Consider the following 71,258-nt stretch of genomic DNA (forward strand, 5'->3'; position numbering starts at 1 on the left):
TTCTGTTTTCTAGACACTTCCCATGCTGCCCCGTTTTGCGATGACTGGCAAGATAATTTATCATCAAGGGTTATCTTTTGAACTCCACAACTGATCAGTGAGAATTTCGGGCAGGTTGTAGATTTGTTGATTTCCCTTGCTGAAAATGGCACATCCTCCCCTCGAACAAACAATCTCTCCTAACTTTCGGGGAAGTTGGCATAGAACTCTCTAACCAACGTTCTACTGCCGGCTTTTCAGGAGCACTCATGAACATGTTCCACTGTCTACCCTACTCCATTCCACTGACTGTTTTGCTGTCAATCCACGTTCAGGATGAAACCCTTATCCTTTGTGTGATCACCTCCTCATAACGTTTTCGGGCTGCCTCGTTCACAAACCGGTTGTCTACTTTCTTCCCTCCTGTATGCTTAATTTTCGGAGCCATGATTCACTGAAATTCAACCAAACTGTTAATCTCAATGAATAGCCCTATAAAAACATAGCCATGTCCATCCTGCAAAAACACTTAATTCACACTTCCAAACATTTTCAATTCAACCCCAAACTACGATTTTTCTATTTTAAGATGTACGCGGCGTTGTTATACCAGAGGTTGCCAAGTACTGCCAGGCAGTTTTTAAGGCGGGTTCTGGTTTCCAGCCAAATACCCTTAAAATAGATTCCACATCACAATTTCAAAATAATCCACACTCTAAAACTTCGCAATTCCACCCCCAAACTACGATTTTTCAATTCACACAAAACACTCCAAATAATCAAAACTACACTTCTAACAATCAATTGGCATATAAACTCTCAACAATAACATATCACAACTCAACAACCCAAAAATATCTCAAGAATAAAGTTCACAAAAATTCTAGATCTACGAATATAGACTAAAAATTTTCCAAAATAAAGCTTTGGGTTTTCGAAATCTTACCATATGAAGTCGTTTGCACCACCAATTGACTTAGAAACAATCAACAACAGAAAACCCCAAATTTTTTGATCCAATTTTATAAATTTTTGTGAAAATTGTTGTTGAAATGGTTGATTGGTGTTTAGGGATGATGTGGATGATTATTTTGGTTGGAAAAGTAAAATAGAAGGTAAGATTGGAGGATTGAAAATTTGCTCTCAACTCACAATGGAAGCGGCGTTAAAAATGAAGGAAGAAAGTTGGTATTTATAGAAAAGGAGCTTCGCCGCGGCGAAGTTCTCACGCATGACCCTAGAATTTTCCCAGGTTTCGCCGCGGCGAAGAAAATTTCTTCGCCGGGGCGAAAACTTCCCGAGAGTTTAAGGCTCACTTCGCCTCGGCGAAGAAGTTTTCTTCGCCGCGGCGAAATGCCTTAGCCAAATTTTCGAAATTTTTACCTTTTATTCGCCGCGGCGAAACAATTTCTTCGCCGCGGCGAAACTCTCCAGTAGCAAACCTGGGTTTCTTCATGTCTTTCGCCGCGGCGAAGAATGTACTTCGCCCCGCGAAGTCTGAAAATTTTGATACCTCCTTTGCTCTAGACTTCACCTAAACACTTGAAAAACAACAACAAAAAAAAAAAAAAAAAAAAAAAAAAAATCATCATCAAATTTTATACATACCATAATGAAATAAGAAAATTTCAACACAAAAAGTTAAATCAAAAAGTTAAAACGCTTGGGTTGCCTCCCAAGAAGCGCTTGTTATAGTCGGAAGCTTGACTCTTTCCATCTTTAGGTTGGGATGTCCAGCCGGATTGGATGAACTTGCAGCTCATCACCCCCTCAACGTATGGCTTCAACCTCTGTCCATTAACCGTGAAAGTGCCCTTATCTTCATGTGTGACTTCCACTGCTCCGATGCATGTATCCTCCTTATCGTGAATGTCGGACCATCTAGACTTAAGTTTTCCGGAAAAGCCTAATTCTAGAGTTGAACAACAAAACTTTCTGCCCAACTTCAAAAACCTTTACCCGGATGTTGCTTGTCGTGCCACCTTTTTGTTTTCTCTTTATAGTTCCGGGCATTTTCATATGCTTCCAACGAAACTCATCCAGCTCGTTCAAAGTCACATTCTCTCCTCTCCCGCGGCTTTCAAATCCATGTTCATGTTTCACGGCCCAGTATGCCTTATGTTCAAGTTCTACCGGCAAGTGCATGCCTTCCCGTAGACCAATCTGAACGGAGACATACCAATGGGAGTTTTAAATGCAGTGCGATAAGCCCATAACGCATCATCCAACTTCCGTGACCAATCCTTCCTCGAGCATTGACTGTCTTTTCTAAAATTCCCTTTAGTTCTATTTGACAGTTCCACTTGTCCTCCTTTGTGGATGGTAGGGTGTTGCCACTCTATGTGTCACTCCGTACTTGCTCAGCAGGGCACCAATTGCCTATTGCAAAAATGCGTTCCTCCATCACTATTATAGCTCGTGGTACTCCAAACCTTGAGAAAATATCTTTCCCACGAAATTTATCACCACCCATCATCATTAGTCGGCATGCAACTGCCTCAACCCATTTAGAACACTAGTCCACAGCTACCAATATAAACTGTTCCCATAACTTGGAAAGGACCCATGAAATCAATCCCCCATACGTCAAAAATTTCCACCACCAGGATGTTGTTCAACGGCATCTCATCTCTTTTTGAAATACTCCCCATCCGTTGACATTGGTCACACTCCACTGCGATCACGACAGGAAGAATCCTTAAAGAGGGTTGGCCAATAAAACCCAGATTGTAGCACCTTTCTGCTGTTCTAGCTCCCCCAAAATGGCCACCCACTTCCTTCTCATGACAATGTCTTAGAATGCTCTCCATTTCTTCCTCCGGGACACACTCCGTATCATTCGGTCAGTACAGTGCTGTACAGGAATGTTCTTCCCAAAAATAGTATTTTAATCAGAGAAAAATTTTCTCTTCTGTTGAAATGTCATACCACTTGGGAGCACCCTTGATGATAGATAATTTGCAGTCCGCATCCATGGTGCTTCATCCACTCTCATCAGTTTCTCATCCGAAATGTTTCTGAAATTGGCATTTCCACCTCACTCTCCTTGCTTGGTCTCTCAATTCTGACAAATGATCAGCTACTACTATTTCCGACCCCTTTTGTCTCGAATCTCCAACTCAAACTCTTGAAGTAGTAGAATCCATCTTACAACCGAGGTTTGCCTCTTGCTTCGCCAATAGGTGTCTGAGTGCTGAATGGTCCGTGTAACAATTACCTTCGAACCTAAAAGATAAGAACGAAACTTGTCAAAAGCAAACACCACAGCCAATAATTCTTTTTCATAGTGTGTAATTCAGTTGGCGTCAACAAGTGTCTTGCTAGCATACTGAATTACATGCAACACTTTGTCTTTTCTCTGGCCTAATGCTACCCCTAAAGCAAAATCACTAGCATCAACATAAGTTCAAATGGCAGTCCCCAATCAGGAACTGCAATAATGGTGCAGAAACTAGCAATTTCTTTAAAGTTAGGAAAGCATGCATGCAATCATCAAAATCAAAAACAACATCTTTATTTAATGATTGCAAAGGGGTTTAGAGATTTTAAAAAATCCTTTATGAAGCGTCTGTAAAACCCCGCATGCCCTAAGAAGCTTCGATTGCTTTGACATTTATGGCGGTGGCAGCTTCTCAATTGCTTCTGTCTTTGCCCATCAACTTCAATCCCATCCTTGGAAATTCTTGCCCGACACACATTCCCTCTTGGACCATGGTACATTTCTCCAATTCAGCACCAAATTCGTTTCCGTGCATCGTGTAAAACAAGAGACAAATTGTTAGACAATTGTCAAATGATGACCCAAAAACTGAGAAGTCATCCATGAAGACTTCTATGAATCTTTCCACCATGTCTCCAAATGGACATCATGCATCTTTGGAATGTTGCTGGTGCATTGCATAACCCAAACGGCATTCTTCGTAACAAAGGTGCCGTAGGGGCAATGAATGGTTCCTCTTGATCCTCTGGAGCGATGGCAATTTGGTTATACCTGAATATCCTCCAGAAACAGTATATGCATGTCCTGCCAACCTCTCCACATTTGTCGATGAAGGGCAATGGAAAATGATCCTTCCTTGTCGCCCTCGTTCAGTTTACGTGATCAATGCACACTCTCCAACCCGTTACCGTCCTGGTTGGAATCAACTCATTCCTCCATTCTTCACAACGGTAATTCCTCCTTTCTTTGGAACAACTTGTACCGGCTCACCATGGACTGTCGGAAAGCGATAGATGATCCCCGCATCCAGAGTTTCACAACCTCCTTTCTCACCACTTCCTTCATTGAAGGATTCAATCTCCGTTGTGGTTGCACCCTCGGCTAAAGTCATCTTCCATGAGAATCTTATCATGCAAATGAGGGTGATATGCCTCTAATGTCCGCAATGGTCCATCCAATCGCCAGTCTATGTTCCCTCAACACCTCTCAACTTCTCTTCCTCTAAGGCACTCAATTCTGCACTAATAATCACCGGATAGTATCGAATCTCCAAGATAGACATATTTGAGGTGAGGCGGTAAAGGTTCAGTTCAAGCCTTGAAGCTTCTTTATTATTTTCCTTTGCCTTCTCTTTGTCAAGTCAAATTCCTCAAATTCTGCTCTGACTCTCCTCAATTGGTTGGAGTGCTTCAAACATTCTACACAATCTTTCCTCGCTGAGTCTTCAACCTCTACTGTTTTCGATTTTGCTATAAACGCTTCTAAAGGCAATTCTAGACTGTTTCTTCCATGACTCCACAATGAGTTCATCCACCACGTCCCCACTAACCATGAATCCGCTTCCGACGGAAACTTCATCGCATCAACACATTAAAAGTTACTGTTCATCCTGAACCCTTAACACAACTTCCCTTCCTGCACATCAATTAGGGCTCCCGTGGCCAAGAATGGTCGGCCCAAAATGAGAGGAACTCCTTATCCTCTTCCATGTCCAGCACCTACAAAGTCCCTGGAAATTTATTTTCCCCACCTTCACTAACACATCTTCACTATCCCCCTCGGTGCTTTATGACCGATCTGCTAGTTGCAACGACATTGTCGTTGGCTTCACTTCACCGATCCCTAATCTCCTGAACAGAAAAGGCATCAAATTTATACTAGCTCCTAAATCACAAGCACACATCAAAATAATATCCCCTATAACAAAGGAATAAAAACTCCCTGGACTTTGAGCTTTGGGGGTAATTTTCTTTGGAGGATTGCATACACTCTTCCGTTAGCATCACCGTTTCCTCATCTCTAATTTCCTCTTGTTCGAAGTATCTCCTTCAGGAACTTCGCATAGCTCGGCATTTGCTGTATTGCATCTGCAAAAGGAATGTTAATATCAATTTTTTAAAAATTTCAATGAATTTCGAAAATTGCTTATCCTGATTTCTCTTCTTCAATCTCTGAGGAAAAGGCACGGGTGGAGTGTGATGAGCTAATTCAGTGTTATCCGGGGAATGGCAATTTCTCCTTCTTCTTTTGCCTTTCTCTTCTCTCTTGTTCTCTTCCCCTAAAGCACCTGAATTCTCTTCACAGATAATCTCTTCATCCATTCTCTCTTCATACTCTTCCTTTCCGGGTTGCTCTCCTTCTTTCGTAGGCTGGCCTACTTCTTCTAAAACTGTCCACTTCTCAAAATGATTGCATTTGCTTGTCCACGGGTTGTCACTGTGTTGCTAGGTAGAGAACCCTGTGGTCTATCATTCAGCTTCTCGGCCAATTGGCCCTCGTACCTCAAGATTCCGAATGGACGCCCCTTGGTTTCAAGTTTTCCTCGTCTCATTCATGAACCCTGTAGACTCTTGCATGAATTTACCGAACAAATCCTCCAACTTCGACACTCTTGGATCTCCCGGTTGATTGGTCACCCCTGCTGGTTATTTGGAACTTCCCTCTGGTTCCATTGGTTACCCTGTTGTTTTGATTTCCCCAAGCCGATTCGGATGATGTCTCCACCCTGGATTGTATGTGTTTGGAGAACGATTGTTCGGCTGTCTTTGATTTCCTGCCAAGTAATTTACTTGCTCCGTTGATGAAGACGACGGTGCAAATGTGTTTCCGACTTGGCACTCGCTGCTCACATGGTTTCCTGCACAAAAATCACATGTTAGTTAGGTGCTTGTATAGAGTTACCTGCATATTTCCAACTGTTTTTGAAGTGCTTGAGTTGGGCTAGATGGCTGTGAAAGCATCTACTTCATGAAGACCCGAAGATTTCCTCGCTGTTACTCTCTCATTCGGTCTTTGATAGTTGTTGCTTGCCAAACCTCAAGCAACCAACGCCTCTTCAGGTGTCTTATTCTGCAAAGCTCCTCCTGAACTGCATCCCCATGGTTTGCACGTTACCCATCAACCCTTATAAAATGTTTGGACTTGAGCCAAACTGGCAAACCATGATGTGCACTTCCTCATCAATTCCTTTATCTTTCCCAAGCCTCGTACAACGACTCGGCATCGTCTTGTATAAATATGTGATATCATTTCTCAACTTCGTTGACTTCGCTGGAGGAAGAATTTGGTCAAAAAATTTTGCGCCAGCTCATTCCATGTTGTAATTGTTCCCGGTGGTAATGCCATTAACCACCCCTTTGCTTTATCTCCCAATGAGAATGGGAATAAACGCAGCCTATAGCATCATCCGACACTCCATTCGACTTGAAGGTGTCGCAAATTTCCAGGAAATTTGCAATGTGCTGATTCGGATCCTCCTTCAAATCTCCGTTGAATCTACCGACTGCTGGATCATCTGGATGATAGCCGGCTTGATCTCGAAGTTGTTAGCCTGTACAGTAGTCTCGTAATACTTGACCCACTTCCTTCACTGTGGGAACTGAAAATTCCCTCAGTGTCCTATTTTCTGGTTCAGCCATTTCAACTACAACTTCTTCCGTTTCTGCAGTAAGTGTATCTCTTTCTCTTCTCTCTCTGTTTAGTCTTCGTACAGTCCTCTCAAGCTCAAGGTCAACAGGAACTACTGGTTGACGTCTTCTCTTCGCATAAACTGAATGAACACAAATGAAAGAAAAGTGAATCACAGCACTAACAAAAATTAGAAACAAAAATAAAAACTTCAATCTAGTTAAACTCAAGGAAGACTTAATGTAACTTAAAACAGTCCCCCAACGGCGCCAAAAACTTGATGCGTGTTTACTACAACATGCAAAACTAGCAAGTGCACTAGTCGCTCAAGTAATAGAGTGTGGGTAGGATATCGTTCCCACGAGGACTGGTAGCAAAGCACTAAGTTCCCTAACGTTAACAAGTTGAAGCAACCGAAAATCTTGGATTTATGGGAGCAATTTGTAATTGAAAGAAAACAAAAATAAAATCTAACAAGAATTAATCCTTAAAAGGGAAAACAAATGGAACACAAAGATTCAATTTAAGTAAAACGGTAGGGTTTTGACTTCGTTCGGATTATTTATGGGTTATACCTAAAAGTTACTATTTTCACATTCACATGCAATGGTTGTAAATCGATTCACTACTAGATAACATACCCTCTCGGGCTATGTTTTCCTATTCATCATTATTAACATTCCGCACCCAATTTGATGGTTAACAATTCTAAATCATGAAGCACAAGAATCCTAAATTGATTTCATTAATTCTTGAATCTATCTCTAGCATCCAATACTATAATGGTTATTACCCATGAAGCTTAACATGAATTATTTCTCACCATCATGTTCATCACATGCAACAATTAATTTCAGAGTACCACACAACCACACGTTATTCACATGAAATAGCATAAACTATATTCAACCCTTTCAACCAAACTACAATCAAAACCCTAACCCATAGAAGATTAGTTCATAGCTAAATTAACAGAATAAAACGGAAATCAAGTAACAAATAAACATAATGAAACTGAGATAAATAAAAGAAATCTCCCCAAAAGATGAATCTTCTCTGCTGCAATTGAATCTTCCCTTCACAATCCGAAAAATACAAGCTTTTTCTCTCTAAATTGTAAAAGACGGCTAACCTTACTGCCCAGAGATCCCTTCTCAAAGTTTTTCTTTTCTTTTATACCTATCCTAAAAACCCAGTCAAAAACAAACACACACACTGTGCGTTTACAAAACTTTAATTTTTGACTTTCGCCGCGGCGAAGAAGAATTCTTCGCCGCGGCAAGAATGAAAACCAAAATCGTTCTGCCCAACTTCGCCGCGGCGAAGACAATTTCTTCACGGGCGAAGCTCCTTCAAAATTCTGAAATTTACAGAACTGCCACTCTGCTTGCCTCTTCGTCCGATTCTTCATTTTCGACTCTTCACCTTGGAAACAAGCTTCATCGTGCATTGTCCTACTCCGGAACTCTCTCATCTTCTGGAATCCTTCCATTCTGAGTCAAAACTGCCAAGTTTGCCTTTATTTGCTAAAAGAGTCCATTTAACCTGAAACACGAAAAGTAGAGAATTACGCACCAATTCAGGTAAAAATGCACTAGAAAGTAATTGAAATCCGACAAAGAGATCATAAAAACTGTATAATTTACAGATTATCAATGGTTGATATGTGTATTTGGTAGGTTTAATATGGGCAGGATGGTGTTTTTCGATGACCAAAGTTGGAGGTTTGGTTGGTGGGTTTGATTGATTGTGTCGTTTTCCTCCTTCTTGGATTGACGACACTGAATGGATGTTTATGTGCTGGTGATTTTTTCCGGCAATTGCTCTACAATGAGCATTTTTTTTTTTTTAGATCAGAGATGGGTTTTATACCATATAAAAATTGGATATTTCAATTCATTATATTTACACTGATAATTATAGGATTTATATAGGGAGATACAATCTACAAATCTCATAATATGTCAATTACAATATACCAACATAATTAAGAGATTACAAGATATAAAAAATATTATAAGTATCCTAAAACTAACAAAATTAAGAGATTACATAATATTTTGAAAATATTCAGAAATCTCAACAAATGTGCCCCTTCTTTCAAGATCTTTGTCAGATTATGACCAAATCATACCCTAAAAGTTCCCTTTATCCTAAATCAAAATCTAAGATCTTCTTTAACACGTTACGAACAAGTGAAGTCCAAATTCATAATGTTACGTCTCTCCAATCTAATGTTAGAATGATATAATATATGAAAAATCAAAGAAAAGTCTTGATTCATCGATATAATTAAGCCGTGGGTCCAAACTCACCAATTATTAAGATAGCTTTCATTGATTAAATATTACATATAAATCTTTCGACAAGTCTGATATCTTTCAACTTTCTTTAAAGCTGGATTCCAAACATATATGATAGAATTCACCACAAGTTATCGTTTCTCTCTTTCGATTGGTTTCGCTAGCTCCTTCTAAAGACAGAAGAGTCCTTCATTTGTCTTCTGTGGATGAACGAAACACACCAGAAATGTCGAAGATCCCACCTGATATAATCACCGATATCCTATCAAACAACCCGTCAAGTCTCTCCTTCGTTTCAGAGCCATTCCAAACATGCTGCTCCTTAATCGACGGGCAAGATTTCGTCAAAATGCATCTTAACCATTCCCTCCGACCAAGTCCAATCTCAGCCTCATTCTCAAAGGTTTGCATCTCTATACTATGGAATTCGATACACTGGATGCCCCACTTGATCTCAACCACCCTTTGTACATTGGTGGTGGAACGAAGTTATTGGTTCGTCTAACGGTTTGATTGTTTTGCGAAACTCTACAAGATCTTGCTTTGTATAACCCTTCACTAAAAGTTAAAAAGACTTCCGGTTTGTGAAATTGGGTTGCAAAGTGATTCTTAGTCCTGGTTATGTTTTCTATGGGTTCGACACGACCCATTAAGGATGAATTATAATTATTGAGAATGGTGCAGTTTAAGGAGAATGATCCTGATGAAATTGTGTCTTCTTCTTTTGGTTATGAAGTTAAGGTTTACAGTTTAAAGACGAATTCATGGAGAAAAATTAGTAACTTGCCTAAATATTTACGTTATTTGTTTCAATTCTTTTACCATCTTATGTTTAGAAGAGGATATGGTGTTCTTGCTAGTGGTTCTTTACATTGGGTTGCGCCTCGGAGGCTGGAGCTTGTTGATGTGCCTAATTTGATTGTTGCTTTTGATCTTGTGAAAGAGGAGTTTCGCGAATTGTCACTGCCTGATTATGGCGATGAAAGTGACAATATTAATAAGAATTTTCAATTGGATGTGGGAGTCTTGGAGGGGTCTCTATGTGTTGTTTGTTACCGTGACCAAGTTTATGCGGATGTTTGGATGATGAAAGAGTATGGGGTGAAGGAATCTTGGACCAAGTTGTTTACTGTTAAACGGCCTGGAAAAATGAATTGTTTAGCATTCTTGAGACCTTTGGCGTATTCAAAAGAGGGTGATAAGGTTCTTGTTGAAGTGAATGGCGAAAAGCTGTTATGGTATGATTTGGAAAAGAAAAGACTCAGGAGTGTGAGGATCAATGGCGGTCCAGATTCATTTGGAGCAGAAATGTGTGTGGGAAGCCTTATCCCTCTAAATGATGGAGATAGTAAAATCCATGGAATGAAACAGAGGGAGAAAGAGGAAAAGAAGAAGATTACAAATAAGAAGAGGTAAAACATCTCAAACTTATACTTGTTCTACATAGTTCAAATTTTTTTTTTTTTTTTTAATTTCTTGTTCTAGCTTTTCTATAGTTGCTATCCATATGAGTAATCTGATTGATTTGTTCATAGTGCTGAAGTAGAGGTGTTTTTGAATTGGTCAGGGATAATTTCTTGTCTAAAGGGTTTAGGCTGGTTTTATAATCACCTGAGAATAGGAGCACCCAAAGTGAAAGAAGGTAAGCTCTAAATCTTGTATGAAATTGTTTTTACTTAATTATTCGCTAATTGGTTACTTTTGGCTAATGGTATTTTGGGTGGAAACTACAGGCCAAAATATCATATTTGGAGGACTAATGATCTCCCTTTTCTCTTTTTCACTATTTTGTATCCAGTTGTTTCTTGTTGCCGGTTTTTGCCTCAGTGCTTTATGCTTACACTTGAAGCAGCAGTCAACCACAGTTTTAGTACATATACCGGAATGTTCTTCCAAGAATTTTAGTTGTTTGGTTGTTTATTGTATTAATTTGAACATATTGTACATTTTCTTTGAGTGAAGGAAAAGAAAAATGGATCTGACTTGCCTTCTAAGAACGATAGTAACGCCATAAGTAGATCTTGCTGTCATATGGGATTCTAAAATTATGGCTTAAAAGTATGTTCAAACTGATCATGAAATAGAAAGTTACGTTTTGATGCTTACAAAAGAAAGTATGATTTAGTTCTTGAGGCCTAGTTTGTGTATGTTAATAAGATGCTTTATTTGAAAGCTCCAATTTCTAAGAAACATGGTGCTTGGGTTTGATCCTGAAGCTAAGTATCATGCGTAGTCCTAATTCCTTCTCCAATATGTGCTTTTTATTGCTTTGCAGAAGCATATGAATTTGGAGCGCTCTTCACTTTCTGTACTACCCAGCTTGAGTTCTAAAATTAGTCAAACGTCTATAAAAGTTAGTCACCTCACAGCATGCAATGGCAACTGTCAGGTTGAAACATCTGGGATCGCCACGTAAGTTCCAAATCAAACATATGCTCTAGACGTACAACATGCTACCAATCTAAAAGGAGATGGAGTTGAAAAATCACGGGCTATTTGCCCCAATATTAATGGCTGCTGGCTCTCTGAAATTAAAGAATGTCAAGGAAACTTATTAATGACAAAGCATCTTGTTGTTAATGTTAATTTTCACAAGTGTACGAAATCGTGCAAGTAATAAAGTATATAAAATATAGATATCGAATCCAAGGGAATTATTATTATCAATTACCAATTAAACTATCTTATTACTATTTGATCAATCCAAATTTTATAAAGGAAAACCTAAATTAAATAAACAATTGAATTTAAAAAGAAAACTGAAAAGAGAACAATTAAAATAAACCTTTGGGTAAAAACAAAATGACTAGACCTAGGGCATAGACTTTACACCAACTCTTATTCATATGTATAGAACTTTTATGCTAATTTTATTAAGCTTTTCCTACATGTCAAACTCCCTAAATTTCCAATAACTTTGTCTCAAACAATTATCAAATTAACCCCTAATTACTAACCCGAACTATCTCCAATCAGATTTAAGCAATTGGGGATCATTACGCTTCATGGAGTTTACAAAACCTCACAAGTCGTGGTAACCTATCTCTAGCGTTCGTTCAACCTATGGTTTTACTACCGTAGACCAACTAAGTATCATCTCTCGATCTCAACTTAGTCCATTAGTTCATTCAATTCTTAGGCCCTTAAGAATCAAAAGCATTAGGAATAATAGTAAAACTTAGGAAGAATTCTTAATACAAATTAACAATCAAAGATCAATACATAATTAAGAGATTGGGCTACATCTTAGCCCTAGAGAATAAATTTAGTTCATAATAAACATGAAAAAAATAATCATCTTTATTAAAACATTCATCATGAGTTTACAAGAAAAGAATAAGGAAAACTTCTCTATATTGTGAATTAAAGCTCTAGAATTTCTGTTACTTCTCTTCTCTCCAGATTTTTCTCCCTTTCTTCTCACCAAAGAATCCTCAAAATAATGCTAATAGACTTCTATTTATATCCCACAAGGTTTAGAGTTTGTTTTTCCTTAATTCTATTTGATTTGGAACCCTTAACCCTATTCTCTTGGCTAAAAATGGATAACAAGTTAGTGACTTCCGTGACTGTGCTGTGGCACTATGCTGCAGCATAGTAGTTACTGGAAAAAGTGTGCCGCGGCACAGTAACTACTGCCCTTTTCCTGCATCATTCCACTGTTCTTCAAAGATGTTGATTTTTGAACTCGATAAAGATGAAATTTGGAAAAGTTTTAAACATATGAAATGTAGCCCTTTGAATCATATTTCCAACGGTCTAAGAATTGTCTTAATATGAGTTCTACAGCTCAAGATATTCTCAAAATATCAAGGTATGCGCAAGCTAAAACGTAATCTAGAATCTTCTCTTTACTTCAACTTCCATAGCTTTTTCAATTCAACTCCGATTCTTGATCCGTTTGTTTTCACTCGTCACTCATTCCATTGCCAACATGCAAGGATTGGAAATCCACCATTGCTTTTACTGTGCAGGATCTTGCATGTTGCATCTTTACTGGCCCTCAGAGAAATGTAACAACTACGCACAGTTTCTCCATTAGTCTCAGAAATATTCAGTCAACTTTTCTTTAAAAAAATCTCCCCACTTTTCCCTTGTTTTACTTATTTTTTTTTCTCTTTATTTACCACACATCATGGCAAAGCTAAAAGATGGAATCATTGTCATTCATGGCGAGTGCTATGACTGCTTAATGCATATAAAAAATATGATAATAACCGTCTGATACAATTACACTATCAAAAACTATGTGCAATGGACCTTGAAATAGAAAGGCAATGTGGGTGCCTTCAAAACAAAATTATTACTTTGGTCCAGTTAGTCTTTTGCTAGTGAGACGTTCTAAGTGCTTATCGGAAGGCTCCAATTTCCAACACAAATTTGACAGGTGGTTTTTGGGTTTGATCCTGAAGCTAGGTATCAGTTTCTTCCTTTATACTTCTACTGTAATATTTTCTTGGTTTGGAAAAACTTGTGGATCAGTGCTACACTTATTCTTCTACATAAATTGCTTTTACATTCAATTACCAAAACCTGAAGAATAGGAACAAAGGCAAAAGATGTAAGTTGATAATTAAAGTGTACAAATTTCTTCTGAATAATGTTATGTTATGTTGATGCTTGATTTTGCCACTAACGACTTCACACGTACGCGTAAAGTGCTACAAAGTTATACGTGAGCTAATTAAACTTTGTGGGTGAGGTACTGTATGCACAATAGCATGCAAAGTCGTAAAAATAGAATTGACAAGAGAATTTTTCTAGTGGTTCATATGCTTAAAGCAAATCCTACATCCATTGTGATCTTTTATATAAATTTGTTCCTGGTCGTTAAACAGGGTTACAAGAGGTCGCGAACTGTGATATGATATTACAAGTGCTTAGTGTTATAAGTATTCTTAGAGAATGTCAAGCCAGTCTCTTTCTAGTAGTATATCTTTGTTATTTTATTTGTTGAATTCGTGAATGTCTGATCCTAATTTTGTGAGGGGAAGCTGCCTATTTCTACCTGTTGTGCTCAAGGTAATGATTACACTTTTGCAAGTGGCCTGATGCCATGCAAATCTCTCATGTCTTCCCATTTGTTGAGAACTCAAAGAATATCCTTAAATTAAATAAGGTTTGGACAAGTGTGTAAACAAAATTCATTCAGAGACAAATTTTTGAGTCGGTTGGGTTGTTCCTTTTGCCTTTGGTGACGTGGCATGCTCTAGATGGTGGAATACTTTCTTAAATTCTTATTGGTGCTTGATGATGTCAACATATATCAGCCCTTATTTTTCGCGTAACATGTTATATTTACAAATCCTTCTTTTGTATCTTTTATAGTTTCATGTTTCGCTTTATACAATTGGGATTCTCTAGTATTCTATATCTTTTTTCATGTCTAGCTTTCAAGATTCTTCTTGTGTTATATGTTTTAAGCCATTTTGCCAATGCGTGTTCAGGTCACAGATTATCAGTAGAATTACAATGAGCCAAGTTGAAATTCTGAAACAACATTCCTGGCTTATTATTTTCCCAAGACAACTAACATGCAACATGTGGAATGATATTTAAGAGCCAAAAAAATATTAAATTGATCGAGGAGCATTAATTCGAAGGACTACTGCTGAAGATCGAGGAGCATTAATTCGATTATGAAGAATCTTGTATAGTACATGTTAAATGCACTTGTAAAAAAGATTAAATTGATCTCCAATCTCTACATTGACCAATTGCCGCTTGTATTTTACTTGCATAATATTCAACTGAAAAAAAATCAGGAATTTTTTCTTAGATCTAAGAGACGAAAATGAGATTAAGATGAAGAAGGTAAGAAAAAGAAAGGGAAGAGAGAAAGGCGATAGAAAGAGAAAAGAAGAGAGAACAGAGAGAGAAAGTGGTTGGCTGCGCTGATGTCAGTAGCCAACGACAGCGGTCTCTCTCTTTGTAAAAAGAAGGAAGGAGTTGGAGATAGAGGTAGCAGAAGAAAAGAAAAGTGCTTGAGGAAGTGGGTGTGGGAAGGAGAGTGAGGAAATGGAGGAAGTGGGTGTTTGAAGAGAAGATGTAACACCATGTATTTTACGGAATTTTATTAAATTTTATTTGGTGATTTTTGGGGGTTAAAGTGTTAGATTTTGAAAGTTTGGAGGGAGTAAAGTGTAATAGCCGAAACAAGTGAGGACTAAAGAGAATTTACCAAATATTTTGCTGGACAATTATCAATCAAAGAAAAGAAAAAGGGAGAAGAAGAGAAAAACAGGGGGAAGAAGAAAGAGATGAGAAGAAAGAAAAGAGAGAAAGAAGAAGAACAGAAGAAGATTAGGAAGAAGAAAAGAAAGTAGGGAGAGAAAGATGAAACCGAGAATAGAGAGAGAGAGAGAGAGGAGAGGAGAGAGTGATAGAGGTGGCTGGAAAAGTAGCTATCGGCGAGCAAAAATCTGATGATCGAAAAGAGTGGAGGAAGATCAAGCATATGTGAGTGAATGTGTAAAGATGTGTTTGGTTGGGAGTGAAAGGATATGTTGTGTTTGGATCTAAGATCACCCTTTTACAGTACTCGTTCCTCTTCAGGCCTCAGCTAGCTTGTATTTTGTTTCTTAGCCTGCTGCGAGTGTTGAGATAGTTCGTACTACCGCATGGTGGTAGCTTCCTATTGGGACAGTACAAACGCTTGAGGAGCTCTAAGCGGGATATTATGGGATACCATATCATGATGCCCTGAGGATAAATTGTGAGTCGAGTATGGTTATCCAGTTATGAGTATACCATCCCAAGAATAGATTGTGGATGGTACCACCTTGAGGATAGACCATGGGTGGGATATTGATACATGACGCCCCGAGGATAGACTGTGAGCGAGGTTTTTCTACATGATATCATATCATGACACCTTGAGGATAGACTGTGGGTTGAGTATGGTTATCTTGTGATGATTTAGTCATCCCGAGGATAGACTGTGGGTGGCCTAGTTGGTTGTTTGTATTAAGGACCTTGGGTACTAGTGCGGTGGTAGTGGTGGGTTTTGTAATAATGATGTGAGGAGAGTTGGTTACCACCCAGCGGGTATAGGCTAGGGTGGAATATATGATTATTCAACAGATATAGGCTAGGTGGAAATTGTGGACACTTGGCAGGCATTGGTGTGAGTAAGAGTGGGTTTCGTGTTAGGAAATGCCTACTTAGCTTTGATGATAGGCATATCGATTGTTGTGAAAATAATTCGATGATCCATGGTAAATGGGGAAGTTTGTACAAAGATACAAATTAAGGATTTATCGTGTCCAGAAATTAAAAAAGGGAAGTGTGGTTTTGCTAAGGGAATGATTACGTGTTACATGAAGTGCAAGTGTTCTCTTATAAAAGTTTAAGGTTGAAGTTATTTTCATTTATGAACTATGTTATCCACTTATTGGGCTTTCTAGCTCACTGTTTTATGATTTTCCTCTCAGGTTTGCATACAAGGTACATGAGGTGCTTGCTACATGCTTTCGATTGGCCACAGATGCATGTTCGTTGACATGATGTTTGTACATATTAGAACACTCTGATACAGTGTTTTTATGTAAATTGATTTCTAATATTTACACTTTCACGATTATATTTTAAGTTGTACTACAGTCATTAAAGTTTTATGAATGGATTTTTATTAACTGTTTTTTTTTTTTTTTTTAAATTCACCCTCCTCTTAGGATCTTGAGTCCCTCATAGCACCTAGATCTGATGAGATAGGGAATACCTGGGAGGGGGCGTGACAGAAGATGGAGAGTGAGAAGAAGAATATGAAGAAGGGTGTTTTTGAGGAGGAGGAGGATGAGAGGCAGTGGTTGGGGTGGGGAAGAAAGATAATAAGGATCTTAAAAAAAAAAAAAATAGAATAATTGAATTTACCATTCTGTCCTGCTTCAGTTAAAGTTAACGAATGGATCTTAACTATGTGTGGGAATTTTTTTTTCAAACCTTTTAGGTGGAAAAATTACTTAGGCCAAACCTTGGGTTTACCATTTTGTCCTCCTTCCATTAAAGAATGGATCATGTGTTGTAACCAATATTTTAAAACCCAGACCAGACCGGTCGAACACCGGCCAGTTCGACCGATCCAATCGAGAGCCAACTCCCTATCTAGTCTGAGCACTAACAAAAACTGTTTATAGCTTATGACTCGGCTTGGGCCAGATTCGAATCGGTGGAACAGTAGCGAACTACTAGTTGAACCAACCTAGTGACTAAACTAGGTCAATTATGGCTACCGGTTTTCTTCCTTTAGTTTTTTTTTTTTTTTTTTTCTCCTCTCTTTCTTCTCTCTTTTTACTTTTTTTTTTTTCTTGGTTTGGCTGATTGAGGCCACCAAGGCGGTCAAATATGGCTGGCTGTGTGAGCTCAACGTCAGTCAGATCTGGCCGATTATGTGAGTTACAATGTTGACCAGATTTGGCCAATCGTATGAGCTACGACATCAGCCAAATCTGGCCGATCATGTAGCCCACGTGGCTGCCTTCCAATGACAATCAAACAAAGTAGAAGCGAAAATTGAGGAGAGGAAAAGGAAAGAAAAGAATAACGGACCAAGGGGCGACGGGAAGAGACAGCGATGTAAAGGAGGAAGTGGCGATCTTTGTTTCTTAAATTGAAGGGGTGTCTAGATCTAGATTTCTTAAATTTAGGTGACAAAGGATGTAAAAAATTGCAGGGGTGTGTTTACTGGATTTCAACTTGCAGAGACTGATGGAAATTTCTCAGGGCTGTGTTTGTTAGATTTCAAACTTGCAGGGATTGATATGTAACTTCTCAGGGGTGTGTTTGCTAGACACCGGCTGTCCGGCCCGACCGACCGGTCAGACTATCCAACCTGGGAATTAGTTGAGAGTGAGTTGATCTAAGACGGCATTCAAATTAATTATTCAAAGGGTTTTAAGGGAGGAGGATGCTTGGTTAAACTTAAACATATGTTTGACCACTATAACATTTGGCTTACATTAATGAACCAATCCAAAATTTCACAACATTCTCATCTTACAGATACATAATAAAACATTATTTCAATAAGTCTATATCTTTATCTCTGCCTGTTTTACTCTCATCACTCTTAGCAAAAACAAAAATTCTGACATCTGAATTGAAAACTATGGTTGAGTAAGGAATTTGTTTAGAACCCAGATGTATCAATGACTACTGAATTGCACATCTCCAATAACAATGGAAAAATAATATAGAAGAAGTCTGGATCACCCAAGGCTTTTATAACTTGAAAGCATGAAGAAGGATTTTGTGGAGCCTTGTATGTGTGGCTTTTCCATTCTGAACCGTTGGATCCTAGTTTCTAGATTATCCAACTTTCGATGCTTCAACTTCAAGTTGGCTTGGCTTTTTGGAGCTGGCTTACTATTCAAATCCGAACCTTCCTTCTGAAATCCAAATACTTTTGTTTTTTTATTATCAGTTTATTGTTTGTTATTGCTAGTCGATCATGCTTTTGCGAAAGTGAATTTCCTAAGGAGATTGTTGAAGACACAAACACAGCTGCTTCTGTTTTAAATTAAACTAAAAGACAATTCACAAGTTGGAAATTTTATTAAACTTTTTCTTTCAAGGCTGTGGGTGTGGTTTGCATAATTGCATTATTTAGTCTTTGCTTTGCTTGTGGATTAGTTTAAACTTTAGAGTGAGTTGATCTAAGGCGGCACTCCAATTAATAGTAAAAAATATGCCCCTTCTTTCAAGATCTTTGTCAGATTATGACCAAATCACATCCTAAAAATTCCCTCTATCCTAAGTCTAAATCTAAGATCTTCTTTAACATGTTGTGATCCAATGAAGTCCAAATTCATCGTGTTATGTCTCTCCAATCTAATGTTAGAATGAATATAATATATGAAACATTAAAGAAAAGTGTAAATATTTTTTGTCTTCATTCATCAATATAATTAAGCCGTGGGTCCAAAACTCACCAATTATTAAGATAACTTTTAACGACAAAATGAAACTAATCATAACACGGTATGCAAATATGTCAAGTAAGATGTATTGTTTTTTGGAAGCATTACTTATGGCATCTCATTGCCTCGGTTATTCCTAGTTTCTTTTCATTAATTAAATGTTACATATAAAATCTTTCGACAAGTCTGATAATCTTTCAACTGTGTTTTAAAGCTGGATTCCAGACATATATGATGAAGAATTCACCACTCGTCATCGTTTCTCTCTCTCGGTTTCGCTAGCTCCTTCTAAAGAGAGAAGAGTCCTTTCATTTCTCTTCTGTGGATAAACGAAACACACCAGAAATGTCGAAGATCCCACTTGATATAATCACCGATATCCTATGCAAACAACCCGTCAAGTCTGTCCTTCGTTTCAGAGCCATTTCCAAAACATGCTGCTCCTTCGTCGATGGCCAAGACTTCATCAAAATGCATCTTAACCATTCGCTCCAAACCAAGTCCAATCTCAGCCTCATTCTCAAAGGTTTGCATCTCTATACTATGGAATTCGATACACTGGATACCCCACTTGATCTCAACCACCCTTTGAACATTGGTGGTGGAACCGAAGTTATTGGTTCGTCTAACGGTTTGATTGTTTTGCGAAACTCCGAACAAGATCTTGCTTTGTATAACCCTTCAACTAGAAAGTTAAAGAGACTTCCAGTTAGTGAAATTGGGTTGCCAAGTGATTCTTGTAGTCCTGGTTATGTTTTTTATGGGTTCGGACAGGACCCCATTAAGGATGACTATAAATTATTGAGAATGGTGCAGTTTAAAGAGAATGATCCTGATGAAATTGTGTCTTCTTCTTTTGGTTATGAAGTTAAGGTTTATAGTTTAAAGACGAATTCATGGAGAAAAATTAGTAACTTGCCTAGATATTTACGTTATTTGTTTCAATTCTTTTACCATCTTATGTTTAGAAGAGGATATGGTGTTCTCGCTAGTGGTTCTTTACATTGGGTCGCGCCTCGGAGGCAGGAGCTTGTTGATGTGCCTAATTTGATTGTTGCTTTTGATCTTGTGAAAGAGGAGTTTCGCGAATTGTCACTGCCTGGTTATGGTGATGAAAGTGACAATATTAATAAGAATTTTCAATTGGATGTGGGAGTCTTGGAGGGGTCTCTATGTGTTGTTTGTTACCGTGACCAAGTTTATGCGGATGTTTGGATGATGAAAGAGTATGGGGTGAAGGAATCTTGGACCAAGTTGTTTACTGTTAAATGGCCTGGAACAATGAATTGTTTAGCATTCTTGAGACCTTTGGCGTATTCAAAAGAGGGTGATAAGGTTCTTGTTGAAGTGAATGGCGAAAAGCTGTTATGGTATGATTTGGAAAAGAAAAGACTCAGGAGTGTGAGGATCAATGGCGGTCCAGATTCATTTGGAGCAGAAATGTGTGTGGGAAGCCTTGTCCCTCTAAATGATGGAGATAGTGAAATCCATGGAATGAAGCAGAGGGAGAAAGAGGAAAAGAAGAAGATTACAAATAAGAAGATCGGGTAAAACAACTCAAACTTATACTTGTTCTACATAGTTCAATTTTTTTTTATTTCTTGTTTTAGCATTTCCATAGTTGCTATCCATATGATGATATGAGTAATCTGATTGATATGTTCATAGTACTGAAGTAAGGTGTTCTTTAATTGGTCAGGGTTGATTTCTTGTCAAAAGGGTTTAAGCTGGTTTTGTAATCACCTGAGAATAAGAGCACCTAAAGGGAAAGAAGCTGAGCTCTAAACCTTGTATGAAATTGTTTTTGGTGAATTATTCGCTAATTGGTTACTTTTGGCTAATGGTATGTTGGGTGGAAACCATAGACCAAAATATCATATTTATTAGTACATTATGATTAGAGGACTAATCATACCCCCTTTTTTTTCTTTTTTTTTTTTTACTATTTTGCTTCCAGTTGTTTCTTGTTGCAGGTTTTTCCCTCGGTGCTTTATGCTTAGTTGCTTACACTTGAAGCAGCAGTCAACACAGTTTCAGTGCATATACCTGAATGTTCTTCCAAGAATTTTAGTTGTTTACTGTAAAACAAAATTTCCTGTCAAACTTAGTCACAAACGTTGTATTAATTTGAACTTCTTGTACATTTTCTGGACTTGCCTTCTAAGCACAATAGTACCGCGATTAATGGCATCTCCAACCCACGCCAAAATGGCGTAAAAAACACCAAATTGGCGTGGGTTGGTGCTCCAACCCACGCCAAAGTACCATGCCAAAATGGCATGGCATGCAGCACGAATAAAATATATATTTCTTTTTAATTTTGCTTTTTTTGTTTTTTTGTTTTTAATTTTGTTAAGTTAATTTGAGTATTAAATTTTACATCAAAAATCACACCAAATTTGAGTATTTGTATTTAATTTAATTTGATTATTATTTATAATAATAAATTCATAATAATGATATAATTTAAAAAATGATGAAAAATTAAAAATAGAACTTTATTCAATGCAAATATTAAACTACAATAACTCAAAATAAAAATTAACACTAATTTAAAAACACTAAAATTAAAAGAAAATACAACATAAACTAAACACTATTCCGATGGATTGATCATTTGTGGGAAGAACATACTAATTCGAAAAATTAAATTACTATCAATATGAAATTTTACCTTTGTGTTGTTGTTTTTTTTTTTTTATCATTTTATATTAGATGTAATATTTTTCTATATTAAATGTAATGTTTATTTAATTAAATAAATGCTTAATTTTATTAAATTAGTATAATTTTCAAAATAATTATTATTTAATAAAACTATCATTCCTAATATTTAATTAATATATACAAAAATAATGAGTGAAATAGATTAATTGTTGATTATTACAATAAAAGAAAAAAAAAATATTCTTTTTGGTATAATATTTGATGTTGTGGATTGGAGATAAAATAGTGTTTTGCACTAAAATTTGCACCAATTTGGTGCAATGGGTTGGAGATGAAGTAGATCTTTTTGTCATATGGGATTCTAAAATTAAGGCTGAAAAGTATGTTGAAACTGATCATGAAATAGAAAGGGTAGTTTTGATGCTTTCGAAAGAAAGTATGGTTTATTTCTTGAGGCCTAGTTTGTGTATGTTAATAAGATGCTTAACATGCTTTATTTGAAAGCTCCAATTTCCAAGAAACATGGTGCTTGGGTTTGATCCTGAAGCTAAGTATCATGTGCAGTCCTTTCTCCTTCTCCAATATGTATTTTTTATTGGTTTGCAGAAGCATGTGAATTTGGAGCGCTCTTCACTTTCTGTTCTACCCAGCTTTAGTTTTTAGCAGTGTCTAAAAATTAGCCACCTCACAGCATGCAATGGCGAGTGTCCGGTTGAAACATCTGAGATCGCCACGTAAGTTCCAAATCAAACATATGCTCTACACGTACAGATTAACATGCTACCAATAATTTAAAAGGAAATGGAGTTGAAAAATTATGGGCTATTTGCCCCAATATTAATGGCTGTTGGCTCTCTGAAATCAAAGAACATCAACGAAACTCATTGATCAGTGATGACAAAGCAACTTCTTTAGTATTTGATAATGGTGGGTGTGTCACTGTTATATTCATTCAATACATGCAAGGATTGGAAATCCACCATTGCTTTTACTCTGCAGGATCTTGCATCTTTAATGGCCTTTAGAGAAGTGTAAAAACTACGCACTGTTCCTCCATTAGTCTCAGAAATATTCGGTCAATTTTTCTTTAACAAATCTCCCCACTTTTCCTTTGTTTTACTTGTTTTTTTCTCTTTATTTACCACACATCATGGCAAAGCTAAAAGATGCATTAAGGTTGAAAATTAGCGAGTGCTATGACTGCATACTGCCTATTAAAAAAATATGATAATAACTCTTTGATAAAATTACACAATAAAAAACTATGTGCAAATGGACCTTGAAATAGAAGGCAAGGTGGATGCCTCCAAAAAAAAATTACTAAACAAATTGGCGAGTGCTTTAGGAAGGCTCCAATTTCCAACACAAATTTGACAGGTGGGTTTTGGGTTTGATCCTGAAGCTAGGTATCAGTTTCTTCCTTTATACTTCTCCTGTAATATTTACTTGGTTTGGAAAAACCTGTGGGTCAGTGCACGGTGTTACACTTATTCTTCTACATGGCTTTAGCTGTTTGTTACTAAACAATAGTCCAAAAGGGCCGTTTGGATCATGGGTGAATAAGATAACGGGGTAATATTCATTTATTTGGTAAGATTACTGTGTTTGGTTTATAAATAATAAAATATTACAGTAATCTTTTATTGCAAATAGTGGTTACTGTTGGTAATGTGGAGGATAATTTTATTACCTTACTAGAGGCTATTATTAAAACATTACATGGGTAATATAATTTTTCTTCCCATTTTGCCCTTAATTAAAAACCATTTCAGACACAATTGCCCTCAAATATCTACCAAATAAAAATTATCTCAACCCCCCGACATTTGAGAAATTAGCTAAAACCCCATAGCCACAAAAAAGTTTAAAAGCTAACAAAATACCCCAGCCATCCAAGACCACTGCCAGCCATGACTCACCACCGCCGACCGTCGATGTCAATCACCGTAATAGGGCACGACCAACGGGATCTGGTTGGTCGTGTGCCAGAAACGACCAAATCTGGCGTTTCTATGACTGTTTCACAGCCAAAGTTGTGGCCATGAAGCGGCAACAGATCTAGTCGTGAAATGGCATGGCCAAATATCTGGCCTTTTCACAACCAATTTGTGGCCGTTTCACGGTCACATTGAAATGGCCATATCTTTGGCCGTGAAATGGTCATAGATCTAGTCGTTTTCTGGCCATGGATCTGTGATCCATGGGGCCATTTCTAGCTTTGTAGGCGCACGATCTGCCATATACGACGATTCGTGCGCCATTTTGTCATCTACCAGTGGCGGCTGGCGGTGGTGGTTGGTTGTCAACAGTGGCTTAGGGTGGGTGGGGGTGATTTTGCTACAAATTAAAATTTTATATGGTCGGGTTATTTTAGCAAAATTTCAAATATAGGGGGTTAAAAGAAATGATTCAAAAATAATAATAAAAAAAATACTATTTTATTAATATTTAAAAAGGAGGGCAATTTAGTCATCTATATAATATACTCATCTATTTATCCTCCCAACCAAACATATTATTCACCAATTTATTCGAATCAATCAAACACATTTTTTAAATATTTCCAGTGATCTTTAAGGTGATCTTTTTTTTCGTTAATATAATATACTCTTATAATCAAATATTATATATCCAAACGCCTCCCGAGGGTGTAGAAATATTAAACTATGGGCTTTATTAAGATGGATCTCGTTGGTGGCCTGGTGGGGTTTCCTTTTATTAACAAATGTGACAAATATATAACACAAGGCATATTTTCCTTTTCTCCCTTCCTAGTCCTAGATACCTCCTTCCAAAAAATATTCTATGAACTTTTATTTTTCCAAATTCTCTCCGCGTTACCATTTTCCTCTTTTGAATCTCTTCCCATGCCTTATTAAAGTTGGAATATTTATTGGACGACATAAAATTGGGTTCATACAATTATAGAAGTCAACTCTTTTTTTTTTTTTTTTTTTGTAATTAAGTTATTCGTATTAGTTACGCGTATTTTGATTAATCTTTGAGAGAGGTCTCACTTAAATCATAAATGCTTAGATGAAAAATCAAACTTTAGATCGTATATTTATTCACACTATACCCAATTCTCTATAATATATCAATATGATAACATTATTTTAAGGAACTTAATGCTTTCCTCTTGGTCTTTAGTGGGTCTCACTCAACATTTTTCTTTACGTTTTTGGACAAATAAATAAGCAAAGAACTTTAAATATGGGAAAGTAGTTGACAAGCACTTGTTCTGTTTTCATCTGAGTGGCCATTACCATTTAGTCATTTACCTAACGCAACAACTTTTCTTTAAATCACTGGACCACCCTTGTTACTTTTAAGTTTAACTTTTTGACCCCCTCGTTTCAAGATAAGTTGCCTTTAACGCTTACTTGACTAATATGCATAAATGTTATCGTTTTTCACACAGCGAAAACCTAAGCTCAGAAACTAACCATGTCTAGTCTTCCTTCAGACATAATCGCCGACATCCTCAGCCGACTCCCAGCCAAAAAGCTTTTATGTGTTAAGTGCGTGTGCAAGCCATGGTGTCATCTAATCGACGGTCCAGATTTCATCAAGCTTCATCTCGAAAAATCGATGAAGTCCAACACCAACCAATCCCTCATCTTGAAACACTCTCATCTTTACTGGGTAAGTTTAGATTCACTTGAATCAGCTTCAGAAATCGATCACCCTTTAATGTGTTACAATCACAGCGTTAAGTTACTAGGTTCTTGTCATGGGTTGCTCTGTATTTCTAATATAGTTGATGATATGGCTTTCTGGAACCCATCAACGAGAAAACATAGGGTTTTACCGTTTATGTCGCTGGAGCTCCGGCGATATACGGGTTCTTCCGTGTGTAGTGTTTGTGTTTTTGGGTTTGGTTATGATATAACTAACGATGACTATAAGCTTGTTAGGGTTGCCCAGTTTAGGGGGACAGAAATTTCGTTTGTTGAGTGTGAAGTTAAGGTTTTTAGCCTGAGAAGAAATAGTTGGAAGAGGATTAAAGATATGCCTTATGCGTGTCGGTATCCGGGGACAAATGGGGTTTATGCTTGTGGTGCTTTACATTGGATAGTGAGTAGAAATTGTAGTTCTGGGGATTTCCATAGAAATGGTAATTCTGGAGATTTCAATGTTGTTGTTGCGTTGGATTTAGCTGCTGAGGACTATAAAGAGGTGGCGCTGCCGGAGTTTGGGAGTAAGAATTTTAATTTGGACGTGGGAGCGTTGGGCGGGTGTTTGTGTGTGGTTGCAAATTTTTCGAATGTTCGGTCTGATGTATGGGTGATGAAAGAGTATGGAGTGAAGGATTCTTGGGATAAATTACTTTCAGTTACGCGAGAACAAATGTGTGGAATTGGGAGATCTGTAAGGCCTTTGGGTTATTCTAAAGGAGGCAGTGAGGTTCTCCTTGAGCAGGATAGAATAAACCTTTTTTGGTATGATCTGAAAAAGAAGACAGTTAAGGATGTTGTGATTCATGGTACGCCCATTTCGTATGAAGTGGAAATTTGCTTGCAAACTCTTGTTTCAGTTAATATTAGTAAAAGAGATTTGGGAAAGAATCAGGGAACAGCAGACCATGACAAGAATGTAAAGAAGAGGTAAGGGACTTCAAAATTGTGCTTCCTGTAACCTGCTATGGTATATTCACTCTACAGTACGTATGTCAACATTTTAATGTATTGGCGTTCATATCACTCAGGGATGATTTCTTGTCTGAGGGTTTCAAACTGGTGCTATAGCCAAGTATAGAAAGAATGGGAGCTGGAGCGCAAAAAGGTGCCTTTTGGAATTCTACTATCAAATGTTTATAAGCCTAATGAAGTTGACTCTTTTTTTTGTGTGTGTGTGTGTGTATGTTACACGTATAAGTTTATTCAAAAGCGTATAACTTGCATGCACAAATTGGTACAGGACTGAGTTTGTTAGCAAAAATAGAGGAAAGAAGCGGAGATACTGTAAGTTTATCTGTGGAATTTTTCAAGTTACAGAAATCTACGAGTTTTTTTTCCTCAGCAATTAGTATCCTACGCTTCATTAGGTCGGAAATATTAAGCATTTTAGAAATTCTGAACATATTAAAAAGTTTAAATACTTATTCCTAGAATATTTATGCACTTATTCCCTTCATATATCAAGCCAGATTTCTTCTTATCAGAGACATTTGCTGTTCATGTATCTTGCATAGCTTACATCAATTGCTGAGGATTTTATTATTTAAAGTATTTTTTGTGCAGTTGTGTGTATCTGATAGTTTAAGCACTTCAATAAATTGGTCTGCTGTACATAATACGATTTATGCAGATACTTCCTTTAATCTATCCTGTTCTTGTTTCACATGCATGGATTTACATTTACGAGCCAGTTTTGACTTCTTTTTTTCTCCCTAAGAGTTGATTAATGATGGTTTGCAATAGTTTTTGTCTCAAAGAAACGAGTGTTGGGAACTTTTGATTCTAACTCTAGCACCCTTTGTGGTGATCTGGCTGTGGCTGGCTGTCTAAGGCTACTAGGGGAGGTTTGATTCATTATTTAACGAGGCCCAGTGTGCAAAAAATCTCTTAACTGCTGATTTTGATCTATTTTATTGAACCCCCCACCCTTTTCCTCCTCAACTATGTACAATTGTATTTCCAACTCTTATGTGAAAACAATGTTTTAAGAAAACTAATCCTCTGATTCTTTTTTGGTTGGTAATAAAGTGCTAATATTGCATGAATACTCTTAGACTTTATGAGTTATGTATTTTAATTTATTTGTATTATATGGATAATATGTGTGTTCACTAATTCTCTATTCACATCCAATTATGATAAGATATGTCAGATAATTTTGTTCTGCCAAGTCCTCCTGTAGTTGCATTGAGATAGCTTGATACATAAGTTGCTACTTAGTTGTTGGCTATTGTGTTATTCGATTGATGTGATATGTGTTATGGCCTATCTATTTTCCGAGTTTGCATCAAATCTGATATATTTCCTTGCGTGAATCAGAATACATCTGAGTTGTGTTCCAGAACCTGTAGTGGCAATAGCTTTCCTAGCTGTTTCTTCAGCACAGGGACCCGTATTGAGAGAAAATCATCATGGAGGGGGTGATACATGCTGTGAATTTTTTAATTCTCACACCTTAGACCACCAAATCCTGGAAGATAGACAGGCTGAGTTCCAGTTGCTGCCCAGATCATCTTCAAATGTTTCTGCTCATGAACTATCTCAAGCAGTAGTTACGGAATGTCTCTCTGGAATTGCAGTTACTCTATTTTCTGTTAATAAATTACTGTGTTCTGTAATTGCTATGCATGATTAGATTTGTAATTAGTAGTGTTGGAGTGCCATGTGTTTTTATGAGGCTTGAAAAGAAGAATATTAGTATATTACCTGTAATGCATAAGAAATGTTCATTATGTAATGTACTTCAGTCTCTTATTATATAGAGATTAACACTCATTGAGCTTAATTGGCGAACAACATTTCTCAAATTTCATATATTTCTCAAAACATTAGACACAATAGATTTAGAAATCAGTCTTGTACATGTCAAATAACTAGACAATCTGATCTAAAAGAAAACTGAACAATTCTGACAGCTTTATAGTCATTGCTGACAGTATCATTTCCAAGCCCATAACGAAACCCCTCCTCTTCACCGTGAGGTGTGATCAGAGGTGCCACGGATAACGGCTTATACCAACAGGTTCCATAAAATACGATCCAACTTCAAACAACGATGACACAGAAGGACCCCATTGCAGGAACCCACTATTTCATGTCTCTTGGAGTACTCTTACTGGTTGACCCAAAATGTTGCCAAAACTTTTAGAGAGTGAATTACTGGCCAGTTAACTATGGCGTTGTGGGTCATAAAGACATGATGGTTGTTGGTATTTATGGAGTGTTGAAGAAGCATGTTAATGAAATGTTGACTGCCAGTTAAAGCACGCCATGACTTTGACACGCATCTTAAACGAAGAAAGCGACTCAAAGGGTAGTCTCATGAGCACTTGTATTGTATAATCAATCCTTCAAAGAGCCCTAAAATCTTGAGGGTTTGAAACTAATCTACTAAGAAAAAACAGCTGAATAGTTAAGGTTTAAAAGCTTACTTACGAGTGTGTATGTTTTTCAGAATGAATTTCTCAACTGAGATAGCCGTGCTTAGCTTCATCTTGTAGCATCAGAATGAGAGGAAGTGAGTGGGGAACCTTGATTAGTGGGGATCAGTGGAAAGTCGAAGAGGATGCCAGGCCCAATCAGTCTTTTCATTCTCCATTATTGGGCAAAAATCGTCCCCCACAACCCCAAAGGATTGGCATAGTGATAAAGAAGGTTGACCTCTTCATTCACTTCTTTAATTCAAATCATTTTTGGGTCTAGTTTATCTGGTTCATTGAATTTGTAGGGTATTTAATGAATTCCAAAATTAGTTCAAATGTACGCAAATTAGTTTAGACACCCCAATTATCCAAAAAAAAAAAAAATCATCCCACACGACACGCACAACCTATGTTTGACTAACAAATGCTACCGAGAGGTTAGTGCATGAACTTGAAAAGAAATTTGAATGGAAAAATTGAAATTTCATAGAGGATGCACAACAACGGAGATTTCAAGAAAAAACTACAAACTCAATTTCTGAGGTATAACAACAGAATGACTTCACCCGATGTTGCAATCGCTACATGTTTAATCTTAGTGAAAACATTTTAGTTCTGTGATAGGAAAATTCCTAGTACTGTGGCTGGCTAGGCAGTTAGATATGTGGCAGGTTCTTGCTATAACAAAACAAAACAAAAAAAAACAAAAAAAAACAAAAAAAAAAAAATTCTCACAACCCTTCCCAATTGAGCCCCAGAAATTATACTTTTACATCATTGTTGAAAAACTAGCCAACATAAACCAGATATAAAGCCCAAGAAAACATACTTCAGGGATCCTTTCTCCCTTCCATTTCCTGAATTCCTCATCTGCCCTGCCCACTCTGGTATCAACTTGAAAGAATTGGGCTTGTCGTTCTAAATTTGAGAGATGATGAATTATCATACTAAACAACGCATCAACCTTAATTAACATAGGGAAATTCATTGGTTCTGAAATACAGAATTAAAGCAATGTAACAAAAAACAGAGAAACTATTTAATAAATTTCCATTGATGTCAGCTGGAGTTACTTCATTTTTAACAAAATAAATCTTCTTTGAACTCTACCTTTTCCTTCTCCTTATGCACTTTGTTCAATTCCATCAAATTCGCTACCCCCACCAAGCGAAAGGAGACAGACTTTCTAAACACATATGAGCGTTTAAATGCAAAAGCTCATCGGTAAAACTATCGATATTCGCCTCATCCTTCTTCAGGTCATACCATGAGAGACTGTCATTTTTTAGCTCGTAAGAGAAGTTTTTCACCATTCTTTGAATATGCTAGAAGCTTTGGATTGTCGCATCCATTGAAATCACAAAAAAACATTAAGTCTGAGCTAATGCAATCTAGACCAGGACTCCCTCTCTTCATGTGTTTCATCACCCACATTGCAATCATATACCTGTAGAAAACACAGGCATCCTTCCGAAACAGATATATCAAAAGAATGAAACTTTTGAATCAACATCAAACTTATATGCATTAGTAACATCTTCCCTATTTGTTATTATTGGGAAGTAGCACCACATTGAATTCTTCAGTGGATTAAAAGCAACTATTAACCAAGAGGATTTTGCATTTGGAGTCATATCATATCTGATCCAGGATACACAAACCTATGTAATGCACCATATGCAAAACACTATGCATGAATTCAATCTCAGACTGTAAAACTGAAATATTCTAACAACCTTGAAGTCATTGTTACGTGATCATATCCAAATCCATAGCTATATGTCCCGAAACTGTGAAACCTGTAAACACTTGCAGTGGGTGACTTCTTCTTATGCCTCTAAGTGAATGGATTCCAAAAGACAAGTTCATCATCCATGTCAAGACAATGGAAAGGACAGAGCAACCCATTGCATTTGCAGGAACCCACAATTTCATATTTCTTAGTAGATGTGAATAGCTTATCGGATTTTGTATAGGGCACATCCAACACTTCATCAAAAGCCGCCACCGCCAGCGAGTAAATAGATAGGAGAGAACCGAATTCTGTTATGGGAGAAAATAACAATTCCTAGTATTGGTCTTGATGCAGCGTTGTAGATGTAAGTCGATGAAATTTTGGCTGTCAATCAAAGCACACCATGATTTTGAAACACATCTAAAACGAAGAAGAGATTTGACGAGTAGTCTTATAAGTATTTCTATGATTAATTCGTCAAGGAGATCGATCATCTTATGGGTTTGAAGGCTAACTCACAAGTGTTTCAGATTGACAACTCAAAGCTTCAATTTGAACGGCAGCCTGCCATTATAACTGAGTCAAACCCTGATGCCAAAACCCAATTATATATTTTTTTTTAAATTCTGATTTTACACTTCTTCTGACACCATTATTGGGATAAGATCATTAGAAGGTTCTAATTTCGAACTATGACCATTAGATGTCAACATGTTGAATGGTTTAGATTAAAAGTGACTTGACAAATTCATATTCAAAATTAATTAGCAAATCTTGGAAACCGATCTGTAATCACTTGCAGATTTGTAAATTAATTTTTATATACGAATTTGTCGGGTCAGCTTTAATCTAGACCATAATGTATTGGCATCTAAGGGTCATAATTTTTTGTGTTCAAAATTGTGTAAAAGGCAATTCTCATTCTTAGAAATGTTCACATAGTGAGGATATTTTGGCTTTTGATATATAGATGAATGAGATATGGGCATCAGATAAATATGAGTGAGCATAAGTGAAAGAAAACAGGCTAAGAAGAGTGAAATGGAAATGTAAGAATTATCCATGCCAATCATTTGTAAAAGCACTTAAACACTATACAAAACAGACCCAGAAATAAGTCTTTTTACATGATTGTTGAAAACTAGCCAACATAAACCTGATATAATGCTCAAGAAAACAGAGTATGGAATATATGTGAATGTCCCTTTACCCATATTCCTTTCTCCCTTCCCTTTTTCTGACTTCCTCGGCCGCCCTGTTCACTTGATCACTCTGACATTAACCTAAAAGAATTAAACTTGTTATACCAAATTTCAAAGATGACAACAAATCAAATAACTGAACAAGGATGCGAGTTTGATAACATTATTCAGAAGTAAAAATCTAAAGCAGTATAACAAAAAATAGGGCAACTTTTGAATAAATTTTTGTTGATGTCGGCCAGAGTGACTTCATTTAAAACAAAATAATGCAGAAAGCAACAATAATAAAGTAAAATTTCTTTCACTCTTACCTTTTCTCCTTTTCCTTAGGCACTTTATACAGATCCATCATATTTGCTACCATCACCAAGTGAGACGAGACTTTCGAAACACATATTAGCATCAAAATATGGAAGCACATCCGGAAAAGTGTATACCTTGTTATCACTCTTCTTCAAGTCATACCAAATGAGAGCCTTTTGTTGTGTTTCCAGTAGAAGTTTTTCACCGTTCTTCGAATATGCTAAAGATTTAACAAAGCCAGGTTCATCCAAATCATAAAAACCTTCAGGTATAAGCAAATGCAATCTAGACCAGAACTCCTCCTGTCCATATTGTTTCATCACCCACACCTCAACAGCATTAGAATCATATATCTTAAGAAAACATAGGCACCCATCCAAAACTGCCAAATCAAAATCATACGATTCTCCCACTCCCAGATACTTTAAATCATCATCCTTATTTGAAGTACTGGGAAGTGGCAGCTCACGAAATTCTTCATCCTCAAGACTAAAAGCAACAATTAACCAAGGGGATTCGAAATCTCGAGCCTCCATCCTATATGATTCAAAATACACTAACCAATATAATGAACCATTTACAAAACAAGCACTACGCAAAAACTTAAATTCACTATAAGGGAAGTTTTCAACCCTCTTCCATGAATTCAATCTTAGACTGTACACTTCTGCTTCATTGCCAATATGCCTATAAGATTTCAAGCCATATGATGGAATTAATTTCAAAACCTTATAGTCATTGCTGACATCATCATATCCAAATCCATAGCGATAAGCTGGGGAAAGGCGAAGCTTGCTGACACGTGCAGTGGGTAACTTCTTATACCTCCTAGTAAATGGATTCCATAAAATAAGTCTCTCATTCTTAGGAATTGAATAGGAAAGACAGAGCAACCCATTGCAGGAACCAACAATCTTGTAACCCTTATCAGATGTAAATACGTTGTTGAATTTAGTTAAGGGTTCATCGAACACTTCATCAAAAGCTAGCGAGTAGTGATCTGTTTTATTTTCACAATCGGAGAGAATAACATGAAGGTTTGTTTGGGTATTAATGGAGTGTTGAAGATGTAAGCTGATGAAATGTTGGCTGTCGATCCAAGCGCACCACGACTTTGACACACATCTAAAACGAACAAGGGATTTGACGGGTAGTCTGATGAGTATTTCTAAGATTAATTCTTCAAGATGTTCGATCATCGTGTCGGTTTGAGACTACTAAAAATTTAAAAACAGAAACAAACAAAAATTTGAGGTTTGAAGGTTAACTCACAAGTATATCAGAATGAACTCTTAGAACTGAGAGCTTCGTTCTGGATGGCTAGCTCGCATAATAACCTCGGGTTAAATAGCGATGCCAGTGGATGATGGATTCAATCAGTCGGAGTGCCAAAACCCTAAAGATTTTGTGTAAATGAAGAATGACAGATCCTCCTTAAATCCAAAGGATTAAAATTATTCACTTTCTAGAGGGAAAATTATATAAAATTTACTCAAAAATATATATAACTTCCGTTAAAACTAACAGTTTAAGGATAACATTTGTGTTTAAATATCCTCTTCTTTAGATAAAAATTTGTCTTTTGCATTTCCCTATCTTAAAAATCATAACCTGACTCAAAAAAAAAAAAAAAAATTCTAAAGTTATATTCATTTTTAAATAAAATAAAATAAATTTGCAGGTAATCGGCGGCCAAATCTAGCCTAGAGTGATCGGATATTTGTTGGCCACTTTTGTCTCGTCGTGCAATCTTTTGGGCAAATACGGCTAATATGACGTGACCATTTTAGGCCACATTGTGGCTAGCTGAGAGGCCCATGGCCATTGCTTCAAGCTAGATGATGCCACACATTCTTCCTATTATGCGTCACTATATTTTAAGAATCATACATTGTAACAATCATAATTGAGTCTCACATCTTTAAAGAATAGTTTGATATGTGGTTATAAACTAGTTAGAGAGGGGTTTTACCCATTTGAGGTCTTTACCATTGGTATCAAAACAAAACGGCCATATGGTCATACCTCTTGGGTTGGCACTTGGCACCCACTTGTTACCTACCGAAAAAGATAAATAATCATATAGACAATCAAAACCCTACAACAAACATCTATACACAGAGAGAGAAGACGAGGGAGGACCAGGAAGGTACCTCCACGAGAATATACTTAATCGGCGACCATAGCAATGGGAATGGCAGACGATGGCACCAGAGAATGGATTGTAGACTAGACGTTGACTGGAAGGAACGAACGAAGGAAGAAGCAATCGGACAAATATTTTTCCCCCAAATCCACAACTGAATTTGTGTTTTTTGTCTTGATATGTAAAATATTGAAAAATTAAAATTAAAAAACCAATCGTTTAATGACATTCCAATTTATGCCTAGTTCTAAGACGGATTCCTAGTTAGGTACTTGAAAGCCGAAGGGTGGAATCAGAATCGAAATCATACCGTTTCGGTTCCACCCACGCCTAAACAGGAACCGACCTTATATATATGATTGATTTTCACAGCCACTTAAGTATAGCTTTACCCATTTGTGGTTGTTGCACACATAACTTTTATTTTACTTTGTTAGAAGGGTTTTTTTCTTAGTTGCCTAAATTTTAACATTTTTATTAACATTTATGTAGATTATAATTAGTTTAGAAAACGTCTAATAGATCAATGTATTTGCAGCAGAGTTGGTAATTTTTCCCTGCAGATGGTCACATAATCTGATATATAATAAGAATGATGTTTTAAACACAAAACATATTAATGGTTACATAATCTGATACATAATTCTTCTCACATATAATTAGAATGATGAAAACATATTAATAAAGAAGATTTCAATGATCATTTACTACCATTTAAATTATATGATTGTAATTCTATAGAAACTTATGAAAAAGATAAGAGAAGAAAATATATTTAAGAAGTTGTTCAAATGCTTCGTAAGATTAAAATCAAATGAGCTAAATAACCTTTATTTATAATAAAATAATCTAATAAATTTGATTTATAAGTTACATTATAGTTAATTTACCCAAATGCTAAAAGAAATAGTATATAATAATAAACTCATCATCTCCTGCGTTCGCCTCTCTAATTGTCGACAACTCCTTGATTCCTCTTGCATCAATCTTGATATAGTCAAAACTTTTCTTACCTAAAAATACTAAATTACAAATATGTGAGTTTGAGAGTAAATGCAAAAAAAAAAAAAAAAAAAAAAAAAAGAAGAATATGTCACTTATTAAATTTTCAATAAACTAAGAAAGAACTCCAAAAGACTTACTATTGAATTTGAGCAGCTATCTCCTTATCATCAACATTATACGGCGAAACAAGACTTTCAAGACACATATAAGCATTGTAAGATCCCATTTTAATTGGGAATCTAATTGTGTTAGATGTCGTCTCCTTCAAGTTATACCAGGTAAGAGTGTTAAAATTTGTTTTCATTAAAAGTTTTTCTCCATTCTTGGAATAATAGGCAACAGGTTGTACATATCTATCTGGATCAGCAATGGGATATTCCAATTTAAACGAATGCAAATCAAGCGAAAGCAATTTAATCCAAGACTCCCCAACTCCATATTGTTTCATAACCCATACATAACAAGTCTCACAAACCTCCTCAGAAATACATAGGAATCCTCCTAGATTATCAATTTGGAAACTTTTCCCATTCCTATTGGCATTTGGATGTGGTATTGTACTAAATTTTTCAACTTCAAAGTTAAAAGCAACAATTGACCACTCTAATCCTTGAACCCGAAATCCATTCTCATTCAATATTAAAGGATATGCTAACCAATGTGACGCACCATTTACAAAGCACCCTCGATTATGATTATACTGAAACTCATAATTATGATCACCATAAGGATAATCTTCAATATATTTCCATGAATTCAATCTAAGACTGTAAACACAAATTTGATTGCGAATAATAGAATTTTTGCGATTAAAATCATCTGGGTAAAAAATCTGAAATATTCTCAATACCTTATAATCATCATGTAAATGATCATATCCAAATCCTTCGAAAGGCTTCGAATTCTTTAAAAGATCAAATTCAAGTTTAGGTGCCTGAGGTAACTTGTTATACCGCCTTGTAAATGGATTCCATAAAGCATAATCAAAATCAAGAAATTGAGTGCAAAGCAACCCATTACAACATCCAATTATTTCTGTACAAAAACACTGTGTACGTGAGCCAATTGTTTGACGGCTCATTGGGATGTCTATTTTTGTTAATGATCTCTTCAGCCCATCATTATCAAAATATTCTGAACACGAGCAGAGTTGATTGGAACTAATTTGAAACATCATATGAAAATTGGTGTTGGAATTGATGGATTGTTGACGATGCATATCAATGAAATACTTGCTATCGATCAAATCACGCCAAAACTTTGATACACATCTAAAACAAAGAAGAGACTTTACCGGTAGCCTCAAAAGTATATCTACTACTAATTCTTCATAGAGTTCTAACATTCTAAACAAGAACAAGAATGAAATTAGCAAACCACTTACCAAGACGAGTTAGAGAAGCCTACAATTCCACCACAATTAGAAGAACCTTACGCCTGAAAAACAATTCTGAAATATTATTGGTGAAAGGTGAAATAAAAAAGCATATACCTATATATAGAATAAAAATCCTAATTCTACTCTTCATATACCTATATATAGAATAAAAATCCTAATTCTACTCTGTAAGCTAATTAATAAACAAAATAAAATCCTAATTAATATAGGAAATAAATAATTATAGAATAAAAATCCTAATTCTACTCTGTAAGCTAATTAATAAACAAAATAAAATCCTAATTAATATAGGAAATAAATTATACTCAACGTATTAAGATCTCCTAATACCTTAAGTATTACTTATCCTACTCAGAGTCTAATTCCTGAACCTACTAAATAAGACCGCTCACTATTCTACTAAACTTTTTAAAATAATTAATTATTAATAATTTTGAATCCCTTTTCGAATATTCCTCTCCCTTTAATGGCCTCGATCGGTTTCTCAGCACCTTACGATTGAAACTACTCTCCAGCTTCATTTTCAGAAAGTAAAAAAGAAACAAAGGTAATACAACCCCATAAAAAAAATTTAATAATTTTTATATTTTAACTTTGTCAATAATTTTTATAAAGCCAAACTCAACAATGAAGTAAGCTCTTACATTTAACTAATAGAATCATCATTCCGGTTACATTATATCAATTCTTAAATGTTTGAATTGCAATAAATGGATTATAATAATAAATTGTTGGGAAAAAAAAAATTAATTAAAATAGTCTACCAAGTGTGTAATATATGAGAATATCTATTCTCTATTCTTTTTTTCTTAGAACTATGAATGCTAAAACTAAGTGCACCATTTACTTAAATTAGTTTGAGTAGATCATAAATATTAAAATTTCCAATTTGGCAATATTAGTGTCTAATTGGGCTAGTTTTCTCAAGTCTTGCTGTTTGAGCTCTGTATAAGGTGGGGTGATATGGAGTCCTGAGTATTCACGACATCCCGTGAAATCCATTATTTGTTTACTACTCTTTAATATTCACGTTGGATTTGGTGTATGCATGTCACCAAAGAGGATGTTGACCTGCTTGATGTCCTACAGTAATTGTTCCCTGTGCTACCAATCTTCTGCTAGGCAGTAATTGAGGTTGTTCAGATTCAATTGCTTCTTGATCTTTTGTTCTTATACAGCCTGGATTTGCCCGTTAATTAGGTTTTATTTGAAGATCCTAAGACTCTCTTTTTTAATTACTACGATGATTTTTACCTGTATTCGTCATGTTAACTAGAATGTAGGATTTCATCAACAGGTTTGCCTTTAATACTGAACTGGAACTTGAATAAAACATTTAAGTATACTTGGGCTTGTTCTTACTATCGTTTGTTCTTTTTTTTGGCCTGTTATGCAGAATTCTAGCAGTAATAAAATCCAACAAAGACACTAGATATGGATTGGATTCTATAGTTACATATGACGGAGTGAAATTGCCATGTTGTGCATTGGCGAATCTGTCATCATTCAGACAAAAATTTGGTTCTGATGCTTATGATAAGGTAATCCAATGCGAAAATATAATGATCTCTGCTATGAAAAAGGATGCTGTCTGATTGATATTTAATTAACAGTATGATCTCTGTGATTATAAGTAGTACCCACTTTGTAAATGTGCATTGTCTTGATAACGGTTGGTGAAGACTGTAAAATGAAAGGCAAATCCTGTTAGAAAGAATGTTGCCTGCACATTTGTAAATCTTGATTTGAGTGTGTATTTCTTGCTACTTTAGTTGGATTTATAAGTTATCTTTCTGTATAATTTCTACTCGTGTCCAGTACATGGTGACAGCTAGATGTGATTGGCATTGATGAGGCTCAATTCTTTTATGCCCTTTATGAGTTTTGTCGTGAAGCTGCTGATCATGATGGCAAAACTGTGATAGTTGCTGGACTGAATGGCGACTATTTGAGGTGTGATAATGTTCTACACTGATTCTTCGCTTTTATACTTTTAGAAGTTCTAGTTGCCTTTAACATTTTTTGAACTATATTAGTCCTTTTTGATGGCGAGAAATATGTTGGCAGAAGGAGCTTTGGTTCTGTGCTTGATATAATTCCCGTGGCTGATTTTGTTACTAAATTAACCGCTTGATGCGAATTCTGCGGGAAGCAGCAAAATGGGTCGATCGGATGCTTCATCGGGGTTTCACCCCTGATGCTGTAGCATATGGATTGTTAATGCATGGGTTGTGTAGAACCGGGCGAGTTGATGAAGCAAGGGCATTGGTGAACAATTAATGGGTTTGTGACAAGTGGATGTTTTTATGAAGCCAAGGATATTTTGTATGATAATGATATCATGAATTAGATGTCAGCTAAGAGGCTTAGTTTGAATACGGTGGGATACAATTGCTTTATAAGTGCTGTATGCAAAGCTGTGAAGGTTTGTGTGGCCTTTGAAATATTTGGTTAAATGCCAAGCAGAAGATATACACTTGACATTTTTACATTTAAATTCTCTAATATCTGGTCTGTGCAAGGATGATAAGATAGAAGCTGCTTTGAGACTGTATCAGAACATGTTATTGGAGGGTGTAATTGCCGAGACAGTAACTTACAACACATTAATCCATGTTTTTCTCAGAAGAGGTGCAATCCAAGAAGCACTTAAGCTTGTAAATGATATGTTGTTTAGAGGATGCCCTCTTGATGAAATCACTTACAATGGCCCGATAAAGGCACTATGCAAAGCCGGGGCTGTTGATAAAGGGTTGGCTTTGTTTGAAGAAATGATGAGGAAGGAAGCAATATCTCATGCAATATTTTGATTAATGGTCTCTGTAGAACTGGGAAAGTAAATACTGCCCTTGAGTTTCTAAGGGATATGACTCATCGAGGTTTGACACCTGATATAGTCACCTATGACAGCCTCAGAAATGGTTTGTGCAAGATGGATTGCATTCGGGAGGCTTAAATCTCTTTGATAAATTACAAGCTGAAGTAATTTATCTTGATGTTATTACTTATAATACTTTAATCAGTTGGCACTGCAAGGGGGGCCTGTTTAATGATGCTTGTTTCATTCTGCATAGAGGAGTTGAGAACGGCTTTCTACCTAATGATGTTACTTGGTATATCTTAGTCTCAAATCCCTTTTAAGGGAATGGATAAGGAGAGTCAGAACTTCACCTATGCCGAGAATTGGTGACGGCAAGGGAACTTTCAGAAAATGGCATCTCTTCTTCACACTTCTGAGCTTTTTAAGCTTTGGAAGAGTTCGTCTGTCAGTCTGATTATAACTGACCCCTTCCTTACCTGAGACAAGTGTGCATCAATTAGCCTATGGGTCGGATTTATCTTGAATATTCTTGAGGTGACAATCAGTTGGGACACTGGGAGCATCTTTTGGATTGGACATCAGTCACCTGGAATTCATTGGATGAGAACGCAAGTCTTCTGAATCTTGACAGGCTGATTTTATGCAGTGGAAGAAGTGCTTCATGTTTTTTAAGAATACTCCTTAAGACACGAATTTTACTTTCTGGGGATACTAATGAATAATTGAATATTACAATGAGAGGAAAATTATCTAGACCAATTTTTGGTATGCGGGGAACCTTAAAGGTCTAGTCTTACTCACAGTTAAACATGGTTATGTTTCTTGAAGTATGGCCTGGAAGCCAACTTTCATCCTTCGGTGATACCTCATGCTTACAAGTCAAGTTTTACAAGCATGGAAAACACTTCTCTGTTAAAAGCCATGTTCTTGTCATGGTTGCAGTCTACCCAATCTGTAAAGTGAAAATCTCAAAGGGAGATGTTCACATCATCAGTCCCATGTTTCTGTATCATGCAACCACCTCATTGTAGAAGGACATAAATTGGCCTGTAGAAGTGGGACAGTGATAAACAAGTAGAAGTTAGGTGTCCCTTTTTAAATATCGTGCACTTCAGATATGTAATATGTAGACATAAATTCTCAATTACATTATATATGTACAATGGCTATGTTGATGATAAAACTTAGGTATTGAGTTTCTCCTTCTTCATCGGTTTCTCTCAATATGCAGTTGGTTGCTGTTAATAATAAGCCTAATATGCCCAGTACTTGGTTAAAGTTTGATTGAATAGTAAGCCTAATATGGCCAATATTTGGCTTTACCATTCTGATTTCTCTTGGCTTTCGTTCCTCATAATCATCCTAAATCATAACATGTTTAAAATCTTAAAATATTCAAAAAAATTATAATAAATAATGTTAAAAATAATAATTGTAATGATAAATTTTATTAGCAGAAAAGTGTCCATTCCATTATCAGAAAAAAAATAAAAAAATGTCAGAAACTAGCCGTTAACAGTTAAACACTCGGAAATTTAAAACTTTGACAGTTAAACATAACCTGACCATGGCTGATAACCTCATCTCACTGCTTCTCTCTCCTCCAGTCCCTCTCTCTCTCTCTCTCTGTGCAACAATGTTCATAGAAGTTATTTCAACTAGCAGTAACATTTTACCACAATCTGGCAGGGGAAAAACCTCATCTCACCAATGTTCACAAGGTGAAACCACCATCAACTGGGTCAAACGGCTACGATCTGTGTTTTCAACTTATTTCAACTTCAATAACTTCTTTCAAAAGCATTCTAACTTTCTTCTTCACTATTTTTTTCTCCCGCAGAAATCAGATGTTAATTACTCCGATAAAGAAAGAAGAACTTTTGAGGTGCTGTAATGAAGTTAAAGAGGGGGAGATGTTTGGGTATATTTATTACAACCTAAAGTTAAACAGAGGGTTATTGAGCAATGTAAAGATCAAAGAACCTGAGAGTAATCTATCTTTAATGATGGTGATATGGGAATTAAAAAATCTTTTGACCTCGAGTGCTGGCAGTAATACTAGCACTTTGCTCCGCAATCGAGTTCAACTACGCCATGCACAGGTAAGAATTGTAGAGTTGCTTTTATTTCTTTGGAATTGTTTTTAAAGAATTTATTTATTTATTTATATTTAACGTTGATTTTCAGGTTTTGAATGGTGGGATTGTGTTTCAAGAACAAGTTTATAAGGCGGTTGACGTGGCGAAGTTGATGATGTGGCAAATGTAATTCAAACCATCACTAACTATTTCGCTTCAGCTGCAAATAACTAACTTCGAGCGGGAACAGAGAAATTACGGAGCAGAGGAGAAGAGCGCGTGAGCAGGAATGAGCGACATTTCTTGAATTTTCTCAGTAACCAAACAGCAATTTCTGACCTATCTAAATCTTTTCCTTCCGAAACAATCACTTCAGCTGCAAATAGCTAACTTCGAGAGGGAACAGAGATATTGTCGAGCGGAGGAGAAGAGCGCGTGAGCAGGTGTGAGCACATTTCTTTAACTTTCTTGAACTTTCTCGGTAACCAAACATCAATTTCTCAGCTATCTAATTCTTTTCCCTTCAAACAATCACTTCAGCTGCAAATGCTAATTTCAAGCGGGAACAGAGAAATTGTGGAGCGGCAGAGGTAAAGAGCGCGTGAGCAGGTATGAGCACATTTCTTTAACTTTCATTAAATTTCTCGGTAACATTTCTCAGCTATCTGATTCTTTTTCCTTCAAACAATCACTTCAGCTGCAAATACTAACTTCGAGCGGGAACAGAGAAATTGTGGAGCGGAGGAGAAGAGATCGTGAGCAGGTATGAGCGGCATTTCTTTAACTTAATTTCTTGAACTTTCTCGGTAACCAAACAACAGTTTCTGACCTATCTAATTCTTTTTTCCTCCCAAACTATCACTGTTTCATATATTTACAATGTTATAGGAATTGAAACTTATCATTTAGACCAATCTTACCTTCATCTTATGACTCTGCTTTTGTGACTGTGAGTACTTTCTCCCTGGAAAGGAATGACAGATAATGTACCTATAAAAGGACTCTAATGCTCAAATCAACATTTTATCAAACCAGAATAGAAATGATTGAGAATCAGATATTAAATGTTCTTTCATTCATGGACTTCACAACATACATATATTTATGGGCTTTTTGGTTAAGCGAATGATTCACTCACTAGATAAAATGACAAGAAAGTGATATTTTTAGGTTATGTTTTGTCATGTCCTTGTAGCCTTTTTATGAATGTGGATCTTAGTGGTTCAATTAGAAGTTACAACTTTGATAGCACTTACTCATTTTCCAGTTCCTGTGAAGCTAACTTTAGTCCTGATCATAGAAGATTAGCCTCCCCGATCTTGGCTTAGCTCTTACTACTTGGTAACGTCTTGTGTCTGGCATGCGAGCCCAATTCGTGGGTGAGGGGAGTTGGGAAAGTTTCAAACTAGGTCTTCTAGGACTGTGCCGCTTGTTGGTTTACGGATGGTGGCAGTATTCATGCATTTACAATATTATAGGAATTTCATTTAGCTTGTAATTTGTTTGAAACAGCATAAGTGCCAATTTGCAATCTTTTTCATTAAGCTCTGAAATTGAGTGGCTGAACCCATAAAATATCAATTACCCACAGGGTTGTGTTCATTGAAGATACTGCATTATTCTGGTTGTCACCAACAAATTTTTTTCTTTTGTTAGTTTCATTTCTGAGAATATTTTAGACATATTCCCTGAATTTGAAGCAATTCTGCACTGTAGGTAGAACCAATTCGTGACTTGTCTGCAACTCTCTTCCTTTCTAATATTGGAATGCCTATACATGTACATTTTCTATGGAACCATGTGGACATTTTGCTAGCATCTGTTGTTCTAGTTATCGTTGTAAAAACTAGTGTCGCTCCTATAGTTACGAAGTTATTCGGTATAGCATGAGGACATCATTCCTTGTGAGTTGGTTTTCTAAACTTATAGAACAAATACGTTATTATGCATAGAATTTGCAAATTCTCCAACTAACTAATAATGACTACATGTTTGCCAGTGACAGAACAAAAAATGTCCGAAGATAATAAGGATTTGATAATCAAGTTAGTCATTCTAAAACTTCCAGTCAAGATGCTGATGCTTTTTAAATGTGTATCAACGGACTGGCTTCACTTCATCAACAGCAAAGAATTTGGGAGTTTGTATCTTCAACATAGCAAGACAAATAGCGACAACCTCCATTTGTTTGTGTCAAGCCGTCTGGTTATTGGCCCAAAGAGGATTCAAACATTTGTTTCTGTTGATGCTTCTCGTGATCAAACACTAATACCAGTTTACAGCCAACGGTTTAACACGGATTATGAAATTGTGGGCTGTTGTAATGGGATAATCTGCCTCTATGGTGATGTGTCATTTATGGGATTTAGACTTGCTCTCTGGAATGCATTCACCAGAAGGTATAAAATGATACCCCATGTCAGGGTAAACAGGATTCTGGGAGCTTCCAATCGTTTTAGCCATGGATTTGGACATGATGAGGTGACAGATGACTATAAGGTAGTCCAGATCTTCCAATCATTCAAGGATGGTAAGCTGTTGGCAAGTGATGTAAAGGTTTACAGCTCAACATCAAATTTGTGGACAAAGGTTGAAGAGTTCCCATTCGGTGGGTTTGATTTTCCCAAGAAGGGGTGTTTCATAAATGGAGCTTTACATTGGCTGGCACGTAAAATGAATAAATCAACTGCAAAACCCGTAGTTGTTAGGTTTAACCTAGGGGTGGAAAAATTTGATCTGCTGCAAGTTCCCGATGTTGACAGCATTGATGACCTCTGTTTGGGGGTTTTAGGAGATTGCTTGAGTGTCTGTGCATCAAATGAGGAATTCTCCACTGCTGTCATATGGGTGGCAAAAAACAAGGAACCCTGGACCTGGATTAAACAACATTTAGTTGTGTTTGGAGACTCTAATTCTAATGAAGCCTCATACTGCAGGCCTTTGACATATACGGATAAGGGTAAAAAACTTCTCCTAGCTGTCGGGTTGAGGACTGTGCTCTGGTATGATTTGAGGGACAAAGAATACAGCAAATTTCCCTTATCTCGTTTCGTAACTGGTTTTGAAGTTGCGACGTGCATTGAAAGTTTGGTGTCGCTCGGTGTCAATAGCAGAGCTGATGTATAAAGACATCCTTAAAAGTAGCACATTTTCAGTTTTGTGTTAAGTTGAGAAAAAAATACTGGTTTACTAAAACATTTCTTCATGTTTCTAGCATCAATTGATTCAACAATTGAATAACTGGAGTTATCATATTATTCCTTACTAGTTTGCGAGTACAAAATACCAAAGCATGCTAAATAGTTTAAAATTTATTAAATCATCTATGTTTGGTTGAGAAAGGAGAGTTATGGAATTAGGTTGAAATTTATGTTTCGGTCTGTTATTGTCTTTATGAGTTGGTAGTACAATGGAAAAGGCAACAGCTTTTCTCATGAAAGGTCAAATTTTTTTAATTGTTGTCTTTGTAAGAAATTTAATTTGACGGAATAGACTGCAAAACTGTTTTTGTTCCATGGTGTGGTGGGATTATCACGAGTGAGATATTCCCATTTCCCAGCTTTCAGGTTGGCTCGTGTAAGAATTTCGGCCATCTGGATAAAACATTAAAAGGCCTCTGTTTTTCGGGGAGGTTAGGTGAAGCTAATAGGCTTTTATGGCGAACGGGAGTGAAAGTGGAAGCAGGGACATATTCTCTTTTATTGCAAGAGTGCATATTCATGAAAGAATATAGAAAGGGGAGAAGAATCCATGCACAAATGGTTATTGTTGGGTATGTTCCCAATGAGTATTTGGAAAATAAATTGTTGATATTGTATGCAAAGTCAGGGAATCTAGTAACTGCTCATGTTCTGTTTGATAAGTTGCAGGAGAAAAGTTTAATTTCTTGGAATGCAATGATTACTGGGTATGTGCAGAAGGGGCTTGAAGAATTTGGACCAGAATTCTATTATAAGTTGAGAGAAAAGGACCAATACACCTTTGCATCAGTGTTCAGAGCGTGTGCCACCTTGGCCACATTGAGCATGGCAAACGAGCCCATGGTGTCATGATAAAGTGCAATGCTGGGAAAAATGAAATGTTGTAGTCAATAGTGCCCTTATAGATATGTACTTTAAATGCAGCAGTGTTTTTGATGGGCATCGAGTATTTGATAAATTATTAAATAGAAATGTTGTCACCTGGACTGCATTGATATCTGGGTATGGCCAGCATGGGAAAGTGATAAGAGGTTCTGGAATCATTTCAGAAGATGAGAGATGAAGGTTTCAGACCAAATTACATTACTTTTCTTGCAGTGCTTGCTGCTTGCAGCCATGGAGGTTTAGTTAGCAAAGGCTGGTATTATTTCTCATGCAAGACGAGGGATTATGGAATCCAACCTAAAGGGCAACAATATGCAGCCATGGTTGACCTTTCAGGGCGAGCTGGGAAGTTGCAGGAAGCTTATGAGTTTGTTCTAAACTCACCTTGCAAGGAACATTCTGTGATATGGGGGGAGCATGTAGAATTCATGGAGACATGAACCTGGTGAAGCTTGCAGCAACAAAGTACTTTGAATTTGATCCAGACAATGCTGGGAAGTATGTGGTATTGGCTAATGCATTTGCCATAGTTGGGTCCTGGGACAATGTTGCAGATGTCAGGGGGGAAGCTGAGAGAGATAGGGGTGATGACGGAGCCTGGTTATAGTACGATTGAAGTTCAAGGAGTGGTCCACTTCTTCCTTATGAGTGATAAATCTCATAGTCATTCTGAGGAGATCTATGAGATGATTAAGGAAATGACTTGTACTTTAAAGGACGCAGGCTATGCTCCCGATTTATGTGGCAACTAGTCAGGTCGTTGAAATTATTTCCTTTCCCATACATTTCTATTTCTTTATGCTTGTTATATCAATGCGGCCTTTTGTGTGTTCGTAAGGCTCCACATGTCTCAACCTTAGTGCTGTTAGGAAATATATAGAATATGGTGGCCTCTTATATAGGTATGGTGCTTGAAATATGCTATTGTTTCTTATGTGCATTAGATGTCTAATTGGGCGTAAGTCTTCAGTTTGAATCTTGCTGTTTGAACTCTTTATAAGGTGGTGATATGGAGTCCCGAGTATTCACCACCTCCTGTGATATCCACTATTTGTTACCACTCTTAAATATTCACGTTGGATTTTGAGTATGCAGGTCATCAAAGAGGATGTTGACCTGCTTGATGTCCTACAGTAATTGTTCCCTGTCCTACCAATCTTCTGCTAGGCAGTAATTGAGGTTATTCAGATTTAATTTGCCATGTCTGCTGAAGTCTGCTTCTGACACATTTTTGTAAAAGGAGTGATAGAAAGCCTGGGTGGTTGGCATGTGAAGTTTATGGATAAAACTTATCACCGTCTCCTCACTAGAAGACTAGGAGGAAACAGATGCTTCAATTCAACTTTTCTATGTGCCTTCAATCACAAGTTGAGGGCAAGAAAGGTTGAATTACTGTTAAGGAATCTTGCTTCTTCTTCTTCATCCTATTTTTTTATATATTTTTTGTGCATATATTTTTTATACCTCATCTCATTGCTTCTCTCTCCTCTCTCTCTCTCTGCAACAAACCATGTAAAGTATGGTTCACAGATGAGCAGAGATTATCACCAAATAGTTCCTCTTATCCCCCACTTTTTTGGGCACGAAGTCGGGGTTTTGAGGTTCAACATAACTGCTTGCGTCAACTCCTTTGGGCAATCCAACGTTAACAGGAGCCCTTCTCTTAGATCCTCCTGAATCAAATTTAACCAGTAGCTTACAGTTACACCACAACACATCAGCATAAAATTCAAACAGGCACATAAATTTATTCTTAAATGAAGAAGAGAAAATAGATATTTACCATTGTTTCCACCAGTCTTTTTGCCTCTATGCGTTGCTTCTTCTCCTTCTTCTTCTTCTTCGAAATAATCTTCATCACCATCATTTTCAACACCCTCAATCACAACAATGTCATCCTCATCATCTTCTTTCTCCTCCATGTTCACATCCATGTCAATGCTCACGGTGGCACTAGTTTCCCTCTTCTCGCATCCACTTTTCTCAAAAATCAGAACATCGAACATATTATCACCATCATAGCTAAAAACTAAAGAATCTTCCGGCTCTACATAATTATCTTCAACAAACTTCTGCCAGCCATTTGCAAATAACACCATATATCAGTGTAGGCCATCTCCACATGCCAACGCTTTCCCCTTTGATTTTGAAGCACAGCTTTCTTCGGGAATCCATTCAAGTACTTCACAAAAGCATCCGGGATTCTCTACAGAACAAATTAGTAGCTTTATCAGTCATAAAATATCAATCATAACACCCAAGAGATGATTGAAAATTGTTATCTGTGCTTCTTTATATAATCACATCAACATTTTAAGTTAAAAATTTAAGTTGTTATAGTTTAGCGCTCTACAGATATATATAAACTAAACAATTTTATAACCAAAATCAACCCATTGAATACATTATTCAACCCCTATATCTACTCATTAAACCCACTTGCAATATTTTATCAATCAACTTTAGTTGTCTGGTGCTTTAACGTAGAGGTAGCTCTCTCGATTTCTTTAAAAAATGACTGAAATATCATCTCTTTATTTAACCGAAGAAAAAAAATGATATTTCAGTCATTATTAATGACGGAGCTTTGGTTCTGCGCGTGATATAATTCCCTTGGCAGATTACGTTACTAAATTAACCGCTTGATGCAAGTTCTGCGGGAAGTGTGCTTCTTCACCTTAAGGAAGACGGAAGAGATACAGATTGAACCGATTGGAAGATCTGATATCTACATGCATGCATGCCGACAGCACCATGTTAGCGGACAAGTAGTTGCAGAAGCTGAAAGAATGGTTCTAGAGTCGCACAAGTCTCACTGTGAATCAGATGTGTAGTGTAGTTCAGCCGTTCATTCTCGCAGAAAATCTAGATTTTCTGCGAGCACTCAGCTGGATGTGTTAAAAATTGCTGTGTAGTTGCACAGCATATTTGAACTCATTGTTTTGTGACATATAGTTGCACAGCTGTAAAGTTTGTCTTTTTTAGATGGTGATGGTATCTATGTCGTCTAATGTTATGCTTGCCATCTTGTCTATATAATTAACGGATGCTAATTTGACTTCAATTGTGTTACATAAAAATTTCCATCATCCATGTCCATTCCAAGGCCACATCAATCCTATTCTTCAGCTGGGCACCATTCTTCACTCCAATGGCTTCTCCATCACAGTTGCTCACACCCAATTCAAAGTTCCTGACACTTCCAAACATCCTGATTTCCTCTTCATACCATTATCATTATCAGAAGGCTTATCGAACACTAGTCAAGTCCCTGGTAATTTTTTAGCTTTTGTGTCTGATCTTAAATTAAACTGAAGAGCTCCACTACAGGAAGTACTGATTCGGATCATAGAAGAACAGGATCAGCACGACAAGCTTCCCTGCGTCATTTATGATGGACTCATGTACTTTGCAGAAGCAGTGGCTTGCAATCTGAAGCTACCAAGCATTATGTTACGCACTTCTAGTGCGACCAATTTGCTAAGTTACTATGCATATCCTCGGCTTCAAGAGGAAGGTTATATTCCTTTCCAAGGTCATGAACTCAACCTTATCTTCAATGAATTGATGCAGATACGATTTCTAATACCTGAAACTACCACTTTTTGGTGCAGATTCTATGAATTTGGAATTAGTGCCAGGGCTTCATCCCCTCAGATTCTCCTACTCCCGGATACTTTAAATCATCATCCTTATTTGAAGTACTGGGAAGTGGCAGCTCATGAAATTCTTCATCCTCGAGACTAAAAGCAACAATTAACCAAGGGGATTCGAAATCTTGAGCCTCCATCCTATATGATTCAAAGTACACTAACCAATATAATGAACCATTTACAAAACAAGCACTACGCAAAAACTTAAATTCACTATAAGGGAAGTTTTCAATCCTCTTCCATGAATTCAATCTTAGACTGTACACTTCTGCTTCATTGCCAATATGCCTATAAGATTTCAAGCCATATGATGGAATTAATTTCAAAACCTTATAGTCATTGCTGACATCATCATATCCAAATCCATAGCGATAAGCTGGGGAAAGGCGAAGCTTGCTGACACGTGCAGTGGGTAACTTCTTATACCTCCTAGTAAATGGATTCCATAAAATAAGTCTCTCATTCTTAGGAATTGAATAGGAAAGACAGAGCAACCCATTGCAGGAACCAACAATCTTGTAACCCTTATCAGATGTAAATACGTTGTTGAATTTAGTTAAGGGTTCATCGAAAACTTCATCAAAAGCCAGCGAGTAGTGATCTGTTTTATTTTCACAATCGGAGAGAATAACATGAAGGTTTGTTTGGGTATTAATGGAGTGTTGAAGATGTAAGCTGATGAAATGTTGGCTGTCCGCTGTCGATCAAAGCGCACCACGACTTTGACACACATCTAAAACGAACAAGGGATTTGTCAAGGGATTTGTCGGGCAGTCTGATGAGTATTTCTAAGATTAATTCTTCAAGATGTTCGATCATCGTGTCGGTTTGAGACTACTAAAAATTAAAAACAAAAACAAAAACAAAAAATTGAGGTTTGAAAGTTAACTCACAAGTAGGGCTGTATACGAGCCAGTGTTCGGCTCGGCTCGTGAAAATTTAACGAGCTCGAGCTCGAGCTCGAGTTTGACGAGCTCTGAAAACCAGGCTTGATGCTCGAGTTCGTTAAATATTTTGAGCTCGAATTCAGCTCGCGAATCGCTCGTTTATAAGTCCTCAATCCAAAACAATCCATCAACAATCCTTCAAAATAGCCCCAATACAAAGCCAACCCACTAATCATCACCAACCATCATCAGATCCAAAGCCAAATAGCCACAAATATATGACTCAAAATTCCATCAACTGTGAGAGATAGAAGAAAAGAGAAGAGGAGAGAAAAGAAAAGCAAAGAAAAGCAAAGAGGGAGAAGGAAAGAGATGGAAGAGCGAAGGAGAAGTAAGAAGAAAGGTGAAGAAGAAGGAAAATGGAGGAGGAAAAAGATGAAGGAGAAAAAAGATGAAGAAAAGGGAAGGAGAAAGTGGCGACGCTGGAGAAAGAAGATAGGATTTAGGAAGTGGGATAATTTATATTGGATATAATAAATTACGTATAACCCCCTAATACTTAAAAAAATAGCACTTATACCCTTTCGAGTCATTCACGAGCCTATCGAGCCGAGTAGTGGGTGGTTTGTAGCTAGGCTCGAGAGGGTACTCGAGCTGCTCGAGCTCGAGCTCGACTCGACTTTTGTCGAGCCGAACCTGGCTCGCTTACCGCCCTACTCACAAGTACATCAGAATGAACTCTTAGAGCTAAGAGCTAAAAATTAAAAACAAAAAATTGAGGTTTGAAAGTTAACTCACAAGTACATCAGAATGAACTCTTAGAACTGAGAGCTTCGTTCTGGATGGCTAGCTCCCANAGAAATAGAGGAAATCAGTTTCATCGTCTGCATATTTTCATATCAGTAAAAAATATTCACAAAAACTGATCCTTGGCCTAAAGCAAACTTGAAGCTCCATTCAATCTAATTAATAAAGTGACTTTATCATTCACAAGCACTTATTATAATATGAGAAAGATTTAAACTTTCTTCCTCTCTCAATTGCTCTCAATACATTAACCCACCAAATTAAAAAAGAACAAGAGTTCGAAGTTGGAACCCTCGACGGTTTTTTCATAAAAACAACTCACAGGCCGGACCATCCGGTTAGTCCTAGTTGGTAACTCCAAAATCTACCCACTTAAATATTCGCTAAACAATATGTTATTGCCAGTTGATTTTTTTTTTTTTTTTTCATTTTCTAAATTGGAATCCTGTTCAATTTAACAATAGTCTTAAAACTCATGAGTACTACAATTCATAATTTTACATACAACAAAACTCAGAGCTTGTAAAGCTAACAGATTTCTTCACTTTTACTGCATATTTTTGCAACCCATCAACAATAGAACAGTAAAGAATCAAACTTTTCATCATCCATATCAAAGAAACCAAAAAACAAAAAAACCCAGAAAAGAATGTGCTGAAACAGAGAGAGTAAATGAAATTACCAGGCCATCAAAGCCATGCTTTGGCAGAAGCCATGCGATCTCTTGTTTTTGCTGTTGTGTGTGTTGCCTGCCATTACTCTCTTCAGTTTCTGAGGGTTTTGGAGAAGAAAAGTACTTTCGGAGAAAATGAAAGTGACACGCTGACAGCTAGAGCAATAAAAAAAAGGTGCCTAGCCACTGCGTTTCAGACTAGAAGCTCTGAAAGCTGCAGAGTGTAAGCAGGCAAAATCTCTGAAATGAGGGGCCGGATCCCAGGCTCAAGTCTCAACATAACTTCTGGGAAGTCCTTTTTGAAAAAGTACTTTAAAAAAAAATACATAATTACTAAAACATTGCAATAAAATATGCTAATTTTCACAAATAAGTAATAAACATCAATACTAAATTTGATTATTTGCGTTTTTGTCTAACCATTGCAATAGCTTCTGGGAAAATGCCCTTTTTTTAACTTCCTTTTCTCATTTAATTAGCTTTTTCAGAAAAAGCACATTTTATTTTAACTATTAATAATTCTCCAAAAATATTATCATTTAACTAAACAAAACCATGCTGTTCAAGAAGAACAGCCAAATGTCTGCTTCAAGAAAAGAAACAGGAATTTGGAAAATAAAAATATAAGAAACATTACATAGAACTCCCCCTAAGTTTAATACATAAATCAACTACGGTTGAAATACCATGTTGGCATTGAAAGTGTTTTCTTAGAGACGAATAAATAAGACATAAATGTATGAGTCTTGAAAATTTTAATGTGCAGCCCTATTAAATTTGTCTTCTAGTGTGAAACTACCAACAGTTTTACATATTTGTACATTAAAAACTTCGAACGCCAATGCCAAAAGATTTTCAATTATATATAAATTCACAATTGATCCAATGTTAATTATTACATTAAGACATCAAAATGATATGAAATATCCTTAAGCTACTTCATCATTAATAAATTCTTTTTCTTCATAAGAACAAATGATATTATAATTAATAGGTCATCTCTAATCAAATACGAGTTGCATGTCAGCTTTTGTGACAAAAAATTGTGAAAAATGTTCGTTACTTATCACTTAGGGGGCTTTAGCCTTTAGGTTTAATAAAAGCTTTGACTGATGGATGGATTGAATTTTGAAAAAGCCATTTCAACAACTCATGGACGTTTCCTCCTTGTCAAGAATCTCTTAAAATCAAAAACAAATCTCACAATATATATTCTGAACGATTACATAGTCACTTGAATCTCTCAATGGGATTTGATACCGTTAAATGAATGAAGCATACGACGTCGTTTAACCAGGAAACAAAACGCTGTCGTTTTGTTCATTATTCCAAATGAATCTCAGCCGTCAACGATAAAGAGAATCCAACGGCCCAAATGCATTCAGAAGTCAACAGTATAAAAGGAGACTATTCACTCATTTGAGGACGATCGAGTTTAGGTATTCTTTTAGGTTTCTCTGTAAAATACGTTTGGTCTGGGTTAGGGTTTCATGCTCATTCTGGGTTTCTTCTCTGTGTGAATCTATCTAGAGTTGTGTTTGAGGGCAGGGGTTCCTTGAAGGTTAAAGAACACTCTAGGGTTTGTTAGGATTTGCGGGATACAGGGAAGTGAGTGAGTGTTTGTTTCTGGGAATATCAGTGAAAGAAAATTCTTCTGTAAAGTGTAATCTTTGAAGAAAATCAATACTAGTGCAGCGAGCTCCATATTCTGGAGTTCAACGTGGATGTAACTTGTTCTATATTGAACAAGCGAACCACGGTATATCTTGTGTTGTGTGTTTGTGTTTTGTTCTTGCAGATTCTGTTTTGTTTTGTAGCTAATCTTGCAGGTTAAAGGATTGGTATTGATTTACAACAAATACAATAACATGGCATTAATTAGTACGATATTATTTATGATTTCCATAACAAGTATAACAATGGTTTAGATAAATAGCTACTAATGTTTCAATTTAACACCAACTATTAAGAGACAAAATTTCGATCAAATTTATCAATACAACAAGGTTTTCAGAAATTTTTTTTATTGTCACCGTTGTACATATATCATCTTTACTATTAATCTAAACTTTTATTGTCACCGTTGCAACCCATCAACAATAGAACGGTAAAGAATCAAACTTTTCTTCATCCATATCAAAGAAACCACAAAACAGAAAAGAATGTGCTGAAACAGAGAGTAAATGAAATTACAAAGCCATCACAGCCATGCTTTGGTAGGTACTGTTTGCAGAAGCCATGCGATCTCTTGTTTTTGTTGTTGTGTGTGTTGTCTGCCATTACTCTCTGGCTCTCTGCAGTTTTTGAGTGTTTTGGAGAAGAAAAGTACTTTCGGAGAAAATGAAAGTGACAGCTAGAGCAATTAAAAAAAAAGGTGCCTAGGCCTAGCCACTGAGTTTCAGACTGGAAGCTCTGAAAGCTGTAGAGTGTAAGCAGGCAAAATCTCTGAAATGAGGGCCCGGATCCCAGGTTCAAGAAGAACAGCCAGATGTCTGCTTCAAGAAGAGAAACAGGAATTTAGAAAAAACATGTGTATCCATGTAAGAAAAATCACATAGAACTCCCCTAAGTTTTAATACATAATTCAACTATGGTTGAAATACCATGTTGGCATTGAAAGTATTTTATTCGAGAGGAATACATAAGATATAAATATATAGGACTTGAAAATTTTAATGTGCAGCCCTATAAAATCTGTCTTCTAGTGTGAAACTACCAACAGTTTTACACATTTGTACATTAAAAACTTCGAACGTCAATGCCAAAAGATTTTCAATTATATATAAATTCATAAAAGAATAATCCCATTTGCCATTCAAGTGAATGTAAAACTTGTTTCAATGTTAATCATTGAGACATCAAAATGATAATATTAATTAACCTACAGAAATATCCTTAAGCTTCTTCATCATCAACAAATTCTTTTCTTCATAAGAACAAAGTATAAACATAAATTTAAATATTAACATAAACATAGTTTGAGGCGGAAATATGTGTCTACTAAACTTTCGCCATCGATGGTTTAGTCCCGATTTGGTTTCAGCTCAGCTCCTTGAACCAGAGTTGCGGATGATATGCACCTTTATGATATCTTGCACATTCCCCTCCGTTTGCGGAAATTCACAAATGCCGACATCATCTTTCTTCACATGGTTCCACCGGCAGACAGCTGCCCACCCACGAATAATTGTTCGACCATCCTTCCAATTGAAAACCTCTCCACACCATTTTCGCTCGAGTTCATCATGAAAGAAAATGTTTTCGGCTAATTCAAGTTTAAAATCTTTCAAGACTTTTGATGAAACATTCTGCAGAATGAGAAAGAGATTTCTACCATAAACAAATATATCGTAAATGGTTTGACCCCATGTTAGGGCCAAAAAATGTCTTCGGCCCAAATAGGGCCAAAGACGAAGACACCTTCAACAAAGCTTGAAGCCAGGGCCCAATTTCGATTGGGCCCGTAATAGAGTGTTGCATATCAAGTCCGTTCGGTACACCTACCTAGTGGCTCACCATTTGGACCCAATCAGCAGAGGCCCGATTCGTTTAGGCCTCACTGCCAGTTTATCTAGGTCCAGCCCCTCTGATCCTAGACCACCTTCTAGACTTAGGATCTACTTAGAGCCTAGGGTCGCCTACGTACCCTGGTACTATCCGAACTCTATTAAAGAGGTCCATCACTACTCTAATTCGTCTAAGATTGGTGTCTTAGACACGCTGGGACTCCTTTTCCTACTGAGGTAAGGAAGCCAAAGGTTCTCCTCTTTCACAAAACTTCAACTCCAAGGACTCTCAGTCCCACAAGGATTCGAATATCTCACAATCACTATTTAAACAGAGGCCAACCCTCTCACAAGGGGACATACATTACACCTTCAGACCTAGCAGTTCCCACTCTTGAGAACTTTGCATTATAGTCGTAGTTATAGTCTCCGACTAGACTTCTGGTAACCTTTTATCTCCCTAACCCTCACTACATTAGCCTCACTCAGCCTTGTTGACTTGAGCGTCGGAGTGCCTATGGCAAACACCACCCTGGTGTTTTCCATCTGCTTCACGCTAGTTTTCTTGCGTGTGAAGGCACAACAGATTGTTAGTGGCCTCAACCTCCCAGGATCAGTCTATATTTTCGTAAAAGTAGATTTTTGCATCTACAGTTTGGTGCCCACCGTGGGGCCTCTGGTAATCATTCATCTCTCGGATCCTGGTTCATAAAGAAACTCTCTATGGCTGAAAATTCTGATAGCACTAATCTTGGCCTCAAGGCCAGACTGGAAGCTTTGACTGCCCTTATGCAACAACACTCAGACAAGGTGACAGCATTGGAAGCTTAGAACACTGCCATTCGGACTGAAAACGCCTCCATCAAGGCCAAAAACCAATCTCTAAAAGAGAAGGTAAGTCAATTTTATGACGTTGACTTCAGCCTTGTCAGGTACAACCCAATCAATTCCGCACATCGGTTCTGTCCATGCAACATCTCCAAACTCCAAAGCACAGACCAATGATCTCGGATACAAGGTCGTGACAACTTTATTCATTACTAGTGGATGATTCAGCCCTGAATCATATTGAGCAGGACTGCCGATAGAGCTACTCTCGATCGACCCGTTTCAGGCATAAGATCAAGACATCCAAGTAAGAGAGAGCCCACCACAACAAGAGTCACCCATCCTTGCCATCCCGTCTCATCCTCAATCAAACATTCCTACCCAAACCCCACTCGGCTCGACTCATCCTTGTGGGTCGAGCGGGCTCCCTCACCTTCAAACCATCCTGCTTGAGTCCATCCATCCCCACATACTGAGCGACTCCCAAATAACCCCTCTCACCATCCATGCGGGATGAAACACCCAATCAATCATAATGGGAGCCACCCACCGAAAGGAGTGAATGGAGATCCGGGCTACCAAGCGGCACACGATGGAATGGTTCATTAGGCTACACCACGTGACTTGACCTAACGAAACGCACCGAATGCGAATCATATGACCAACCGAGTCAACTAGGACGACTTAGTGGCCTCTGCCTTGCCCATGGAGTAGATATTGGCCAAAAGACTGGTTGACATATAGGCAATGATAAGGCGTATACATGGAGTACCAATCCCAACCAAAGAGAGCCAACCTCACTGCTATGCCAATTCACCATTTGCGGATGCAATCGCGCTAGCCAAGATGCCTCACAAATTCACCATCCTCAGCATGAAGCCTTACGATGGCACGACCGATTCAGATGACCATATAGCCTCATACAAGCAATGAATTTTTGCCTATTCGATACCCCAAACATTGAGGAAAGCTTGCATATGTAAGAGCTTCAGCTCAAGCCTCTCCGGACCAGCTCTTCAGTGGTACACTAACCTTCCAAATAATTCAATCAGCTCATTCGCCCAACTCACCAATACCTTCATTGAACAATTCGCCAGCAGCAAGAAACTCGAGAAGCTATCGGCCGAGCTATACTGAGTCCACCAGAAAAAGGGGGGAGTCACTGAGAGAGTATAGTTCCGGTTAGTTGCTTCTTCTTCTTTGATACAATCTTCATAATTGTCATTATTTGCACCACCACACTTTGTTAGCAAGTGATCGGGTATACGCAGCGGAAAAACATAGTTTCAACACAAATAAAAACCGATTAAATGCTTAATCCCAAATCTAGGTACAAATTATAATGTTTATGAATTCTGCATTACAACAATATAATAAATCCATACAAGGATTCAAAAGGCTTATGCACGTTTGGTTGCTTCTCCAAATATCTTCGGATCTGATTTCGCTACTCGATTCAATGTAGAAACGCACTCACATTGTCCATACGAAGACAATCAACTAAACCCTTGATTATTTTGCTAGAATAACCAAGGGCTTTAAGAATCAAGAAAGATTAAAAGAAACAGAAATTTTTCTCTTGCACTAGAGAGTGAAAACGTGAGAGAGAGAGAGAGAGCTTTTGTGTGGCTAGGGTTTTATTTGAATGAATAATTCTCATGTATTTTTAATTTTAAGTTGCACTTATATAGTGCAACAATTAAAAACCCTATTCCATTTAGGAATAGGCATAGGCTCCAACCATAGTTCACCCTTGCAACCAAACACCATTTAATTGGTGTTTTAAATTTTAATTATTATTACAATTAAAATTAATTAATATATATACAATAATATATTAACATTTAAATAAATAATAATAATCCATTTAAATACATGCACACATATATTTAAATATAATCTCATTAATTTTAATATTGATATTAAAATTAAACACAAGCAACAACCCCATAAAATTTAATTGCATTATGAGATTATCAAAATATTATTTCGTTAAAAAAGACGAAAATACCCCTCTCATAAACTGATTCTTAAATTGTCTTCTAAGTGTGTAACCTATAGGCTTCTCAGTGAGTAGTATTGTGATTAACTCCAATTAATCGTCTCACTACACACAGATCAAGATTGGCCCCTAGCAAGACATCATGGCCAACTGATAGATTCGGATTTAGCGAAATCGCAGCCTGTCAATGATATGGTTACCATGTAATCAAATCATTTCATCATGCGTTATCTCATTGAGGTTGAGGTACAAAAATAGTGTCAACCTTATATATCCTCGATATCTTTGTATTCGGTTATTGGACCAATGACTGGAATAATAAATTGGATTGAGCAACAACTCAATCCCACTGTGGCCACAACTTTAGTGTCATTACCATTCACTGAATTTCGCCGTGAGATAACTTCTCCTATACCCAGGAGTAATGAATCATTTGTTGATCCACCATAGTCTTGATACACTTCTCAATGCAGTCAATTACTTCCGTATTGATAGCTCTGAATAGAACTACGTTAGGCTTGTGTCAAACTACACCAATCGGTGCACAAGACGCTTCGGTGATCTCAAGTTTAAGGATCACATGCACCACCATTTGTTAGATGATTTATTCCATAGACCTAGGGTTACCATCTATATGAAATCCTCTAGTGGGTTTGTTCAATGAACTCGCCTATAGCAAACACCCATGTGTCGTACCAGATTGTCAACAAATAACATTGACAAGTGAGATTAGTCACTGTCTTTCGACATGATCGTTCAACATTATGATAGTCTTACCGTATTATTTATGTCCTTGGTCAGAATAATACTAAGACTATGAACATTTCTAGAATAGATACCATATGTGATCATAGGGTTCTTACTATCAAGATTTAAAATACTTGATACCCTCGTCACGATTCTACCATTATAAGAACATATATCAATGCACGCAATTATGATATACATGATATAGAAGAAAATCGTCTTTTATTGATTAATAAACATTATTACAAAGAGTCAATTTTACAATAATTAATTGGCTCTAAGACACCAACTCTAACACACTCATCATCAACATCAATAACAACATTGTCATCCTCATCTTCTTTCTCCTCCATCTTCACCTTCATGTCAATGCTCACATTAGCACTATTTTCCTTCTTCTCGCATCCACATTTCTCAAAAATTAGAACATCGAATATATGATCACCATCATAGCTAAAAACTAAAGAATCTGCAGGCTCTACAGAATTATCTTCAACAAACTTCTGCCAGCCATTTGCAAATAACACCATACTATCAGTGTAGGCCATCTCCACATGCCAACGCTTTCCCATTCGATTTCGAAGCACAACTTTCTTTGGGAATCCATTCAAGTGCTTCACAAAAGCATCCGGGATTTTCTACAGAACAATTTTGTAGCTTTATCAATCATAAAATATCAATAATATATAACACCTAAGAGATAATTGAAAATTGTTAAATGTGCTTCTTTATATAATCACATCAACATTTCTAGTTAAAAATTTAAGTTTTTATAGTTTAGCGCTCTACAAGCATATATAAACTAAACAATTTATAACCAAAATCAACCCATTAAATCCATTATTCAACCCCTAGATCTACACATTAAACCCAATTGAAATATTTACTAAACAGAGAAAAAAAAAAAAAATATTTTTTCATCTTCTAAACTGAAAATCATATGATCTTCAAGGTATCAACAAAACAAAATGTTGACCGTTTCTCACGAAGGCCGTTCGTAAGAACGATTCTCCAGCTCCCTTTCATTTTAGGAGCACCTAAAGTGGTCCACTCGGATATTCATCATGTTCATAGAACATGGAACTGCCCCATGATAAATTGAACAAGTGGGACACGTAGCCGCTGAAGCTTGATGGAAGCTTTGGCTATAAATACAACAGTTTGGTCCCCATACTCAATCACTCAATCCCCTTCAGTCTTACACCATCTAAATAGAGTGAGTAGAGTTTGGAATTACCAAACATCAGTGAGAGGTCGTAGCAAAACCGTGAGGAACATCAATGGCTGGAGGTACTATTTCTTTAGCATTAAGCTTTTCGATTCTGTTTTAAAGTATTTATTCCACATTATAGAATTGTATTTTATGCTAACATTTGGTATCAGAGCCAGGTTTTATCTCTGCCTTGATGTTGGAATTATGCTCTGTTTATCTCTGTTTTTGACCAAAAGTTTTAAAAATTAAAGTTTTGATTTCTAGACCTTTTTATTCGAAAGAAGATTATAAATAATGTGGAAATAGTTTTTCTAAGCTTTCTATGATTAAAAAATATGTTTTTTGACAACAAAAGCGTTTAAAAAAAAAAAAAAAAGGCCGTGATCTGCAACCCAGTCTGGAGGTTGAAGACAACCAAAACAACATGCAATTTTGGTTTTGGGACGAAACGACATGTCGTTTAGTTGAGGCAGCCTTCATTCCGTATTGGGAAAAATAACATTTAATGCAATTTGGATAATTGGTTTGTGAAGTGGGTTTTTGGGCCTCGTCCTTTGTGCTTGTAATTGTTGTGCTTATAATTTTTATTTCATTTAATTATATGCAATTTGGATAATTGTTGTGCAAATTTATTTATTATACATGCTCATATTTAGTTTGCATGAATTGATTATTTCTGCTCTATATTAATACGTGCTATTTTTGGATGAGTATATATTTAGTCAAAGACATAATATTAAATGTTATGCATAATATTATAGTTTAATTATGCGATATTTATGCTTATATTATGAGAATATTTTGTGCTTAATAATAACATATTAGTATTTGTTAAAATTATGTAATTCGTAATATTAAGCTAGTTTTTATGGGATTTAATGTCTAGTGATCCATATAATTTTAATTAATTAGAGAATAGCCACAACATCTTTAATTATATAAAATTGTATATTATCATTGATTAGGATCACATAAAGAATATTAGACATTAATTGTAATTAATTATACTTAATATAATAATTTTTTTCCCACAAGAATTTTTATTATATTTATATTATTAATTAGGATAAAATATCAAGTTATTCATAATTTATCCACATGAATTATGAATTTAGTAAATAATTTGATAGTTTTATCATAAAGAATAAATGAATTTGTTTGAATTAGAAATTCAGCCCACAGGCAATTTTATGTCAATTAGATTCAATTTTTAAGCATGATTTACATTGGTAAAGCATGATATTTTGTTTAGGCCTTAGTTTTAACATAAGCATGTAATCTATAATTTTATGCAGTCGTACAACTTACAAATTTCTCTGATATTCGTTATGATATCCCTGAACTTAAGGGAGATAACTATAAGGTTAGGAAGGAGAGAGTTCTTCTTCATTTAGGGTGGATGGACATAGACTATGCTATTAGGAAAGACGAACCACCAGCACTCACTGATACTAGCACTGCAACAGACATCGTGCTTTATGAACGATGGGAGCGATCTAATCGTCTCATCGTAATGTTCATTAAGACTAGAATCTCTGCTAGTATCCGTCGTTCTGTTGATCAGCATGAAAAGGTCAAAGACTTGCTAAAAGCCATTGATGATCAATTTGTCACTTAAGACAATGCACTAGCAAGCACCCTAATCATGAAGCTCTCATCCCTAAGACTCATCGATTTTAGAGGTGTGCGCGAGCACATTATGCAAATGAGGGATATTGTAGCTCAATTGAAGAATCTCGAGGTTGAAATGTCGGATTCCTTTCTGGTGCACTACATCATGAATACCCTTCCGCACCAATATGGACCTTTCAAAATCTCATACAACACACATAAGGATAAACGGTCAATTAATGAACTTATGACCATGTGTGTTCAAGAAGAAGGGAGACTGGTGATGGAACATGGAGAAAGTGTAATGCTGACAATGCATGGAAAGGGAAAATATAAAACCTATCAGAAAGGGAAAGGTAAAATGCCTCCCCAAGGTGGTATCAAGAAAGATTCCAAGTGTTTCTTCTATAAAAAAAAAGGGACACATGAAAAAGGAATGCGCCAAATTTCAGAAATGGCTTGCAGACAAAGGTAATCCAACCTCATTTGTTTGTTATGAATCTGATATGGTTAATGTCAATATTAACACATGGTGGATTGATTCTGGATCAACAATCCACATTTCAAATTCCTTGCAGGGGTTGCAAAACCTAAGGAAGTCAGTGGGAAGTGAGCGAAACATCTTATCAGGAAACAAGATGAGCTCGCATGTGGAAGCTGTAGGAACTTGCTATTTAATTTTAAGTAGTGGCTCTGTTTTAAAGTTAGAAAAGACCTTTTATGTTCCAAGTTTTTCTAGAAACTTGATTTCAGTTTCAAGGCTTGTACCTTTTGGATATTCTTTTAATTTTTTAGATTCATCTTTCAGCTTACTTTATAAATCTGATTGTGTTGGGAATGATACTTTGTCTGATGGTCTTTACTGCATTAATTTACAAAACAATGCCACTTATGATTCAATGCATGTTCACACTGGCGTTAAAATATGTGCTATTAATGAGGACTCTTCTAAATTATGGCACCGAAGATTAGGTCATATCTCCATAGATAGAATTAAAAGATTAGTAAATGAAGGAGTACTTAATACTCTGGATTTTACTGATTTTGAGACTTGTGTGAACTGCATAAAGGGAAAGCAGACCAACAAGTCAAAGAAATGTACCAATAGGAGTTCGGACATATTAGAGATTATGCATACTGATATATGTAGTCCAGACATGGACTCACATGGTCAGAAATACTTCATCTCTTTTATAGATGATTACTCACGATATATGTATCTCTACATGCTTCATAACAAGTACGAAGCATTAGATGCCTTTAAAATCTTTAAGGTTGAAGTAGAGAAACAATATGGTAAGCAAATTAAGATTGTGAGATCAGATAGAGGTGAAGAATATTATGGTAGATACATAGAGGATGGACAAGCACTTGGGCCATTTGCAAAGTTTCTTCAAGAGCATGGGATTGTTGCCCAATACACCATGCTTGGTTCACCGGACTAGAATGGTGTAGCAGAAAGAAGAAACCGAACATTGTTGGACATGGTGCGGAGTACGCTTAGTAGCTCCAATCTTCCTAATTCCTTATGGGCTAAAACACATAAGACGGCAGTGTATATATTGAACTAAGTTCCAACCAAGGCTATTCCTAAAAAGCCATTTGAATTATGAGAAGGTTGGAAACCGAGTTTGCGACATATGCACGCTTAGGGATGCCCGTCTGAGGTGAGAATTTATAATCCACAAGAGAAGAAGCTGGACCCAAGGACCATTACTGGGTATTTCATTGGATATGCTAAGAGGTCTAAAGGTTACAGATTTTATTGTCCATCTCACAGCACTAGGATTGTGGAATCAAGAAATGCAAAGTTTCTTGAAAATGACTTGATCAGTGGGAGCGATCAAACCAGGAACATAGTTTCTGAGAATGATCATTCAGAATCTCAACCTTCCACCTCAAGTGATAAATTGGTTATTGTTTACAGCACCCCTCAAATACAAACTGGTGTTGAACAACTAATCATTGAAGTTCCACAAGTTGCTGACAACATTCCAGTAGATTAAGTAGTTCAAGAGTTGCCAATAACTTTTGAACAACGAGTTGGACCACATACTTCTCCGGAATATGATGATACAATATTAAGAAGATCTACTAGACCAAGGAGATTAGTAATTCCTAATGATTATGTAGTGTATCTGTAAGAATCTGACTACAACATTGCAGCCAAAAATGATCTCGAGTTCTTTTCACAAGCCATGAGTTGCAAAGAATCAGAATTATGGTACAGTGCCATGAAAGAAGAGATGAATTCTATGAAGAGTAACGAAGTCTGGGATCTTGTTGAGTTGCCTAATGGTGTAAAAGCCATTAGATGTAAATGGGTCTTTAAGACAAAAAAAGGACTCATTGGGCAACATTGAGAGATACAAGGCACGACTCGTTGCTAAGGGATTCACTTAAAAAGAAGGAATCGATTACACGGAGACTTTCTCTCCTGTATCTAAGAAAGATTCTTTGCGTGTGATTTTGGCATTAGTAGCCCATTTTGACTTAGAGTTGCAACAAATGGATGTGAAAACGACATTTCTCAATGGAGATCTAGAGGAGGAGGTTTACATGAAACAACAAAAAGGATTCCCCTCTAGTGATGGTGAGCAATTGGTTTGCAAGCTCAAGAAATCCATATACGGTTTAAAACAAGCATCCCGCTAATGGTATTTGAAATTCCATAATGTAATTTCTTCATTCAGATTTGTAGAAAACGTTATGGATCAATGTATACACCAAAAGGTTAGTGGAGTAAAATATGTTTTCTTGTTTTATTTGTGGATGACATTTTGATAGCAACCAATGATAGGGGTTTGTTGCATGAGGTGAAACAATTCCTCTCTAAGAATTTTGATATGAAAGATATGGGTGACGCATCTTGTGTCATTGGCATTAAGATCCATAGAGATAGATTTCAAGGTATTTTGGGTCTGTCTTAGGAAACCTATATTAATAAAGTTTTAGAGAGATTTCGGATGAAGGATTGTTCACCAAGTGTAGCTCCCATTGTGAAGGGTGATATGTTCAATTTGAACCAATACCCGAAGAACGACCTTGAAAGGGAACAAATGAAGAACATTCCATATACTTCTGCTATCGGAAGCCTAATGTATGCTCAAGTCTGTACAAGACCTGACATTGCATTTGCTGTGGGAATGTTGAGACGATATTAGAGCAATCTAGGTTTAGACCACTAGAGAGCTGCAAAGAAAGTAATGAGGTACCTTCAAGGAACCAAAGACTACATGCTTATGTATAGACGGATAGACAATCTGGAAGTAATTGGCTACTCAGATTCTGACTTTGTTGGCTGTATTGATTCATGCAAATCAACATCAGGATACATTTTTTTGATGGCCAGTGGAGCTGTATCATAGAAGAGTGCCAAGCAGACTTTGACTGCCACTTCCACTATGGAAGCCGAGTTCGTCTCTTGTTTTGAGGCTACTTCACATAGTGTATGGCTTAAGAGTTTCATTTATGGGCTTAGAATTATGGATTCTATCTCTAGGCCTTGGAGAATGTACTACGACAATTCAGCTGCTGTTTTTATGGCTAAAAACAACAAAAGTGGGAGTTAAAGTAAACACATTGACATTAAGTATTTAGCCATAAAGGAACATATTAAAGAAAAGAAAGTGGTCATTGAGCACATAAGTACTGAATTAATGATCGCTGATCCTTTGACAAAGGGCATGCCATTGTTGAAATTCAAGGATCATCTAGTGAATATGGGACTTGGTTCCATTATGTAATTTTTCATTGTATGAATAATGATATTTTACTGAAATTCTTAATTATTTTGATGTTTTTCTCATATTGATGTACACCTTAATTTAATTTTGAGAAAATTCATCTGTGTTGGACCAAGAATAAACATAGGGTTTATTTATTAAGAAATTGTTACCATATAAATTATAATGTTTAAGAAATAAATACATAGTAATACATAGAAGGTAATACTCATCATTAGAGGACCTATCGCCATGATTCATGTATTTATTACTTAAATACAGATTATCGATGGGTTTAAGATGTGTGGACCAAGTGGGAGAATGTTGACCGTTTCTCACGGAGGCCGTTCGTAAGAACGAGTCTGCAGCTCCCCTTCATTTTAAGAGCACCTGAAGTGGTCCACTCGGATAGTCATCACGTTCGTAGAACGTGGAACTGCCCCATGATAAACTGAACAAGTGGGACATGTAGCCGCCGAAGCTTGATGGAAGCTTTGGCTATAAATACAACAGTTTGGTCCCAGACTCAATCACTCAATCCCCTTCAGTCTTACACCATTTAAATAGAGTGAGTAGAGTTTGGAAGTACCAAACATCAGTGAGAGGTCGTAGCAACAATAGTGAGGAACATTAGTGGCTGGAGGTACTGTTTCTTTGGCATTAAGCTTTTCGATTCTGTTTTAAAGTATTTATTCCGCATTATAGAATCGTATTTTATGCTAACACAAACTTCATATACAATAAATAACTTCCGTTGAAAGGATACAAAGCTCGGAGCTTATAAAGATAACATTTTGATCGACTTATACTAATTTTGTAACCAATCAACAGTAAAGAACCAAACTTTTCATCACATTCAACAGGAAAAAAAAAAAAAAAAAAAAGCCCATACTTGTAAAGCTCAATATTTTATCCACTTTTCCCACTTATTTTCCCAGCCCATCAGCATTAAAACAGTAAAGAACTAAACTTTTCTGAATGCATACAAAATGTATCACAAAACAAACAAACAAACAAACCCAAATAAATGAAAAAAAATAAAATAGAAAGAGATTACAAATCCGTCGTAGCCATGCTTTGCAAGAAACCGTTTGAAGAAATAAGCTACTCCCTTGTTGTTTGTTTTGGACGCCATTTCTTTCTCTCGGTGTTTGTGAGCAGAACTGCAGAAGCAAAGGTAGAGCTAGCTTCTTGAAGAAGTAAAATGATGAGTTATTTTAGTAGTCATTAATATAAGAAATAATGGGTTACTTTCTTGTGCTTTGATTTGGGCAGATATATATTTATGAAAATCTGAAACTTCTACAGTTTTGACAGGCAAAGGACAAAACCAAGGGCCCGCATTGTTGAGTTGGCTTATTGTTAGAGGTTAATGGGTTGATGTCTGTTTGGCGAATAGAGAAGTGCTTTAATGAAAAGCACTATTTTGTTTTATAACTTAGAAAATAGACGGTGAACTGTAATTCAAACACATTTTAGTATATTTTCAATTTGCATTATTCGCATTATTGTGCGAATTAAGCCATATTATTATTGAATATGTTAGGTAATTGATTTTCAAGTCAAGAGTAATTGATAAAAGAGAATTGATGACGCGGAATTTGATTAACAATATTAAAATGTATCCAAAAACACTAATCCTTTTACCATAACTGAACAAAACCATCTACTTACAAAAGCAGATTCAGTTTTCTTTGAATTTATTTCACAATAATACTATACTTACAAAGATTTTTATACAAAATGAGGTGACAAAAAATGAATGAAAAAGTGAAACAAAAAATAAAACTCATTAAATTCACTCTTTCATTCATTTTTTTATCACATTATTTTGTATAAAAATCTTTATAAAATGTTTTTGTAAGTATAGCATTACTCTTTGTTTCAAGGCAGATGACAGATTTAAGAGGAATGCATAAGAAAACATTCACCTACAGAAACACACTAAAGTCGGTTCATTGTCTACTTTTAGTTCTTAAGAACATATTATATACATAACATAAACACATTTTGACATAGAAAAGTTTAATGAGGCTAAATGTAAAGGTTCAATTTGGTTCGGTTCCCCGGACAATATGCACCTCTATGATATCTCTCTCTTCCCCCACTGTTGTCGGAAATTCACAAATACAAAGATCATCTTTGTCCACATTGTTTCACCTACTAATAGCTCTCCACTTATTGATCAATGTTCGACCACCCAACTGATGCACAACCTTTCCAGGCCATATTTGCCTGTGCTCGCCATGAAAGGTAATGATTTCGGCTAATTTTAATCCAAATTCTTTCAAGACGTGATGGAACATGCTGCACGTGAGAGATTTCTACCATAAGCAAACATACTGTATAATAAGGAAGATAGCATTCATGGTGTGACCCTAATAAATTTCAATAAATTTCAATTCATTTCAGACCAATTGTTTTGAGTTTCAAGCAGAACATGACATGTTCCAGTTGAAAGAACCCCACGAAAAAAGAAGCATGGCACGTAAAATCACAAGTAATTATAACCATAGCATTGGTTACAGATGAATTGAAATCATTACAAATTTGTTCCTGTGGCCCTTTCTTAATTTTGACACGAAGAAAGGATTTTGCATCTGAAAGTGATTTCTGATGTCAAATCTTTCATTTGCTCCAGCTTCAACAACAGCCCTTTTTGTGGATATTCCTCCTAAATCAAATTAACCCCTAGATTATATTTATCGCACACAAATACGATCACACGTCTCTATGAGATTCAGCCATGCACAGAGTAAATTCAAATGAACAAGGGAAGAATTGTATTATCTTTACCCTTATTTCTGCTGATCGTTTTGCTCGGTGATTCATACTTGCTTCTTCTTCTCCTTCTCCTTCTCCTTCTTCTATATTCTCCTCCTCATTTGCAATAAAATCATCACTTTTATCATCAATAACATCATCCTCCTTCCTCTTAATCTCTACATCAATGCCAGCATTGCTATTTATTTCTCTCTTCTCACATGCTGATTTCCCAAAGATCTTAAACATCAAAACTTTGATCACCATCGTATCTTCAACAAACTTCTGCCACCCATTTAGAAAACACACCCCATTATCAGTATAATCTATCTCCACATGCCACAGCTTTCCCATTCAATTTCGAAGCAGAGCCTTCTTCATAAATCCATTCAAGCATTCCACGAATGCATCTGGGATTTCTAACAGAAGAAATTAGTAACTTATCAGTCATAAAATGCCAATCATAACATCAAAAAAACTAAACAATTTATAAACCAAAATCAACCCACTAAATCCATTATTCAACTCCTACATCTACCCATTAAACCCACTTGAACGTCTTGCTATCTCAACTCCTAAATCTGAAAAACCAAACAATCTCCTGGCTCTACAGAATTGTCATTGACAAACTTATGCCAACCCTCAGAAGCAACACCTCAGCATCAGTATAACCAATCTCCACATACCAAATTTCTCCCGTCCAATTCCGAGGCACGGCCTTTTTACGAGATCCATTCAAATGTTACACAAATGCATCCGGGATTCCCTACACCACAAGTAGAACAAATCAACAACTTTCCGAGCACAAATCATAAAAATATAACAAGATAAGGAGTAAAACTTCCTCTGTATCACCACAAAATTTTCATTCACTATTACTTACATTGCTGTGTGAAGTGTAAACAACAAAGATAAAAAGGATTTGGGACCTTGGCCTAAAGCAAACTAACTCAAAATTTTATTTCATCTAATTCTAGGTCAATTTCTACATTACACATCAAATCCTAAAATCTATACATAAAATGAACTTGAATTTCATTTTTAATTTTCTAAACTGAAATCATATCAGATCATCTTACAGGTATGGACAAAACAAGGCTTCAAGTACTCCATTCAAGAGAAACAGAGCTTAGAGCTTATAAAGTTAACAACTTCATCAACATTTCACTTCTAATTTTGCAACCCATCAACAAGAAAACAATAAAGAACAAAAATTTTCATCATCTTTTCAATAGAAACAAAGCTTAGACTTTTAAAGGTACCAACTTTATCCACCTTCCTGACACATCAACCAAAAAGAGTAAAGAACAAAACTTTTTACCATGCATGCCAAAAAAATCTCAGAACAAAGGAACCCAAAAAGGAAACAAACTCAAAATAATTGAAACAAAAGAGAGCTAATGAAAAAAAGTGCTTTCTTTTTTTACATACCAGTCCATCCTTGCCATGTTTTGGAAGATATTGTTTGAAGAAGTTGGAAACCTTGTTGTTGGACGCCATTTTTGTAAGTTTCTGTGAGCAAAAGCGTTTGCCATGGGTTCTTGAAGAAAGCTAGAAGCAGTAATGATAAACCAAAGAAAAGATGGGGTTAGGCATGGCAATGGGGCGGGGCGGGGCGGGGATCTCATTCACCGTACCCATCCCCACCCTCAAAATCATTCTCCACCCCCGCCCCATCCCTGTTACAGGGATGACAAGAATTCCCCTTCCCCACCCCAAAGGGATGTTGGAGGCCCGTCCCTGCCCCGTTAATTTTATATAAACATAAATTAATTTGAGGATTACCAAACATAATAGTTAATTCTCGTCCACATGACAAACACTTAAATTAATCGTTTAAACATAATTAATTATACATAAATATGGGTAAGAGTTTGTTCTTGTTCAATTGCTTAGGGTGAGAGAAATTAGAAAAATATGGGTTTATATAGATAGGATAATTGTGTAATTAGATGAAATATAGGGGTATTAGTGAAAAGTAAATATATATACATTTTTTTAATTTTATATATTATATATGGGGCGGGCCGGGGGAAAGGCATCACCCACCCCCGCCCCATCCCCGAGGACAGGGATTAAAACACCCCCCACCCTCGCCCTTATCCCCAAAAAAATCGGGGTTTCCCTGCCCCATATGGGGCGGGGTGGGACGAGTCCCCGAAATCCCAGGGAACATTGCCATGCCTAGATGGGGTCTTTTTGTTGTGAGTTGAAGAGTTTTTGACATGCTTCTCTGAACCTCGTATGGTTTTAAGAGACAAAGGGAAGGCCCCACACTAATGGCTTGTGGTGTGGGTATGTGCTTTTTTTACTAGAATTTTTGTTTGGAAAAAGACTAAAAGAATGCTAGGGATGTAAAAACCTCGAGCCCGATTTCTGTTTTTTTTTTTTTCTAAATCTAAAGCCCAGGCCCAAGAAAAAGACCGGGTTTTCTAAACCCGAGCCGGACACATCACACACCTAGACTTTAGGCTCGGGTTTGGTTAATATGAACAAAGGGTTTTTTAAATTTTACCTTCTAGGTAGGGACTGGATGTAATTTGTAGGGGGTTGTTGGGACTTTTACATTAAAGAAGGTAGTTGCATGTAATTTAAGAGAGCTTTTAAAGTGGGCTTTTGAAAATTTTAGGCGGTTTTGTAATTTTACATAGAGGGCTATATGTAATTTTACCAATCTTATATAATGAGGTAATGTACTAGAGCCTTGGCGTTACTGGCATAACTCGGGCCTGGCTCGGGTATTCCCTGGGCCTCATTTTCCAGGCCTAAGCCTAGGTTTTTTATATACTTATTGGGACACCTTGGGCCCAGGCCGAGTTTTTTTTTTACATCCTACCTGAAACCATCTGGTTTCTAAAGGCAGAAGCAGCAAACCCGGTGCCTACCTGGTTAAAATTATAGTTGACTCCCCTAAGGTTGGAGAAATAAGCTTAGGACCTCTTAATTGGTAAAATATAACTATTAAATACTTATCCATGTTATATATGAACACAGTATAGATTGTTAATTGATTTGACATGTGACATCACTTATCTCACCATCTTATAATTAAGGAGGTGTTTAGTAAATGAATTGATATGTTAGTTAAGATCTAAAGTTGCGATCTTAATTACTTTATAAGCATCATATTATTGTTTACTTTTAACAATTTTACAATTAAAGAGCGACAACGAGAGATTAGCTTTATTAATTTTTCTAGCTTTCCTTCAAGAAATGTGTTTGGTTGGTGTGAAAGTGATCTAAATGCAAGGAAA

General features: G+C 36.6%; 8 protein-coding genes and 2 pseudogenes across 9 annotated transcripts; 7 read left to right on the top strand and 3 right to left on the bottom strand.

Moving 5' to 3' along the window:
- Positions 1 to 9,355: 9,355 nt before the first annotated feature.
- LOC116136295 lies at positions 9,356 to 11,198 on the top strand (annotated as a pseudogene).
- Positions 11,199 to 19,221: 8,023 nt separating this feature from the next.
- Positions 19,222 to 20,946, top strand: LOC116136339 (F-box protein CPR1-like). Its single transcript, XM_031422048.1, has 2 exons — positions 19,222 to 20,593; positions 20,746 to 20,946. The coding sequence occupies exons 1-2, from the start codon at positions 19,392 to 19,394 to the stop codon at positions 20,783 to 20,785; spliced, it is 1,242 nt and encodes a 413-aa protein (XP_031277908.1). The 5' UTR covers positions 19,222 to 19,391; the 3' UTR covers positions 20,786 to 20,946.
- A 4,160-nt stretch (positions 20,947 to 25,106) lies between these two features.
- On the top strand, positions 25,107 to 28,200 carry LOC116136282 (F-box protein CPR1-like). Of its 2 annotated transcripts, none has more exons than XM_031421999.1 (3): positions 25,107 to 26,320; positions 26,422 to 26,498; positions 27,713 to 28,200. In XM_031421999.1, exons 1-2 carry the CDS (start codon positions 25,161 to 25,163, stop codon positions 26,459 to 26,461), a joined length of 1,200 nt encoding a protein of 399 aa, XP_031277859.1. In that variant the 5' UTR covers positions 25,107 to 25,160; the 3' UTR covers positions 26,462 to 26,498; positions 27,713 to 28,200. The 2 variants fall into 2 exon arrangements, with proteins under 2 accessions (XP_031277859.1, XP_031277858.1); XM_031421998.1 differs by lacking the exon at positions 27,713 to 28,200 and adding an exon at positions 26,634 to 26,713.
- Positions 28,201 to 31,559: 3,359 nt separating this feature from the next.
- On the bottom strand, positions 31,560 to 33,474 carry LOC116136280 (F-box protein CPR1-like). The gene is made up of 2 exons (XM_031421996.1): positions 32,064 to 33,474; positions 31,560 to 31,833 (listed from the first exon to the last, which is right to left on the bottom strand). Exon 1 carries the CDS (start codon positions 33,252 to 33,254, stop codon positions 32,088 to 32,090), a length of 1,167 nt encoding a protein of 388 aa, XP_031277856.1. The 5' UTR covers positions 33,255 to 33,474; the 3' UTR covers positions 31,560 to 31,833; positions 32,064 to 32,087.
- A 1,868-nt stretch (positions 33,475 to 35,342) lies between these two features.
- Positions 35,343 to 36,287, bottom strand: LOC116136296 (F-box protein CPR1-like). The gene has a single exon (XM_031422013.1). The coding sequence runs from the start codon at positions 36,285 to 36,287 to the stop codon at positions 35,343 to 35,345; it is 945 nt and encodes a 314-aa protein (XP_031277873.1).
- Positions 36,288 to 37,232: 945 nt separating this feature from the next.
- Positions 37,233 to 38,739, top strand: LOC116136297 (thymidine kinase a-like). Its single transcript, XM_031422014.1, has 4 exons — positions 37,233 to 37,237; positions 38,002 to 38,146; positions 38,437 to 38,558; positions 38,673 to 38,739. Exons 1-4 carry the CDS (start codon positions 37,233 to 37,235, stop codon positions 38,737 to 38,739), a joined length of 339 nt encoding a protein of 112 aa, XP_031277874.1.
- LOC116136298 (pentatricopeptide repeat-containing protein At5g64320, mitochondrial-like) lies at positions 38,739 to 41,694 on the top strand. Its single transcript, XM_031422015.1, has 8 exons — positions 38,739 to 38,873; positions 38,956 to 39,030; positions 39,128 to 39,357; positions 39,432 to 39,526; positions 39,629 to 39,718; positions 40,255 to 40,432; positions 41,267 to 41,528; positions 41,614 to 41,694. Exons 1-8 carry the CDS (start codon positions 38,739 to 38,741, stop codon positions 41,692 to 41,694), a joined length of 1,146 nt encoding a protein of 381 aa, XP_031277875.1.
- A 1,790-nt stretch (positions 41,695 to 43,484) lies between these two features.
- LOC116136300 (F-box protein CPR1-like) lies at positions 43,485 to 44,630 on the top strand. The gene has a single exon (XM_031422016.1). The coding sequence runs from the start codon at positions 43,485 to 43,487 to the stop codon at positions 44,628 to 44,630; it is 1,146 nt and encodes a 381-aa protein (XP_031277876.1).
- A 283-nt stretch (positions 44,631 to 44,913) lies between these two features.
- LOC116136301 lies at positions 44,914 to 46,341 on the top strand (annotated as a pseudogene).
- Positions 46,342 to 47,113: 772 nt separating this feature from the next.
- Positions 47,114 to 47,688, bottom strand: LOC116136302 (putative B3 domain-containing protein Os03g0621600). Its single transcript, XM_031422017.1, has 2 exons — positions 47,373 to 47,688; positions 47,114 to 47,262 (listed from the first exon to the last, which is right to left on the bottom strand). The coding sequence occupies exons 1-2, from the start codon at positions 47,686 to 47,688 to the stop codon at positions 47,114 to 47,116; spliced, it is 465 nt and encodes a 154-aa protein (XP_031277877.1).
- Between the last annotated feature and the right edge of the window lie 23,570 nt (positions 47,689 to 71,258).

Source organism: Pistacia vera, unplaced genomic scaffold, assembly GCF_008641045.1.
Source record: "Pistacia vera cultivar Batoury unplaced genomic scaffold, PisVer_v2 Contig310, whole genome shotgun sequence".
Lineage (NCBI taxonomy): Eukaryota > Viridiplantae > Streptophyta > Magnoliopsida > Sapindales > Anacardiaceae > Pistacia > Pistacia vera.

Excerpts from the sequence above, each read along its gene's own strand:
- LOC116136280 (XM_031421996.1), bottom strand. The coding sequence starts at position 33,254 with ATGATCGAACATCTTGAAGAATTAATCTTAGAAATACTCATCAGACTA.
- LOC116136300 (XM_031422016.1), top strand. The coding sequence starts at position 43,485 with ATGACTACATGTTTGCCAGTGACAGAACAAAAAATGTCCGAAGATAAT.
- LOC116136302 (XM_031422017.1), bottom strand. The coding sequence starts at position 47,688 with ATGGTGTTATTTGCAAATGGCTGGCAGAAGTTTGTTGAAGATAATTAT. Across the intron at positions 47,263-47,372 it reads AAAGACTGGTGGAAACAATG|GAGGATCTAAGAGAAGGGCT; the intron begins GTAAATATCTAT and ends AATTTGATTCAG.
- LOC116136298 (XM_031422015.1), top strand. The coding sequence starts at position 38,739 with ATGCGAATTCTGCGGGAAGCAGCAAAATGGGTCGATCGGATGCTTCAT. Across the intron at positions 39,031-39,127 it reads CTGTATGCAAAGCTGTGAAG|GATGATAAGATAGAAGCTGC; the intron begins GTTTGTGTGGCC and ends GGTCTGTGCAAG. Across the intron at positions 39,527-39,628 it reads CTATGACAGCCTCAGAAATG|TTGGCACTGCAAGGGGGGCC; the intron begins GTTTGTGCAAGA and ends TACTTTAATCAG.
- LOC116136297 (XM_031422014.1), top strand. Across the intron at positions 38,147-38,436 it reads GTTCTGATGCTTATGATAAG|CTAGATGTGATTGGCATTGA; the intron begins GTAATCCAATGC and ends ACATGGTGACAG. Across the intron at positions 38,559-38,672 it reads CTGAATGGCGACTATTTGAG|AAGGAGCTTTGGTTCTGTGC; the intron begins GTGTGATAATGT and ends ATATGTTGGCAG.
- LOC116136339 (XM_031422048.1), top strand. The coding sequence starts at position 19,392 with ATGTCGAAGATCCCACTTGATATAATCACCGATATCCTATGCAAACAA. Across the intron at positions 20,594-20,745 it reads ATTACAAATAAGAAGATCGG|GGTTGATTTCTTGTCAAAAG; the intron begins GTAAAACAACTC and ends TTAATTGGTCAG.
- LOC116136282 (XM_031421999.1), top strand. The coding sequence starts at position 25,161 with ATGTCTAGTCTTCCTTCAGACATAATCGCCGACATCCTCAGCCGACTC. Across the intron at positions 26,321-26,421 it reads GACAAGAATGTAAAGAAGAG|GGATGATTTCTTGTCTGAGG; the intron begins GTAAGGGACTTC and ends CATATCACTCAG.
- LOC116136296 (XM_031422013.1), bottom strand. The coding sequence starts at position 36,287 with ATGAGCCGTCAAACAATTGGCTCACGTACACAGTGTTTTTGTACAGAA.